Source organism: Humulus lupulus, chromosome 8 (assembly GCF_963169125.1).
Source record: "Humulus lupulus chromosome 8, drHumLupu1.1, whole genome shotgun sequence".
Taxonomy (NCBI): Eukaryota; Viridiplantae; Streptophyta; class Magnoliopsida; order Rosales; family Cannabaceae; genus Humulus; species Humulus lupulus.
This window is the reverse complement of record NC_084800.1, coordinates 105425683-105497771: the sequence shown is the minus strand read 5'-3', so window position 1 is coordinate 105497771 and position 72089 is coordinate 105425683. Positions and strand designations below refer to the sequence as shown.

Here is a 72089-nt window from a genome sequence, read left to right as displayed (position 1 = left end):
ACCAAGGAGGTTGCCCGGGCGGAGGCCCAGGCCAAGGAAGTTGCTCAAGCCAAGGCAGACCGCGAGGAGGTCGCCCAGACTCAGTTCCAGCTCGAAGAAACTTTGTCCAGGAAGCAAGCCGACCACTAAAAGTTGGTGGATAGCCTGGAGGCGGAACTTCTTCGTGTTCAGGGCTCTGAGGCGCCATCTAAGATCCTCCTGGAGGCAGCTGAGGCTCAGTCTTGCCAGGATCAGGAGAAGATCACCGCTCTTGAATCCCAGTTCAAGGCCCTGGATGACCTGCTTCGGCTGGAGATGAAAAGGCATGAGGAGGCTCGCCAAGGGAATGAGCAGGCAGATGCCTTATTGGAGGCCACCTTCGATGAGACTATCTACGTGGCCTGGCTCTAGGAAAAGAACATGAACCTCCTTGTAACGCCCTGGTTACCCCATAACAGTTACGGTGAACGGTGAACCAGAAACTTGACCCGCTACCCGAGTCCTTTGGTTAAAAGCGTGTTCTAAGTGTTATTAACAGGCTAAGGTGGAAAATCAATAAAACAGAAAGGATATATTTTATTAAACAAATAAAATGTTCATGAGCTCATCAAAAACATTTGCAAGTTGTTGGTAACACAAAATGGTCACTACTGTTTCAAATTTACAAACCCGCCGACCTAAGCGGCAAAAATAGGGTAAACCCCCTAGTTCCTCTGAGAACTCCTTGGCCGTGGTAGTCGAGCGGCCGCATATGTACACATCACCACCTAAGCTCTCCACTCAAGGCTGGGTGAGCTTTTCTTTCCCTTTACCTGCACCACATAGCACCCATGAGCCAAAGCCCAGCAAGAAAACACAATATTGCATATAAACATTATCAAATGATTATCATTATAATCACACTGAGCTTATAGCTCTTAAACAGATGAGTGAATATCACTTAAGGTTCTAGAAAACCATACTGAGTGACTGACAAACAAGTCACTAACTTAACCAGAAGAGTGGGCTACTGGGTAAGCCACTAGCCTTAAACAGATGAGAGACTGATGGGTAAGTCTCTAACTTAACAGATGAGTGACTGATGGGTAAGTCACACAAGCGCTTATAATATTCATCGAACTTGAGGTCGGTCCGACATTAATGCTCTTTGAGTCATCCAATGCAGATTATCGATTAGATCTAATCTTTATTGGCTTGCGTTGAACACACTAAGGTCGTCCTTGACTTCTTAGTCAATACCAAGTGACCAGTGCCCAGTATTACTGTGAACTTAACAAGTAGGTCACAACTAGTACTAACACCTTTGCCAATTCTGACTAGTTAGTCAGAGCCACACACACAAATAAGCAATGCTACCAAGCATATATTATATGTCAAATATTCCAATGTAGGGCACTCAACATGCTTAATTAACAGTTGCTAGCATAACTATTATCATGCACAAACACAGAGACTCAAGCTCTGATCAGTCTCACAGTTAATTCTCATGGCATGCCCTAATCGCATGTTTCTCGTGCATCTCATGCATCACACTTAATCATCCAGCATGCCTCAATAATAACCATATGCAAATGAGCAAGACTGCCAAGCATTCAATATGCTATCAATGTTTACATTAAACATCCAACATGCGTCAAGAATGACCATGCATGTCACACGTGGGGTGTAGTTTTCTTACCTCTAGTTCGAGCGAGAATTATAACAACAACGACCCTTGAGAACGATCGATCCTTTAATCCCTTAGCGATCACCTAGTCATAACCAAATATAGTCTCCAATTAATGAAAATCAACAATGATAGGGTCTTGGTCTAAACCCCACTCTCGAGACCTCGAAACATGCCCACACGGTGAGAAGATTCGATCTCGGGCCGAAAGGATTGAAACCCCAAGCCAAAAACCCTTAAAAACACTTAAAACGGGGTTCTGAAGAAAAAGGGTAACGCTACAACGCTGCCCTCCTAGCGCCCCAGCACTCTACTCAGAACCACAAACCGCCCCACCTCCTCTACAGGTAGTGTTGTAGCGCCCTACACTGGGCACTATAGCGCTACCTTCAGCCCAGAAATTTCCTCCTTCGATTCTACCATTTCCAACTTAAATCAAAAGCTTCCCAACATCAAATTCAGTCCCAAATGAACCTAAAAACCATCCTCACATGCCCCAAGCATCACAACCCCAAGAACCCTAGCCAAAACACCCATTGAAACTCAACTTTCCATCTAAAAAAATAGCTAGAACATAACTCAGAAAATAGAGCAAAAGCTATAGTTCTAATGGCTAAAAACTCACCTCAATCTCAGCAACACACCATCTTCAATGGTGGAGCATAACCCTAGCTTATCCTTGGCTTGATTCCTCAAACAAGGCTTGAAAATCTAGATAGAAATGAAGGAGAAAACCTATCGGGAGAGAAGGAGAAAGGATACTCTATTTTTGCTTCTCTTCTACAACCTTAATGGCTTATATAAATCCTTTAGGGGGAAAAGACCTAAATGCCCTTAAGTCTAAAATATAACCTTAACAGCCACCAAGGGCAAAACCGTCCTTTCGCACCTATTTCATTACTCATAATTAACACTCTCCAATTCCCGCTATTCTCAATATTCTCGAACACCAATAATCCATATCCCATTACCCTTTATTTCCCAGTTATGCGCTAATCATTAAAACTACCCCGAGACTCACCTCGAGCCCCGATCTTAAACCCGTTATGACTAGACCGAACACTTGCATTTCATGATCGTCTCATGCCGAAAGGCTCGAACATATCTCCAAATGATGGGATCTCATTCACTAATAAAAAAAAGCACCCAAATACACAATTATGCTCTAAACAACCCAAATTGCCAAAACAGTTTAATAAACAGTTGTCGACCCACATGCATGTATATAACATCATATTATAATATAATTCACATAAACATGCACATAATCATTGAGTAGCATAATAAATCAATTATGGCCCTCCCAGCCTCCTAATCAAGGTCCTAACCCTTATTAGGAAATTCGGGGCATTACAGACATCCTGCATCGCCCTGCTTTGGAGAAGATGGGACTGAGCGTCCGACACCTGAAACCCTAAAATTCCTCCCTTTACGGGTTCACAGGGGACTCGATACAGCCCCTAGGTGCAATTGAATTGGCCCTCACCATGGGGGAACAACCCAGGCAAACCACCATAATGGTAAACTTTGTCGTGGTGGATTGCGCCTCAGCCTTCAATGTGGTATTAGGGAGACCCTCTCTGAGATAATTGAAGGTGATAACTTCTGTGTATCACCTAGCTATGAAATTCCCAACCCCTGCGGGAGTAGCATGCATGAAAGGGGAGCAGAAGGAAGCGAGGGAATGCTATAACATGTCCCTCCGCACAGCCACAAAACCATCGGTGCCGATGGCAATGGTTGTGTATGAAGGTGCGACCCATACGAGTTGGACCCATGAGTTACGGAACACCTCGAGAAATGCTACCAGTGAGGCTTCAGCACTCGGTGCAAAGAGGATCTATGTTTAGTTTGTTCCTTGTTATGTTAGCTTAGTGAGTAAGAATCAAAGAGTCTACCTAGGTAACCTCCCAATTAGATGTAACCCTTTTTTATATATGCTGTTGTAAACCACATGCTATGAATGAAACTGTTTGTAACTTCACGTGTTATTTTTCTTCTCTATGCGAGCATCAGCTAAAGTTCCTGCTGAAATAAATTTCACCAAACACTTGGGGGGCAGGACAGGAGGCAAAAACATACAGCAAGCAAGTGGATCCTAAAAAGGACCCTCAAATAGGAGGAACCTAAAAAGGACCCTCTATTAGGAGGATCCTAGAAAGGGCTCCTAAAAAAGAGGATCCTAAAAAGGGCTCCTAAAAGGGAGGATCCTTAAAAGGACCCCTTGTATCGGGGCATGGTGAACCCTAACAAACAGGGAGGAGACCTTGCAAGGCACCTCCCAAAGTTCATAAGGATTAGCTACCCTTACGAACAACAAGGAGGCAAAAAGGTCTTATATAAAAAAGAAAACAACAACAAAAATGAGCTCCCAAATAAGGGCAGATACTCTCTCAAAAGGAGAAGCCCCAGAAAGAGCACCCGCCGATAAGCCTAGAGCGGCCACCAAGTCATCTAGCCAAAAAGGGTCCTAAAAGAGACCCTTGCAAAAATAGTACTATGAATAATGACGAGAAGGACGCTTCTCGCAAAAAAATAATAAGCGCGCGCAAAAATATATAAAAGGATAGCTAGAACCCAAGGGGTCAAAATATCCTTATAAAAATAATCAAGAGGCACCAAAAAAGGACCCATTGAACCCTTTCACATGGGCTCCAAAGGACCTCTAGCCTGATAAATAAAAGAGGGGAACCTACCAAACCCCATCATACAGGCTCAAAAAGACCTCAAACACAGAGGAATAGGAGATGAATAACCACACATGTATATATTAAAAAAGGAGTCTTGGTAACATGGCAAGATTTACAAAAAAAATAAAATAAAATCATAATAATATTACAAAGGCTCAAATGAGCATACACCCACAGCGGGCTAGCTGACAGAAGTTATGAAATAACAACCTCAGGGCCTCCTGCCCCAGGCGTTCCACACAGCCGCCCGGGCAACGACATGCTCGCCAAAGGAGGAGAAATCGAAGTGGGGATCCTGCCTCCATACGCCATAGAGGGCGCGCTCTATAGACCTATACTCAGTGTTTGCCCTGTCCGCTTCTAAAGAGGCAACCCTCTCCTGCGACGCAGCTACATCAGCTTTGGCAACTTCAAGTTCGGCCTTTAGGGAAGCGACCCTCTCCTGCGCCGCAGGCGCGGTAGCCTGGGCACCCTGGAGTTCGCCCTCTAGGCTGGTAACCCTTTCCTGCAACATCGTGGCCTTGACAACTGCCTTATTCTTCCTTTTTGACGAGGCTGAAAATTTGGCCCGAACCCTTTTTAGCTTAGACTTGGTTTCGCCAAGCTCTCTCTCGAGCTCCTGGACCCAGGCCGTAAGGCGTTCCCTCTCGGTACTCGACGCAGAAAGATTGTGAGCTGAGTCGGCAAACCGCTGAGCCACAGTATAGGCCTGCACAAGAAAGTTAACAATAGCAATGATAAGTAACAAAAAAAATGTGTATGTATATCTATATATAATAAGGCCGACACTAGATGCATGAACTCACCAAAGCAGTAGTGCGCCTTAGAGTTTCCCCAAGGTCCGACAGGGCAGAACTCCCAAGACCATTCTAGTCAGATTCGGGGAGGTCTGAGGCGATTTTGATGTACCGTCGCCCGTAAGAGGTCGCCATGCGGTTCACCCAGGGCCACCCTTCCAAGTCAAGGGCACCTGGCTGGGTAAGGACAGACGACCCACTCGCCGAAACGGGAGAGGGCACAGGAAAATTGGAAAAGTGAGGCCTCGGTAGATCAGAAGGGGGTGCAGGAAGATTGGCAAAGTAAGCCCCCGATGGACCAGGGTCGGGGGAGCCTGAGGGAAAGCGTCAAAGTCCTCGGGGTCGGGGTAAAATGCCCCGGAATGGCATGTTGGCCTTGGGATCGGGAGGCTATGTCTGGGTCGAAAGAGACAAAGGGAGGACATCCCCCAGGAGACGAGGACAGCTGGTGAGGTCCCCCGCGTTCAAGGGAGGCTTCCCCCGACACATCCTCAGCCTCACCTTCATCCGGGCAAGGCTCAGCCGATGCTGCCTTCATCTTCTTTGACCCAGGGATGGTCCACAGCAACCTGGGATCTAAAACCGGGGACAACTTGTGGAGGTTCAGATTTTCCACAGTGAATAGGTACGCATCCTTTTTCACAGCAAGGTCAGTATTGATAAGCTTATTCACAGCGTTCGCTTCCGACCCAACAACTTCGGGTACGGTGAATTGCTTTGCATAATCCACACCATTGCCGACACAAACATAAGTTGTAAAACAATAAGTTTCAAAAAAAGAAAAAAGAGAGAAATAAAGGTAGCTTGAGGTACATACTAGGAGCGAAACGGAAATGCTCGCGAACAGAAAGAGGGCCTTTCATGAAGAAAAAGTCCTGCTTCTAGGACCCTGGATTGGACACTGCTCCGTCTATCAAAGAGACTTCGCTGTTGGCTTTTTGCAAGAAGTAGAAGCCCTTGGATCTGGGAGAGGGCATGACGTTGTATAGGAAGTGCACCTCTAGCGCCGTAGGGGCACGTTTGACAAGTTTCGCAAATGCGATGAAGAGGCAGCTCAACGTCAGCCAACTGTTGGGTGCCAGCTGAAGTGGAGCAAGGTCGAAGTAGTTGAGGACCGCGACGAAGAACGGGTGCAATGGGATGGTACCACCCGCCTTCAGGATATGCTCACTGAGGGCCACGAAGCCGGGACTAGGGCAGTCAGCCCGGAAATTGCCCGAAGGGGTGTATAAGGCGTACTCCGGAGGAACACAGTAGTGATCTACAATTTCCCTCAATTTGTTCTCGGAGACGTGGGACACCAGGGTCGATGCCAATAGGGGGGCATCATCCCGATCATTAATGGACACCTGTCGTCGTCCACCTTTTGCCATATCTGCAAAACCAAAAGAAAAAGGTGAGGAAGAGACAGAATACTTGACCCTCCATTTTCTCTTCCTAGCAAGAGTCTTCCACCGGGGCACCGGCTGCGGAAGCGCTAAGCTAGGGAAGACCGAAAGTAAGGGCTGAAGAGAAGCGGAAGTGGCTCCATGACAGTCGTCAGGCAAGGATGGGCTGGAAGGCTCAGGTGGAAGATGTCTCTCCATGAACTCCAACTCCCCCTGCAAATCTAAAAGGGTCACCCTAAGGCTTGCTACATGGTCACTAAGGTCAGGGGGAAAGGTGCTCCGTCTCCTCTCAACACCGAGTCGATTTCACTCTCCACCACCCAAATTTTACGCCTAAGTTCAGCCATGTGCTCAAGATGATGGATACTGGCCTGCCTTAAGGAGTCATAGTCTTGGTAAGGGTTTTCCTCAGGGGACTCGGAGTCTGAAGACAAGTCAACAAACTCAACCCCTGGAGGTATGCCGAACGGACCGTCACTGGCCATGAGACCTCGCCCCGAAAGCAAAAAGGGGTTCACGTATAAATGAGAGGGTGGCTACAAAACACAAAGGAATGGGCTCAAAACTTCTAGGCACAAACACTCTAAATGACCCACCATAGGGTGTGAATAAAGGATCATGCTTCAAGACTAAATCACGACGGGCTCAGGCCAAAGTACCCCATCCCGAGTGGTGCTAATGTGAACCCAATGAAAACAAGGGAAAAATATAATATACCTCAAGCAGGAAAAATGAGACGCTGTCGTGGTCAAAAGGAGGTTGGGGGGCCAAAAGTACCGTCACAGTCAAAAAGAGCCAAATGGTCGAAAGTGCGCATCTGCAAAAATAAACATAAAAGATGTGTTAGCCTCCAAATATATAAAGGGGTATAGACATACCAAAAATTAGCCCAAATATATATATATAAAAAAAAGAGGGAACTATAATAAAAATGAGGTTGTGGGGGATTGAACCCCTTACCTCTTGAAAGGAGCAAAAGTCTAAATACCACTAAGCTAAGAAGATTGAGTGTAACTAATAGACTTGGCATGGGGGCCTATTTATAAGAATTAAAGAGAAGAGTCTACCAAAGCACCTAAAGGTCCTCTCCTAGACTGGGGGGCAAGTGTGGATGCTAAAATTCCACCAAGGGAAAATATGGAGGTTTACCCTCATTAGCCTCAGGCAATCCAAGCAACCCAGTATTTTTCCCCACGACCCATGTCTCATAGGAGGCCTTAATGAAGATGCCCCGAGTGACCCGAGAGCCTTGCCACGCGAGGGTACCCAACATGCACGAGTACCTGCCAAGGCCACAAGGACCTCACTATACGTGGCTGTCCATGACCCGCGTTCGTATCTCAACTCGGCTGCGCACCCCAGCCTCCCACGCGAGGCCTTGCCTCGCCTCAGCCCTGCGCACCCGAAGGGTCACGTGAGGCCCCGTCTCGCCACGCCTCCTTCATGTGCGCACCTGCAGCCTCGCACCCGAGGCCCCGCCTCGCGTCGTCCGCGGGCACCTGAGGGGCCACGCGAGGCCTCACCTCGCCTCGGCCCTGCGCACCCGAGGGGTCATGCGAGGCCCCGTCTCGCCTCACCTCCTCCATGTGCGCACTTGAAGCCTCGTACGCGAGGCCCCGCCTTGCATCGTCTGTGCGCACCCAAGGGGCCACGAGAGGCCTCGCCTCGCGCATGCCATGCCACACCACCAGGCGCACCCAAGGGGCCATGCGAGGCCTCGCCTCGCACATGCCATGCCACACCACCAGGCGCACCCGAGGGGCCACGCGAGGCCTCGCCTCGTGCATGCCATGCCACACCACCAGAAGCACCCGCGCATGCCAGTGATGCCCTTAGGGGTCTCGCGTGAGATGGCCTCGCTTTGACTACGTGCCTGGGCACCCCGCGGGACCTCTCACACCTAGCCCCCTTAGCCTAACCAGCAAAGTTTAACTCTCATACGTATCTTTTGGAATGTGCCTGCAAACCTAAAGGAGTTAGAGTACGAATATGGTATCCCTGTCAAAAAAGTAGTGGGAACGCCAGGAGAGGGGGGCATGGTGTGCGCGTCTGTGGCTAGATGTCAGATTCAACACCACTACCACCTGCACCACTCCTCTGACATTCGTACGGTCGAGTAGTAGAGACATCCTCATGGTACCTGGCCATGTACTGGTACCAACACCACTACCTCTGAAACCATTCTCCTGACAGTGTACTTGCGTACTTCCTGGTCCCCTGGACCACATTGTATCAGGGGCCATTAGAGCCCACTATAAAAGAAACTCCACTTCCACTTAGAAGGGGGTTAGAAAAATCACTGTAGCACTACACCATAAGAAATACAATTTCAGTTCATCATTTTTCTTCTGCAAGTGTTCTTTAAGTTTTCAATTTGATCTTCAAAGTTTTTCTTTTGATAATCTCTACATTTCTATTTTTCTGACTTAAGTTGGTTGACGAGTTCTCACCGTCAACATTAAAGAATGAGCTTCTCGAGGACTTTCAAGTTGGTGCTATAGTGGCTAAATTACCACCAACTTAGAAGAGCTATACGAACAGAATCCTTCATAAAAATGAGGATTATTCTTTGGAGGAAATCCAAAAACATATTCGAATCGAGGAGGAATTGATATGTAGAGATAAACTTGTGGAGGGGTCTAATGGAGAGACTTCAAAAGCAAATGTGGTGTCACAACCAAAACTTCCCAAAAATAAAGGGAAAAAGGGTAACGAGAAACCTTTGGGTCCAAAAACCAACCCAAACAAGTTTAAGGGCGAGAAAGGTCCTTGATTTGTGTGTGGGAAAAAGGGTCACTATGCTAGAGAGTGTAGGCATAGAAAAGACCAACAAGGACCTAAGGTGATGCAACTCAAGAGGAAAACATAGTTGCTACCCTTAGTGAGGTGAATGCGGTCCAAGTCAAGGTGAAAGGGTGGTGGTATGATACATGTACCACCGTCCATGTCACCTATGACAAATCATTGTTCAAGACCTTTGAAGAGTCAAAGGGTAACCATGAGATTCAAATGGGCAATGAGGGAAAATCCAAGGTACTTGGCAAAAGTACCATTGAAGTCTTTTTCACCTTCGGCAAGAAAGTTACATTAGTGAATGTACTTTATGTTCCTGAAATGAGTAGAAACTTGGTAAGTGGTGATTTGCTTGGCAAGCCCGGCATTAAAGTCGTCTTTGAGTCTGGTAAACTTATACTTACCAAATCAAATGTATTTTTGGGAAAGGGGTACTCTTGTGAGGGTATGGTTAAATTGTGCACCAATGATGTAACTTTCAATGTTATCAATAAAAATGCTAATTCCGCCTATATTGTTAAGTATGATTCTTTATTTTTGTGGCATCTTAGACTATTGCATATAGGTTTTTCAACCATGAAAAGAGTAGTAAAATGTGGTATGATTGCATGCAATATTAAAAACTATGGTAAATGTGAAACATGTGTTAAGGCAAAAATGATTAAGAAACCATTTTCTAGTGTAGAAAGATCATCTAATTTACTAGATTTAATCCATAGTGATCTTTGTGAATTAAATGGTGTTTTAACTAGAGGTGGTAAAATGTATTTTCTTACTTTTATAGATGATTTTAGTAGATATACCTATGTGTTTCTTTTAAAGCATAAAGATGAAACTTTTGATGCTTTTAAATTGTATTAATTAGAAGTTGAAAATCAACTAAATAAAAGGTTAAGGTGTTAAGAAGTGATAGAGGGGGAGAGTACTTCTCTAATGAATTCAATATATTTTGTAAAGAAAATGGTACAATTCATGAGTGCACCGCACCTTATACACCACAACACAATGGTGTTGCCGAAAGGAAAGATAGGACTTATCTAGAGATGATACATTCTGTGTTGGTGTTTTCTAAGTTGAATCTCAACTTATGGGGTGAAGCGTTATTAACCGCTTGTCGCATTCTTAATCGAATACCGATGAAGAAAAATGAGATATCTCTATATGAGTTATGGAAAGGAAGAAAACCCAACATAGGGTACTTCAAAGTGTAGGGGTGTCTTGCATATTGCAAGAAAAACGAACCTAATAGAACAAAGTTAGGTTCAAGAGCCATAAAGTGTGCTTTTGTTGGTTATGCCAACAATAGTGAAGCTTATAGGCTATTAGACTTAGAGTCTAATATTGTGATTGAATCTAGAGAAGTTTAATTTTTTGAGAAAATGTTATGTGACAACAATTCTCAAGCTTCAACATCTCTAAAGGAGAATTTGTTATATGAGAGCAATTCTCAAGCTTCTACATCCAAAGTTGATTCTCAAAAGAAGGTAAAGCAACCCCTTGAACTTAGAAGAAGTCAAAGACTTAAAAATCATAAAAGTCTAGTAGTGGATGAGATAGATTCTCAACGAATTTCATTCTACATGGTAGAAGGAAATAGAGAGGAAGTCATTAGGAAAATTCCTATTGTACTTATCGTTGAGGATGATCCTAAGACTTATAGAGAAGCTATGCAATCGAGAGATAGTGCATTTTGGAAAGAAGCCATCAATGATGAGATGGATTCCATTCTTTCCAACAACACTTAGGAATTGGTAGACCTCCCACTGGGGTCTAAGCCAATTGGGTGTAAGTGGGTATTTAGGAGAAAATACCATACTGATGGCACTATTCAAACCTTTAAAGATATATTAGTAGCTAAAGGGTTTAGGCAAAAAGAAGGTATCGATTATTTCAATACCTATGCGCCTGTTGCAAGAACAACTTCTATAAGAATTTTGTTCGCTTTAGCTTCTATACACAACTTGTATGTTCATCAAATGGATGTCAAAACGACATTCCTTAATGGTGACCTCAATGAGGAGGTCTATATGGAACAACCCAAAGGGTTTGTCCTACCAAAATATGAACATAAAGTATGTAGACTTGTAAAATCCTTATATGGATTGAAACAAGCTCGTAAGCAAAGGCATGAGAAATTTGATCAAGCCATCATGTCTAATGGGTTTAGACATAACAATAGAGACAAGTGTTTGTATTCCAAAACTTGTAAGGGATATGTGATCATTGTTTGCTTATATGTGGATGACATGCTTATTCTAAGTGATAGCATGAAAGGGATAGAAGAAACGAAGAGGTTTCTATCATCAACCTTCAAGATGAAAGATCTTGGAGAAGTTGACACCATACTTTGTATCAAAGTAAAGAACCATAGTGGGGGTTTTACGTTAGGTCAAGCCCACTATGTTGAGAAAGTATAGAACAAATTTAACCATCTCAAGGTTAAAGATGCCAATACTCCATTCGATCATATTGTAACACTAGAGAAGAATGAAGGATGAGTGGTAACTCAATTGGAGTACGCTAGTGCTATAGGGAGTCTAATGTACGCTGCCTAATGTACTAGACCTGATATAGAATTTGCGGTAAGTAAACTTAGTAGGTTTACAAGTAATCCAAGTGTGGATCACTGGAAGGCGATTGGAAGAGTCCTAGGTTATCTCAAGAAAACCAAAGGACTAAGCCTTCACTACTCCAAATTTCCTTCAATCTTAGAAGGATATTCACATGCAAGTTGGATATCCAATCTTGGGGACAACTTTTCCACAACTGGTTGGGTATTTAGACTTGGTGGAGGTGCAATTTCTTGGGGTTCCAAGAAACAAACCTGTATATCTCATTCCACTATGGAAGCAGAGTTTATAGCTCTAGTTGCTATCGACAAAGAGGCCGAATGGTTAAGGGGCCAGTTAATAGAGATACCCCTAATCAAAGAGAATGTATCCACTATATCGATACATTGTGATAGCCAATCGACATTGGCTAGAGCATACAACGGAGTGTATAATGGGAAGTCTAGACATATTAGTCTAAGACATGGATATGTAAGAGAGTTGATTCAAATAGGAGTCATCTCAATATCCTATGTGAGAACAAGTGAAATCTGGCGGATCCTTTCACTAAGCCACTAACGAGGGATTTAGTGGCTACATCATCTCGAGGGATGGGACTTAAACTCCCTAAAGAGATTCACGATTGATGGTAACCTATCTTAACACTAGCTATTCAACTAGTGTTAGGTTCAATAGGTAACAAGAAATCAATCAAGTGAATATTAGTTGTAATCAAAACAAGTCCCATCTAAGATATTGAGTACATGTGAGTTACCAAGTTGAGAGTTAAAATCGAAAGGTTTTTTAATAGAATTCAGTCTTGTCAAGACAAGTATTTTTGGTAACAAAATACTATAAGAATTCTACCTATATGGACCTAGGGGTGGTGCCGTCTCTCATGAGAATTGAGAATATTCTCAAGAACGTCCATGAATGGAAAGTGCACATGGCCATTAACGATGCAAAGCGAGACATAGAGGTCGCAAGTGAACATTGCAAAAGTGTGTGTGTTATCACCGATTTGTTATCATGAAAAGATGGTTCAATGCCTAGTGCAACCAAATTTTTCGAAAAAATTTATGATAATTACACTATAGTAAAGTTCAAGTTGAGAAACACTTTGCTTTATGCACTAATGCAATGACTCCTATAAGAGAGAGTTCTTATTTAATCAAGTGGGGGATATGTTATATTTTAAAATATAATGATTGATTAAATAAGTGTTACAATAGATAACTATTTAATCTAGTGGGGGAATGTTATATTTTTTTAGAATAGAATGTAATATTATATTATATTATAATGTTTTAGATTAAATAAATGTGACAAAGAGTGTCGCATATTGTAACATATAATAGAGAGTTACAATATTTAGATATATGAGATATATCCAATTATGTAACATATTTGGTGTTACAAATTTGTAACTTCCAAATATTACCCATTATTGTGTAAATTTGGTGTTACACAATATTGAGATGAATTTCATAAAAGCCATATGTGAAATGGCTGTTAGAGATATGATTTTAACCCCAATAGTGTGTTTTGGGGGTTACAAAATCATTTGGGAGGGTTTGGAACCGTTTGGAAAAACAGCACATTTTCAAGTGCTGAAACTGGGCTATGGCCGCAGACACTGAATGATGTTGGCCGTGGCCTGGGGGACAGAGAGCAGTGACCGCGACCACTGATTTCCCTGGGCGTGGCCACAGGTGCATTTCAAGCCAAAATTTTTCAGTTTTTTCCAAATGAGTTGAACGGTTCCAAAAACCCAAATAACTCCCAAATCTCAATTTTAATTCCATAATAATCCAATTCATCATTGGTAACAACCATGAGGGTTGGTGAAATTTGAAATCCAAAGGGTGTTTGTAAACTCTATAAATAGGAGCTTATAGCTCACTTGAAAGACACAACATTTTTATCAATTAGAGCACTTGGCTAGAAACACCTTGAGGCTTGATAATTCTAGAAAGCATTTCCAATATCTGAGAGAGATCCCTTAGTGCTTGAGTTAGGGGGAAATAAGCTTTTGGACAAAGGTTTTAAACCTTGTTCAAGTTGGTGATCTCCAACACTCTTCACTTAGGTTGTGTGAGTAGGAGTTTACTTTTGTTTCTGTTCTTACATTTTATATTATTGCTTTTCTTCTTATTCTCTTGTTCTATTTACTTGTAGCTTTTGTTTAGAGTTGTAATCTTTCTTTCTTTTGTTTCAAACACCTTTACTTTAATTGTAATCTTTTGCTTAGAGTTGTATTCTCACTATTCTCTTCTTCTTCTTCTTCCTTTTCTTTGTTTATTTGTATTTTTCAGTTATAGAGTTATTGTAATGACCCAAAATTTGCTAATAAGGCTTAGGGCCTTGATTAGCGTGCCTGGAGGGAAATAAATGATTTAATATGTTAATATATGAATTTATATGAAAATATGATAGAGATGCATGTTTAGTTGAATTAAATATGCGTGTGGGCCCCGTTTGGATATTAGGGGTATGTCTGTGATTTTAGCCCGTTGAGGGTATAAATGTGATAAATGCGATGTGTATGTGATTTATCTGTGCAGCACGATTCGAGACAGTCTTGGGGAGCAGTTAGCCAGAAAGTCACAATGGGGTTGAGGATCTGACTCAGGGCGAGTCGAGGGGTATTTTGGGTATTAGGTGTATTATGGGGTTATCGAGTTATGGAAATAAATATTTGGAGATATATTTGAGGTTAGAATGTCTAGGAGGGAATATTGGGAAATTTACCATTTTTCCCTCGGGGACGTTTTGGTACCCCGAGCCTTGAGGTAACCTTAAAGCTTAAGTTAAATAAAATAAAGCTTAGGAAGTGTTTAGAAACTTAGAAACTGACATTCACTTTCCCTTCTCAGCTGAAGTTAGTTTCTATTTTCTCTCATCTTTGCTCTCTAAGAAAATTCAAGGAAACAAGCAAGGAAAAGAAAACAGTCAAGAACTAAGAATCGGGGCAGAGCTTGGGAGACTTTAACCAGAAAACCAGGGCTTGGAGTTTGAGGAATTGAAGTTGGGAATTTATGGGATCAACTCTGAATCATAACTCAACAAGGGTAAGTTCTAACTTTGAGAATTATGGTTGATTTCTACTGTTTTCTTAGGAAATGCATGTGATTAGGATTTGATCTGTTCTAGGGTGTTTAGCTGAGTTTGTGGAGCAGGTTTTTGATAGGTTTTGATGTTGAAACTGGGCTAGAACCTTTGTGATGAGTATCTGGAATTGTTAGTTTGATTTTGGATGAGATGGTTTGAAGAAAATGCAGGAAAGGATGGAGATTTATGGGTTTGGTGGTGAGGGCCGCGACCCGTGTGCGAGCGCGGCCTTGGGAGGCCATGGTACTTGAGGCGCGCCATGACGCTTGGTCAAGTGCGCCGCGGCCCGTGCGTGTTTCAGGGAGGTGTTAGCCTCTATTTCGAGGCTTGCCGCGACGCTTGTGGGGTAGGGTCGCGGCCCTTAGTGACATTTTGTTTTTTTAAGTGTGTTTAGGCTTGGGAACTCAAAGGTTAAGGCTCGGGATGGATTTTATCACCCGGATTGATAGAATTCAAGGTCCCGGAGAATGGGGTTTGGCTCAAAGTTATTTAATGGATTAGAACTTGATGGATGAATATTGTTAATGTGTTGTGATTAGGGTTTCGGCGAGGCTCAAGTTAGGGGACCGTGCTCGGGATATCGGTGCTCGGAAAGCTTAGGACGCAGGTAAGAAAACCACTGTTCCCATAGAGCTTGTATGCAAGGCTGAGCCCCAATAAGTTTGAATTGCAGGGCATAGCCCTTTGATTGAATTTGTTGGTGTTCAATATATGTTTATTATGATATGAATTCGATTGTGTAAATGTTCGACAAGAGCCGGAAACGGCGCAGGCCGAGGTCGACAGAGGCCGGGAAATGACAAGGGGCCGGGAACGGTGTTAAGCACGTTGAGTGCAAGGCCGAGTACGGCAAGGGGCCGGGAGCAGCGTTGAGCACGTGGAGTGCAAGCTGCCAGGGCAAGACCCTAAAGGATACCTGGGATATCCTCACAGTGTGGACCGCAAACTCAGGGCCTGGTAAAGCGCTTGGGATGGCCTGGCCGTATGTGTTTAGCCTATTGATGGCCTGTTTATATGCTATTTGTTTGTTATGCATATGTTTTCTGCTTGTGAGGGTTTTCTTGCTGGGCTTCGGCTCACAGGTGCTCTGTGGTGCAGGTAAGGGCAAGGGAAAAGTCGACCAATCATGAGTACGGAGAGCGTGAAGCCACGCGTACATGTTTGGCCAGCCTGGCTGCCACAGCCAGTGGTTTTGAGAGATGATTGTATTAAAACCTAGATTTTGTCGTCTAGTCGACTTGGTTTGTGCTTATATGTTGTAAATACTTCTAAACAATATTTTGGGATCCCAGGTGTCAAACACTTTATGATTTTCAGTGAATGGAATTATTTTCAAGGTTTATAACTCTGTTTATGCTTAATTACACTTTTTGACCTAAAATCTCGATTAGCGAGTTGAATGCACATTTTAAACTCACTTAGTAACAACTCTAAGGAAGTAGGGTGTTACAGTTGTAACTCTTTTTAATCAATCATTATTTATTTGTAATATATTGCATAGAGTTGTATTTTCTTACCATTTCCATTGAGGCAAAAACTATTTTTCCTAACAGTAAATTCATCAACTTCAGGCGTTGAGCCGGGGTCTGAACCAAGGCGCATACCTCGTGGTCATGGTCGAGCTCGCTGAGATACCGGTTTTGATCATTCTGAGATGGTCCCCCAGGTGTGGCCCTCCCGAGATGGTGGCCACGTGACCATCTATCCGTGGGGGCGCGATTCCGAAGGGGAAAGGCATCCCGGGTCCGGGTGCTTGCACGATTGGGGCCCCCTGAGGGGCCTGTGCTCCCGTCCCTGTCGCGTACCCTCCCTGGGGAGGTCGGTACGATCCAGGAGGATCGCAGGTTTTCTGGGAGTTGCTGGCAGTCTCAGAACTCCCATGGGCATCCTGACCCACTGGTGGAGATGCCCCAGCTTGATCGAATTCTCGATTTCATGTTTCAGCTGACGACACTCCTCGGTTAAGTGACCCACGTCTCTGTGATACGCACATCTTTTGCTGGTGTCCCTTGAGTTCTTTCCCCCCTTGAACATAGGGGTGGGTTTCTGGTTAATGAACCGTTCTCTCCATGACCAGGTATATGTTTTCCTTGGTGTCCACTAAGTTGGTGTACTCTGAGTATTGGGGCTCATAACCCCTCTTGCACTTTTTAGAGGGCTTGGATCGGTTCTGTCCTTTCCCCTATCTCTTCCCCCGGGAGGGGTTTACCCTTGCTTCCGTCCCCACCATTATAGACGACTGGGCCCCGCTAGGGGCAACACTATACCCGAACAGCGCCATCCCATATCCAGAAAATGGGGCGGATTGGGCCGGCGCGTATCTTGAAGAAGTAGGACCGTAGACCGTCGGGGCTGCAAAGGTCATTCCGGGAGTACCCGTCGACCCTAGCACCGTGGGGGGTGCTGGAAAGTGAGGGGCCGGATATTGCATCACGTACCTGGAAAAGGTTTGGGCACTTGGTTGGGGGCCCTGCTGCCATCCGAATGCCTGGATTCGACCCTCCTCCTAGTTGATAAAGCCTTGTGCTCTTCTTATGAATTCTTCGAGGGTGGCCGCCTTACTGCGCTAAATGTCGTCCTACAGAGGGGATCCAGCTCGGATCCCGGACTGGAGGGTCACTAGGCGCTTTCCATCATCCACCTTGGTTTTTGAGGCTTCTTCCGTGAAGCAGTGGATGTAGGCCCTCAAAGTCTCCGCGGGAGATACTTAATGTTGGCAAGGGCGCTGATTTGCATGTCCATCCTCATGGCGGCCACAAACTGCTTGCGAAACACCGACTGTAGTCCGGACCAGGATTGGATAGATCCCGGCTTGAGCCTCTTCCACCACTCTTCTACGGGTCCGTCTAGAGTGATTGAAAAATAGAGGCATTTGCCGTTGTCACAGACGTGGGCTACGATCATCAACCGATTGTAGCGGGACAAGTGGTCCCTCGGGTCCGTGTTCCCGGTGTAAGTGGGTAGGTTTGACATTTTGAAACCTGTAGGGAGCACCACATCTAGGATGTGTTTGGCGCACAGTTCCTTTTCTTCCTCCTCAGAATCAGAATCTCCTCCCTTTTGTTTCCGAAGTAGATGGTCCATGACTTTCTTTAATGCGGCCAGTTGTTCCATGAACTGTCTGGCCATTCCCTCGTCCAGGGGGACCCTTTCGTTTCTCTTGTCATTGAGGTTATTCCTCAGATCTTCCCCTCAGGGGAAGATCTTCTCCTTGCGAGCCCGCTCCTTTTGGGCATTTAGACCATCGCCCAGATTTATCTGGGACGTGTCGTCCCTTGAACTAACGGCTTTCGGCTTGTCAGCACGTGGGCGCCCTTGGTGATCTTTATTCACAGAGGCGCTGGGGTGGAAACGTTGCTCTCGTCCGGTCTGTTTAGGGACAACCCAGGGCTTGGTACCCTGCGGGCACATCCCTTGCGGATCGATCGGATGATCCCGTCTTGGGATGGGACTCATCTTCTATTTCCTAGGGAGCGACCCTGGGTTGGCCCCAGTTTTCGGGAAAGGTGAGTTTTCCTTTGGGGGTTTTCTTTTTCCCACAAGGTCAGCTGCTTTGGCTTTCCCTTTTTCTTGAGCCGCGTTAGATGGGCCGACTCCGAGATCTTGTCCCAGAGGAGGGATTGGCCTCATATTCTCGGGCACGCTGGTCCCAACTAGTAGGGCCGACGGCCGTGTTCCTGGAGGAGGAATAGTTGGAGGATTGGTCGCCAATCCTTGGGCAGCCATGAAGGCCTGAAGAGCCAGGAGGGATTCTTGCATTTGGCGAGTGACTTCTGTCTGTTTGGCTATCCTGGCTTCTTGATCCAGGACTTGTTGTCTCAGTTTAACCACCTATGGGTCCTCCTGGTCGGGATCCATTTCTTCTTCAGTGATCGCAGGATCCTCAGCTTCGTGATCATGGTATCCCCCTTCATTTTCCTCATCTTCCTCATAGTAACCCTCCTCGTAGTCTGCCCCGTCCTCAAAATTCTGGGAATCATCAGGCTGGGGCATTTGATAGGGCTGACCCTCAGGTTGGTTTTGAGGGAGAGGTTGATTGGGCAATGGCTCCCCATTGCCTTGCTGTTCTTGGTGAGTAGGGTTGAATGTAGTATGTCTCGTGTTCACCATTGTTGCATATGTTCAAGATCAACTCAAGCTTTCTTCGGCTCTCAATGAAAGCACCAAAATGTTTACGGAGTTTTTCGGAAACTAGAATTATGAAAGATTTAGAGAGCTAAGAGAAACGACTCAAAGATGAACACACTAAGGATTTTACGTGGTTGAGGCGTGAAAGAGCCTTAGTCCACAAGTCTATTGTATTAGAGCTTAAGGAGCTTTAGTAATGGGGTTTTCTCTGAGTTAGAGCAGAGTGTATGCTTACAAGAGAAAAATTGGATCCTTTCCACAGTGCACAACTGTTCATATTTATAAGCAATTGAGTGCTTTGGGTTTGGGCCGGACTAATCCGGGCCCAATAAGGGTATAAACACTATTTGCTCACTGATGGAGGCTTAATACAAAAGATTTTATTAAATAAAATATACTAATCGGGGCCCATTGGGTCGGCTTGAGCATAACCATGTTGTAAGACTGACAACAATACGCAGCTTCAGTCTGGTTCGCTTGGGTTTCTAAGGAGATCTGGGGGATAGGATTCGTCAAAGTAGTGGCAGTACTGTTTTGAATCACGACGTACCTTTCGTATGTAACCTCTTCTACAGGTTAGCTGAGGAGAAAAACTTCGTGTTTCTCGAGGTGATGTCAGTATCGGGGACAATTTATCACGCCCAACCCGGTCACCTGATCTGGGTTCGTTTACCAACATCCCGATCCATTTACCAGGACCCTGGTTCATTTACTAGAGCCCAAGTTCATCCCCTATCGTCCTCGATTCATTTTAGACTTGGAAACGTCGTCCTTATCGTCATCACGGATGACACCTTACATTGGGTTCGGGAAGACTAAACATGCCAACTTCATGGTTCTGACTTATATTATGGGATAATGTTGGGCTTACTGATATTTGGGCCAACAGGATGTACTCCTTCGTCGTCTACTGGGCTCGGTCTGGGCCTCGGGTCCCTTCAGGATAGCCCATGACCTTAGTGTACAGGGCCACGTGTGTGGGGAGGAAACAGGAATAACATTGTTAATATAATGTTTGATTACTTAAATATATAAGTGTTACGAAAGAAGTATTGTTTAATTTAGTGGGGGAATGTTATATTATTTATTAATAATAATATGCAAGATTAAATAAGTGTGAAAAAATAAATTTGTAATATTTTGTAACATAATTTGAGAGTTACAAATAAGTGGGATAAATGGTGTGTCCAAATTTGTAGCATACTTTTGGAAGTTATACATCTTACCAAATCAATAACCATTTGTAACCTCCAAAAGATCACATATTAATGTGTAAAATAAAGAGTTACACATTTTCAAATTGAATTGCATGAGCTATTGAAGAAGTGATTTTGGCTCCCATTAGGTATATGAAAGTTACAAAATAAAAAGGGGAAGAGTTTGGACTTTTTGTGGAAAAATGAAAAAATTGGAAGGTTACAAACTCTAGGCTGCTGCCTAGAAAGGCTCAGGCCGCGGCCTAGGGCATTGACAACCAAATTCTATTTTTGCATTTTCATCAATTTGAACATCTGAAACACTTCAAGTAACTTCAAAATCTTCCATTTAATTCCATAAACACCTAATTTAACATTGGTAACCAAGGGAGTTGGTTGAATTTGAAATTCAAATGGTGTCTCAAAACTCTATAAATAGAGACTATTTGGTCACTTGTGAATATGAATTTTTCATTCATATTAGCACTTGGCTGAAAAAAAAGGCTTGATAATTCCAGATAACTATTTCTAAACTTGAGAGTCCCTTAGTGCTAAGAGAATAAGAAGAAATAAGCTTTTGGACAAATTTTTTGAATCTTGTTCAAGTCTAGTGATTCCACTACTCTTCACTTGAGGTGGTGTGAGTGTTAGAGTGTTCATCATACTTTTCCATTGTTCTCATTTCATTCTCTTGTCTTTCTTTAATTATTGTTGTTTTATTTGTATTGTTATTGTCTTGAGTTTATAATCACCTTCTCTTCTACTTCTTCATATATCTATTTTATTTGTATTTTGTGCATTAAAGTTGTAACTTTATTTTAATCAATCCTATTGTCCATTAGTATTTCTTTGTTAGAGTTGTATTTTGATTTCTATATTCCGTTGAAATATATATTCTCTAAAAATTTCATATTTAATTTAGTCAAATAAATCCCTAATTAAGTGAACTATAGGTCAATTATAACATCTATCTAAATAGAAGATAAATATGACATGTAACATGAGCTAAAATTTAGTGACTCAAAGTCTCATGGGTTATTTACATACTAGTGTGTGGCAAAATAGTTTTTTATATTTATAATTACTTTACATAATAGTATTTATTTTATTTTATAAATCTTTGTAAAATAATCTTTTAGACATACTTGATATTCTTGTTAAAAGAAGATTATTTTGTAAAATAATAATAATAAAATAATTTATTTTCACCTATTATTTTATTATATATTGTTTAACACTGAATAAAATATTCAATTGGGAGATTTGTTCTTGTGGTATTTTCTTTTCTAAAATAAATAATCTCTAATTGGATGGTTCAGTACTTTATCTATGTTACTCTTCTTTATCTATTTATTTATTTTGTTTACAAATATGGTAAAAATGAACTTGTGTTTTAAAAAGGGTACTTTGTAGGATCATACTTTCATTTCATGATCATAGAGTAACAGCAATTTGGTATTTTACTTGCTTTGGAGTAACGTAATAAGATTATTATATGCCTATTAGAGAAGCAACTAAGGAAACATAGAATTGAAAATTAAAGGGACGAAACAAAGAAGAGTTGATGATAAATCGACGTGGCACACATCTATGGGACAAAGATGTGATTGGGTAACTAAAGCTGTGGCAGTGTTTGTGTAGTTAGTAATACGGTGTTAACTCGTTTGAGTCAACTCTTTATCATTTCTCCTTATTAGGGTCACAACTCACTCACACGAGGGCAAAAGAAGAAGAAGAAGATGAAATTACACATAAGCAGTACAGTAACGCTGACTGTCACTTTTGGCGCACTCAAAGTAAAGTGGACACAGCATCTCTCACTCTCTCTTTTATTTTTTACTTTTTTTAAAAATTTTAAATAATGATAACAAAATGGGTAGTGAAGAGCTCTGACTGAGTGCCCAAAAACGCAAAAGAAAGATCTATGGAATTGATATTTAAGAATTATAAAATATAGAATCTATACTCACCACCTGTTCCTTCTTCCCTTCACAATTGCATTTCTACACGTGGACCCCACACCATTACACGTGGACCCCACCTTACATCACCACCACCCAACCCAACAACAGCAACAATGCAACATCCTATACTCTTATTATACTCCTTCCACTCTCTCTTACTCTCTCCAATAAATAATTTAAAGCACTCTTGCTCTCTCTTTACAAAATTATTTTATTACAGGGCTTATATAAATATATATTTTTTAATAAAGTTAAAAAAGAGAGATTTTTAGTTCTGAGTTCTAACCCCGTAATCTGTTAAATAAAGAATTGTTTTTTTTTTATTTGTTTAAATATTTATTATCATTAGTTAAAGAAAACAGTTAATTTCGTTTGTATATGCTCGGCGGTGATGCCTACGGCGGTAAGTGTTGCCAGGCAATGTTTGACGCCGGAGGCAGCGCATGCGCTAGATGAGGCCGTGGCCGTGGCTCGCCGCCGTGGCCACGCTCAAACGACGTCGCTTCATGCGGTCTCGGCGCTCCTCTCGCTGCCGTCGTCGCCGCTACGAGACGCGTGCGCGCGTGCCCGGAACTCGGCTTACTCGCCTCGCCTCCAGTTTAAGGCTATGGAGCTCTGCCTCAGCGTTTCGCTGGACCGAGTCTCGTCGACCCAACTCGCTGACGACCCGCCCGTGTCGAACTCGCTCATGGCAGCCATTAAACGCTCCCAAGCTAACCAGAGAAGACATCCCGAGAATTACCATATGTACCACCAAATTCCTCAACAGTCTTCAATTGCTTGCGTTAAAGTGGAGCTACAACACCTGACTCTGTCGATTCTCGACGACCCTGTTGTCAGCCGGGTCTTTGGTGAAGCGGGTTTTCGAAGCTCCGAGATAAAGCTCGCTATTTTGCGACCCTTTTCACAACTCCTCAGATATTCACGATACAGGGGACCTCCTGTTTTCCTCTGCAACTTGACCGAGTACCCTCCTAATCAAGCAAACCGGAGCTCTAGCTTCTCCTTCCCGGGTTTCCCCGGAATCGTATCCGACGGCGATGGTAATTGTCGCCGTATAGGAGATATTCTTGTCCGGAACAAGGGAAGAAATCCTCTGCTCGTGGGTGTATGCGCTTACGATGCACTGCGGAGCTTCACCGAGGCTCTTGAGAAGAGAAAAGATGGCGTTTTGCCGGTTGGGTTATCTGGGTTGACTGTAGTTTGTGTCGAAAATGATGTTTCGAAGACTATTATGGAGGAGTCAGAAAAAGGGTGTTTGAGTTTAAAGTTAAGGGAGATAAGCAAGCTAGTTGAGCAGTGTTCTGGGCCGGGTGTGGTTGTGAACTTTGGCGATTTGAAGACATTCGTGGATGAAAATTCAACCGTTGATATTGCAGGAGTGAGCAATGTCGTCGACCAATTGACGAGGTTTTTGGAGCTTCAGGCCGGGAAAGCGTGGTTAATCGGTGCCACGGCAAGCTACGAGAGCTATTTGAAGTTTGTGAGTAGGTTTCCGTCGATTGAAAAAGATTGGGACCTTCAACTTCTTCCCATAACCTCTCTCAGATCTTCCATGCCTGAATCCTATCCCAGGTCCAGGTAATTAATTAATATTAACTACTTTTTACGTATATTTTCTTGATTTTGAGCCTTGCATGATTATTGCTTTGCTGGATTTGTTTTAATTATTTAATTGATATTCTATATATTGATTAGTGTCAAAAAGGTGTTTTGGCTGGTCGTAAAAAAAAAATAAAAAATCCTCATCTTGCACTTTTCAGCAATATCTTTATTTTCTTCTTGTAGAACGACTCGGATAAATATTAAGTGATGTTGTTTGCTTCTGTCATTTGAATTTTTATTTTTTTGAACTTAAATCAGAATATAGTTTTCTATCATAATAATCCTATTTTAACTAATTGACCTCGGTATATCATAATTTTCTGATTGATAAACATTCGGGATATTTATTTGAAGATGTCTTATTCTCTGGAGGGTTGACCTTCTTGTTTAGTTCAGATTTAGAGGGTTTTTCTTTCTTTCTGAGCTAAGATAGTCACTGTTATCGATTTTGGTTTGTCCAAGTGATTGCTTGGGCTAATTTTAGTTAGCTATGGAGAAATAAGCATGCTAGAAATTTAATCATTAAAATATCATCCGCTTATTTTGCTTTCTTAAAAAGAAAAGGATGTTAATTGCAATAAATAAATTCAAATAAAATCGTTGTCACTATCAATAGAGAGATCATATATATTTCTTCGAATATGAAAATTATTCTTCTTTTCGTTAGTTTTGTTAGTTTAGATGACATTTGATATTAATTTTTTGAGAACTATTCTTACACGACAGATAATTAGACATTGATCTTGATCGTTGCTTTTATTCCAACCATATATGCTTATTAAGAAGCTCAATTATGCAAAATTATGTTCAATAGTAAATAACTTGATGGGGCTCTAGCAATGTGATGACTGACAATATTCCAATTTTCTGATACTAAGTTTGAGGGACAACAATCTAGTTAAGTGCTTCCCTCTTTAGTCTTGTCCAAAAAACCATTGCATGTTTCACTTTTCACCATGTTACCTTGTATTTTCTCTTATCTTACTCGCATTTTTATGGCCATGAATGAACTTACAGCTTGATGGAGACATTTGTTCCGCTTGGCGGATTCTTTTCAGCACCAACTGATGTAAAGTTCCCCTTAAGCAGTTCTTTTCAATGCCTGTCTCGCTCTCTCCCGCACAGTGATAATTCTGAGCATGAAGTATCTAATGTGTCAAAGGTGGCCATTACTTCTTCAGTTGCAGATCAGTGCCCATCTAGGTTGCCTTCTTGGTTGCAAATGGCAGCACTTAATGCTAAGAAGGAATTGGATGTGAAGGTGTGTATCACTTTAAGGAAGCAATAAAACTTTATATTTGGTTTCGGTTTTTCCCTTAGCTTTACCAAGTGATGAAATTTTGAAAGTGAACTCGGTTAAAACAAAGTTGATTTTTTTTTTTTTATAATTTTAAAAGGTCTTTGTTTGAGGTGCCTTGCTCTAAACTAAAATACTTGACAGCTTCGGTAGTGTTCTTTTATTTGTTTCAATAGAAAACAGAATGTTTCACAGTATTTGTGTGAAAACCAGTTTGTATCTCTTCAGTGCAGACCAAAGATGATGGAGATCTATTGAATGTCAAAGTTCCAGGGCTGCAGAAGAGTAGGGATAATGCTTCTCACCACACTAGACGATTGTCTGAAGCAAATTTGTATCCAACTATAGTCGGGTTCCAGTCTGCCGAAAATAGGAGGGACAGTGCTGCTAATCAGAGCAGTATCAATGAGGATGTTTCCTCACATGGAACTAGGCACATGGATCTGAATTCATGCTTGCCAACGGATGTTAAAAAGTTTTCAGCATCACAAGCAAGCAATCCTTTTCCTGTTTCCAAAGAGAAGACAGAGAGTTTTTCATCTGGAATATGGGAAAAGCCTTCAAAAGATGAAGATCTTGAGTCGGGTGGCACCAGGTCTCCTCGTTGCAGTATCTCCAATTCAAGCATGGGTGATGGAAATCAAAGATCTCCTGCATCTGCAACTTCTGTGACCACAGACCTGGGCCTGGGGATTTTCATTTCCAGTGGTTTTAACAAGTTAAAGAAACCTGAAAATCAATATCACTTGGAGCTTCAGCAAGACAACTCAGGTTGTATCTTGGAAAATGCTGACCTCACCAATGGCTATCAGTTCAATCATAGGTCTCAGTCGATATCTGCTAGTCCGGACAATCATAGGCAATTTGATCCAAGAGATGTGAAGACGCTCTTTAGAGCTCTATTTGAGAGTGTTGGCTGGCAATGGGAAGCCATAAGTGTTATTAGCCAAACTTTAGTCCGCTGCAGAACAAGAGAAAAATGCCGGGGAGGAAGTCAGAGAGGGGATATATGGTTGAATTTCATTGGTCCGGATAGGTGTAGCAAGAAGAAAATTGCTTATTCTCTTGCTGGGATATTATATGGAAGCCGGGAGAATGTGATCTGTGTGGATCTGAGCTCTGGAACTGGAATGGTCCATTCAGAAACAGAAACAGATAATTATGATGTAAACTTTAGAGGGAAGAGTGTCGTTGATTGTATTGCTGGGGAAATGTACAAGAAACCTCTGGCAGTTGTCTTCCTTGAAAATGTTCACAAGTCTGATGTACTGGTTCGAAAAAGTTTATTGCAGGCTATCTCGACTGGTAAATTTTCAGACTCCTACGGAAGAGAAGTCAGCACAAGTAACAAAATCTTCTTGACAACTTCAGCATTCTCGAAGGACTATAATATCCAGGTTTCTAATAAGGAATCATCCAAATATTCCGAGGAAAGAATCTCAAATGCAAAAGGTCGGCCACTGAGGATTATGATTGAAGGTGCTTCTAAAGATAGTGGTGTAAGCCAAAGCAGGATACTACCTGACATCATTTCAAATCAAATAGTTAACAAACGGAAGTTAATTGGTGTTGGAGAACCTCTACAGCAGCATGATAGTTCGGAGATGGTGAAACGAGCACACAAGACATCATCTGGGCATCTAGATCTCAATCTTCCTGCTGAAGAAAATGAACTGCAGCAGCAAGCAAATGAGGGAAGCTCTGAAAATGACTGTGTTTCTGAGAACTCCGAGGCTTGGTTACAAGATTTCATTGACCAAGTCGATGAAACAGTGGTTTTCAAACCGGTCGATTTCAATTTGCTTGCTGAGAAAATCTTCAATGAGATAAAAAATAGCTTCCACAAAACTGTTCACTCCAGGTGTATCCTGGAGATTGAGTCCAAGGTCATGGAACAATTACTTGCAGCCACATATTTGTCAGATGGGTTCAAAGTGGTGCAAGAATGGGTGGGTCAAGTTCTCAGTAGGGGATTTTCAGAACTCCAGAAGAGGCACAGCAGCCTTACTGTTCATTCTGTTGTGAAGATAGTTACTTGTGAGAGCCTCAGCCTGGAGGAGCAACCCCAAACAGTTTACCTTCCATCTAGAATCATCATAAACTGATGCAGTAGATATCACAAGAAAACAAGCTTTATTTTTTGTAATTATAGTATAATGTCATAATATAGCACTTAGTTTTTAGCCACTTCTCTTTAGGCTCTGTCAATTCCCATAAAATGATTCGGTTTATGCTTTGTGTATGATAATGTAATTTGCAGCTAGTGACCGTGTGATTTTTATCCTTTATGCACTAAATAAGCTGAAGCTGTTAATGTTTTTTCTTTCTTTGGCCTACGTTTTGATTAATTTGATGGCTCCTAATGATATTTAAACTTTATACAAAATTTGCCAAGAAATTCTCTATACTAGAAATGAAGTAGTTTAGTGAAGTTCCCCTAAACCGAGGGGTGACTCTACTTTTAACCTTTTTATCTTTCATTTTCCTCCATTACTGACATTATTATACATGAGAGGATATCTTTAAGGTCTTTTTGGTCATGTTGTAAAATATCAAGGCAACATGGCTGCTTGGTCTTATCTGGCACATAAATTAGAATCCATTAAATGAGCTTAAGAGGATTGTTATATCCTTGTTTCATTTATAGTTTTAAATGTGTCTACAATGCATTTAAGTGGCACATGAGTTTAAAATTTATAAAAATGTCAAAAATACGAGACTTTCTACAGTGGAGTTGGGAGCACTTTTGACAATAGGTCAAGGAATTTGATTGGCTTTTAACACTGCAGCGTGGTAAGACACTGATAGAGTCGCTATTAAATACACTTATTTTAGAAAGGCGGGGAAGAGGCAGGACCATTACCAATTAGTATTTAGTAGTTGGTTGGATTATTCTATGTTTTTTTTTCTTTCTAGTCAATAAATAGTCTTGCTTGGACATGAGAGAAACTATCAGATTGTGTTTTTTTAGTTTTGGAGAGCCTAACTTGTGTTGGAAGAGACCAGGTATTTCGAAAGTTTGGGAGTTACTTCAATAAAGATTTCAGAACAATTTTTAGTCAAGAATTTATATTAATTAGGTATTATATAATATTTAATATACACTATAGTTAAAGATGTTTATAATATGTGTTTTGTACTCCCTATTATATAGCACTGTATTATATTGTGTTGTATAGCATTATATTAGATTGTAATGTATAATATTTTTTTTTATATAGTATTAAGTTTGATAGTGACTTTTATTAACATAATACTATATAAAAATATATTATACAATATAATATAAAATACTGTGAGAAATTATAGTAAATGACCCAAAATAATGACATCAAGAAACTAATGTCCTTATTTTAAAAATTGTAAAGAATTGATCATTTTACATTGTTGATTACCTAAATTGTCATTTTCTATCATTTTTATATATTTATTTAAGATCAGATGAATTTAATATAGTGATATATGTATATTAGTTTTGTTTAATTAAATTTTATTTTAAAGTTATATTGAATTTTTAAGTTTTTTATAGGTTGTTGGTATATTATTTTCCAACTAGTGTATATGTTTTTTGTGGTATGGTATATCATTTTTTTATGATATTTAGTTTCTATCTTATTATACATAATGATAGCATATAATTTTGTATCATGGTATATACATTTTAATGGTAGTATATACATTTTTGAGTAATAATTTTGTAAGTTTGGTTGGTATATTATTTTTCAACTCCGTATACGTATTTTGTGGTATAATATATCATTAAAAAATCCATAAAAAAATCAAAAAAATCAAAATAACTTTAAAATAAAAGCTAATTAAACAAAACTAATATACATATACCATAATATTAAAATATTTAGAATAAAATAGTAATTTGCTAAATGGTATATTTGGTAACATATAATATTAAAAAGATGGTTATGCTATTTTATTAAAAAATAAAAATATGGACATTTACTTAATTCCACACACTATTAATGGTCATTTTGCACCAAATCTCATATAATACTATACAATACAATACAACCTAATAAGATACATCAAACGCACATGATTGCAACCTTTCATACTAATATTCACTACAACAAATTCTACTTTTATGGTGTAAGACATTAAAAGTTAGGATGTGTTTTTAATGTCTTATGTTGGGAGACATTGAAAGTTTTTATTAATGACTAAAATTGTAAGTCATTACAAGAATGGGGAGACGTTGCATATTGGGTGTCCAACACGTGTCTAGGGATCACATCTAATCTCCCATTGGGAGACGTTGGATCCCTGACACGTCTCCCAATGGGAGACGTTAGATGATATCCCTGCTATATACTCGCGATCCTCCTTCTTCTTCCCCTCGTGCGATTACATAGAGGCATTTTTTTGGGAAATTCTGGTGATTTTAGGGCTTGCAAACCTACATATTTTACTTCATTTTCAAGGATTGAGGTAATATTTGATGAAATAAACTATGGGTTTTGCATTAGGATTAGATTTATATGCGTTTTTTGTGTTTTTTTGTTAAGATTATGAGTTTTTATAATGTATTTGTAGGGTGTTGTTGGAGTAAGATTGTAATGTGAGATTTTGACTCAAAATTTCTATTTCAAGCATATTTTTTACGTAAGTTTTTAAAATTACAAGAATAAATCATTGTTAAAATGATATTTAGTGATATTTTTCTTTATTAGTTTTGATGATTATTAGATTTTGAGTGAGTTTCTAATATAATAATTTTGTTGACAATGTAGAAAACAATTTTAATTTTACATAGATTTGATTAAAGTATATATGTTTATGATTTTTAAAATTTTTATTATTATTTAATTTTGAAAATTATATATATTTTAAATTTTTTATTAGCATTTTAGCTAGGTTGATTATATATAGTTATGTTTTGTTAAAATTTATTTATTAAATAATTTTAAAAATTAGAGATGTATGAAATTAAAGTTATATATTTTTGTGATTAATGAGTTTTTAGTGACTTAATTGTTAGAGTTTATAAGTGTAAATATTTGAGCTCTATATACCACATTTTTTGTTTAGGTTAATTATAGTGGCTCATTGAATTTATTTTTATTTGTTTAGTAATAATTTATTTATTAATTAATTTAATTTTATAGGTTGTGGATCCTGTTGGAGTGAGCTTTTATGGTATTTTTGCCTCAAAATTTCTATTTTAAGCACACATTTGAGGTAATTAAGTTTCTAAAATTACAATAATAAGTTATTGTTAATCCAAATACTTAGTGATATTTGTTTAGTATTCTTCTCTTTATTAATTAATTTAATTTTGTAGGTTGTGGATTTAATAGCAAAGTGCATTGCAAAGTGAAGTAAAATTGCTAGCTTGGATTATTAATTGCAAGAGGTACATACATTCTCTTATTTATACTTTTAATATTATGAAACAAATGTTAGAGGAGTTTGAATATCTTAAATATTCATCTATAGTGAAGTAGATTCTGAAATTAAAATTGTGTGTTGCAGTGATAACAAAAGGTTGATGTAATGCCCCGGAATCCCTAAATGCGGTTTAATGGCAGGATTAGTAGGCCGTGTAACTCCCATTTCTTTTTACAAATACATTATAAACAATTATGAAAGATAAGAGAAGATATTTTTATTTATACTTTTGACTGCATTACAATGCTAATCGAAGGCTAGAGCTATTAAGTAAAGTGGAAGAATAACTAATGAATACACAACTATAATATCCATGGGCATTTCATTAGTATAATACCCATAGAATGATGCTAAATACAAGCAAACAATCACTAAAGTTATGAAAAATAAAGAGAAATTCATGATTTGATGATGAATGTTATCTAGAAGGTTAAGAGATGAAGAAGTTTGCAAGTAAATGGTTGAAGGAACAAGTATTTATAGGACAAAAACTAGGTGTATGACCGTTGGTGAATAGTGACTTGACCGTTGGAGATATAGGTGTATTCTATTGTGGGATTTTAACAATTCTAAGTTGTTGAAGTAACTAACACATGAGAATAATTAATTTATGGGTGTTAGAGAAACATTTTTAGAAAAGTTTGTGAGTAAAAAATGTTAAACTAAGTAATATAAGAAGATTGAGAAATTTTCATTTTTTTACTTTTCACCGGGTACTATTCATAGTGGGTCCCACAGTAGGGTCCACATGGGTCCCACAGCGGGGTCCACCCCATGGTTCCCACATGATGATGCAGTAGTGATATAATGATGACTTTAGCAAACCACCATGTTTATATTTTGAATATTTTATTATTCCACTATGCTTTATATTTTAAATATTTTATTAGCATAGTAACCCAAAATTTTCCTATAAATAGCCCTTCCAAAACTCATCTTGAATCACAAAAACCTCGTTTTCTTTCTCTTACTCTACCCAAAAATCTTCTTAACACCCTTCTAAAGTTCTAACCTTGAAGATCTAGGCAAAGTTCTGTCTGTAACGATAGCCTACGAAAACCTTTTAGGTAAGCTCTTTCCCGAGCCTTTCATTTAAGTTATTTAGTTATTATATATGTATAGATTATTTTACTATGCCGTTATAATGCCAAAATTTATATATAGATTATTTTACTATGCCGTTATAATGCCAAAATTTATATATAGATTAATTTACTATGCCGTTATAATGCCAAAAGTTATATATAGATTATTTTACTATGCCGTTATAATGTCAAAAGTTATATATAGATTATTTTACTATGCCGTTATAATGCCAAAAGTTATATATAGATTATTTTACTATGCCGTTATAATGCCAAAAATTTATATATAGATTATTTTACTATAATGCCAAAATTTATATACGGATTATGTTACCATGCCATTATAATGCCAGAATTTATATAGATTACTTTACTATGCCATTATAATGCTAAAATTTATATATAGATTCTTTTACCATGTCGTCATAATTTACAATGCAAAAAAAAATTTGAAATATAAACTATTTTTTTATGTATCATTATAATACTAAACTTATATAGGCTATGGTCACACTTTGGACTATTTGGACTTTTGTTATATGACCTTATTTCCTATTATTATGGACTGATACTATGACCTGGACATTTCCGTATGACCATGACCACGACTTTTAAACCGGGATCTTGCCATGGACAATTATAGTATGACCATAAGCCTGGACATAAAATAAACAATAAAATAAGAAGAAAAGAAAAAATAGAATAACAACAATTGTAAACTAAAATTACATCATGTAGATTTTATGTAAGTTAATAGTTTGTGTTTTTATCAGGAAGCTAACAATTTTGGTTGTTTTATCAAGACGCAAGGTAAGTAGAATCCTCATCTACAATACAAGTCTTTTATGTGTCTTATGTGCATTTATATGCTTTATATGTTATCCTGCCATGTTCTTATGCATAAGTTATTTTCAAGAATGTTATATTTATTATGCATAAGCACGCTTAATGTTCACAAACAAGTTATTGAAAGCGTTAAAGTAGAGGTGCTGCTTGGGAGACCTAAGTCCCAAATAAGTAAGGAGGGAGATGTACTTCCCTATATATAATGAATGTTTATGAGGGAGAAATTCCCTATTATCATGTTTATGTTCAGGTGGGAATGTGATTCCCTATGTAATGCCGGCAGCAGCATCCTCTAGGACCCAAAAGAAAGGAAAGTGAAAGAAATAAAGAAAATACATAGCATGTTTCACGTTTATTTTAATGCATAGGAGGTAGTTATTCTACTTACTGAGCCTTAGTTCATCAGATAATGTTTTGTATTGTACGTAAGAGGCCCCAAATATAAATTGTTGATGAGTATACGTGGAGCCAACATGACTGTACATATGGGGCTGACCTGAAGGGAGTGGAGTTCTGCTATGCTATTTTATAAATAAACGAGAAACTTGATTTTATAATTATATTTCATTAAAAGAATTTTGTGAACTTTATAATTTACTTAAAGCTTTAAAAGTATTTCATGAACGTTGTAATTTACATAAAGCTTTTCAATTTATCGGTTGGATACATCTTCATTTCTACGTTAAGGTGTAGTAACGCCACGAAAATTATTTATAAAAGTATTAAGATTTGTATGTAAGATAAAGTTTTATTTAGTTGTGAGTATTGTATGGTTTGAGGTTATGAACATTAGTTATGTATTGTTTAATAAAGCTTTTGTAAATTCAGAATTTCAGTATTGTTATATTCAGGTTAAACTTTGTTTTTACACTATATATATGTATGTTAAGAAAGGAGGTCGTTACAGAGTGGTATCAGAGCGGATCGGTTTTGAAGACAATCCCATATGTACAAGCATGATGGTAAGCGTGGTACTCATCAAGTAAGTCCTTATAAATATATATATATATATTGGCATTAAATTTAATCCCTTGGCAAAGTTATATCTAGCGCTACTTGGCGTGTAAATTAGTGATATGGTCAATTACTTTCAAGAAAGTTTTATTCATGGTAATCATCCCAACTCATGACCTTTTAGAGTTGAAGAATGGAAGGACATGCAGCTGGAGAGCATACTGCAGAGCAAACTACTCCAAATGTTACTGAGCTAATGCGGAAATTTCAAGAAGAAAGGGAGAAAAACCAACGGTTGGAAGATTTGCTAGCACAATTCATAAGGCAACAAAGAAATGAAGGACGATCACAGGGTAATGAAGAATCACCACACGATAGCGCAGACCATCCACCAACAAATGGAGCACAGCAACACGCACCACCTCCAACTCCTCCAATAGAAGTCAGGAATGCAATAGCCAATTACTCTCCAGAGGCCTTTATGAAATTCCACCCCCTAGAATTTTATGGAAGCATTGATTCGAAAGTAATAGAGAATTGGATTCACACGATTGAAAGACTTTTTGATCTAGCTCGAGTCCCACAAGAAGACAAAGTGCGACTAGCAATATACTTGTTGAGGGAGGATGCTAGCTATTGGTGGGATACTATGGCGGCCATCCATGGAGTAGACACAATGACTTGGGAACATTTTCGAAACTTGTTGGAAGAAAGATACCTTACAACTGCCTTAAAAGATGAAAAAGCAAGAGAATTCACTTACCTAAGGCATAAAAAGATGCTGATGGAAGAGTTTATTCGAAAATTTAATGAACTCTCAAGATACGCCCCCCACATGGTCTGTACGGATGAATTAAAAATCAAGCATTTAAAAAATGCTATTCATCCTGACATTCGTAAAGACCTCGAAGTAGTAGACTTGGAGGCAGCTTTTTTTTCCAAAGTAGCTGACAAAGTCTTGAAGATCGAAAGGGCAATACTGATGCAAGAACGGGAGAAAGCAGCTGAATTAAGAAGATAGGGCGCAAGGAACTTCCGAAATCGGCAAAATAACCATTTCATGAAAGGTGGTCCAAGTCAGAAAAGTAGTGACAAGAAGCGGCCTAACCAGTGGAGTTTCAACAACAACAACAACAACAAGAGAGGAAAAGAGGAGTCCCAAGAAAAGCCCGGATTTCCTTAATGCCCCAAATGTAACAGATATCATTCTGGTGAATGTCAGTTTGGTACTAACACTTGCTACATATGCGGGAAGCCGGGACACTTTGCAAGAGAATGTTACAACCGTAACGAACAATATAAAGGAGGAGAGGAAAAGAAAACAAATGGCAGAGTCTTTGCCTTGACTCGAGAAGAAGCGGAAGCAAGTCCATCCACAGTAATCTCAGGTCAGCTCCTTTTCAATGACATCCCTGCATCAGTATTAGTTGATTCTGGAGCTACACACTCATTCGCATCAGTGCATTTAGTTGGTAGACTGAATGGATTACCTATTGAGATGGATACAATTTTTAGTGTAGCACTGCCCTGTTTGGGAGAGTGTTCATCCATTGAAGAGCATCATAAACTGAGCTTTGGGTAAGTTTCTAGCCATTGAATTCTCTGGTTTGCTCTGTTTTAGTTCTGGTTTGCTATTGAGATTTCTAGGTTGAATACTTGGTTTTTTGGGGAGTTTTGGCTAGGTTTCTTATGGTTGTGATGTTTGGGGTGTGTTAGGATGGTTTTTGGGTTCATTTGGCACCAAAAATGGGATTTGGAAGCATTGGAAATAGGTTGGAATCGAAGGAGTTGAAGAAGAAAGTTTTAGGGGAGTTTCAGTCTGGGGGTAGCGCTACAACACCCACCCTAGGGCGCTATAGTGCTACACATGATTCTTTTAGGCATTTTGGGGGTTTTGAGAATAGCGCTGGGGCGCTAGGGAGCAGTGCTGTAGCGCTACTCTGTTCCTTCAGAATCCCATTTTGAGTGTTTTTGGCTCGGGGTTTCAATCCTTAAGGCCCGAGATCGAATCTACTCACCGTGTAGGCATGTTTCGAGGTCCCAAGAGTGGGGTTTAGGTTAAGACCCTTTCAATGTTGATTTTCATTAATGGAGGTTATAATTTTTTGTGATTAGGTAACCGCTAAGGAACCAAAAGGTTGATCGTTCTCAGGAGTTGTTCTTATTATATTTCTCGCTCGAACCTAAGGTAAGAAAGCTGCACCCTGTGTATATGACATGCATGAGTGTTGTTGAGGCATGTTGGTTGATAAATGTGGACATGGATTGCATATTAAATGCTAGCGGATGTTGTTTACTTGTGTATGGCACTGACTAGTCAGGGACGGCACTGGTCGCGTATCACTGACCTAAGAGTCAGAAACGACATAAGCGTCTTGAACGTAGGGCCGAATGAAGATTAGATCTAATCAATATCAGCGTTGAATGACTCTAAGGCATTAGTGCTGGACCGATCCTAAGGTTGATGAAACTTATAAGCGTTTGACTAGTCTAAGCTAGTTACTCAGAGCCAGGGCCTAAGGCCCAGGTGACCGTTTGTCACATGGCTAGGGAACGATGTTCCAGGGTTATGACTCTATGGTCATGAGGAAGGTTATGTTGGTGACTAGTCACCATGCACCTATCCTGTTTAAGCTAGTGAAAGGTTCACTTATCTATTAAGCCCTGGTGACCCTATCGTCACACGGTTAAAGGGAGTTGTACCCACCTTAGTGACTTTTGCGACTGTCACTTATCTGTTTTGGATTGAAAGTCCTGAATGATTATTATGATCATTGTTGATATTATATCATACTATATTGTGTTTTCTTGCTGGGCCATGGCTCATGGGTGCTATGTGGTGCAGGTAAAGGGAAAGAAAAGCTCACCCAGCCTTGAGTGGAGAGCTTAGGTGGTGATGTGTACATATGCGGCCGCTTGACCACCACGGCCAAGGAGTTCTTAGAGGAACTAGGGGTTTACCCTATTTTTGCCGCTTAGGTCGGCGGGTTTGTAAATTTGAAACAGTAATGACCATTTTGAGTTGTAAATAACTTGTAAAAGATTTTATGGGCCCATGAACAGTTTTATGCATGAAATAAAATATATCATTTCATTTTTATTGGTTTTCCACCTTAGCCTGCTAATAACACTTAGATTCACGTTTTAACCAAAGGACTCGGGTAGCGAGTCAAATTTCCAGTTCACCGATCATCGTAATTGTTCTGGGGTAACCAGGGCGTTATAGTTGAGAACTTGTGTGTTTTAGTGAAGTAGGTTCTGAGAAATTTGTTTGTGTGTTGCGGAGCTATAAGGAAGAAACTTATTATATGTTGTTTGAATTGTTTGTTTTTCTATTCATATGCAAATGATTAGGTCACTATCATAGGGGAAATGCTGCCCGATTTGATCTAGAATTATGTATTATTTTCTTGTATTTATATTGTGTTATGCCTGATTGATTTGTTTGATTAAATTGATCAACGGTTAGGTTACTAATATAGGGGGAATGCTTTCCAAATTTACAAACAATTAGCTTTGTTATAGACATAAGCTCTATCATGTGCTTATTTAGTGTTGTTTCTTTCATTTTTCGTAGACATGGGAGAAGACATGGATAGAAAGTTGATCTGCGACGGGGTCGATTTGTTCAGAAAATGTGAAAGACCCAAATTTTACTAGTTTTCCTGTCTTAAGTGTGGAAATGTTAAAAAGATGAATCTTAAAAAGATCAAAGAACACTTATATTTCAATGGGATCGACACGACTTACACGGTTCGATATTACCATGGCGAGATAGCTCATGCTGCTCCAACTCCGCCAAGTAGACCAAAAGGAGTGAGGAGCATATAGTAGAAGAGAACAGTGATCCATTAAATGAAATGATTGACGATGCACATTATTAATCAAGAGTATACCCAAACAGCGACGAAGCTAGGATTTATAGACAAAGGGGGGGGGGGGGGGGGGGGCGCAATTTTGTTATTGTATAATAAATATCATACAAAATAATTCATATTGTTATACAACTATAATTTATAATAATTCATCATAAAGATCCAAATATACTATGTATATAACCTTTAAAAACAAGTTATAGTCTTTCAAATAACAAGTATTTCAATAGAAAGAGCGACAATAATAATTCAAAACATCAATTTTTATTTTTATAAGTAAGTTGTGCTCGACGATTCTTTATAGATGAAAACTCATCTATAATGGATTCAGTACTAAATTTTGTATCAATTTCTTTCTCAATACAAACAATTAAGCAATCATTCAAAAAACTATCTTCCATCTTGTTTCAGAGCTTTGTCTCGATAATTTTCATGATAGAAAATGCTTGTTCTGTAGTTGCTGTTGATACAGAAAGAGTAAGAACAAGCCTAAGTAATCTGTCAATAAGAGGATACATAATTGCTTTCCTTGTTTTCACCAAGCCTTGACATAATTCATGAATACTAGATAAATTCTGTAATTCAGGATGATTTGGAATGTCAAGCACAAAAATGTTGAAGTTCACTTCTTAGACGTACTACTTCTTGCTCTGAGAAACCATCATAATAGAACTTTTCTGCAAGTTTGCAAATATAATCAATCTTAAACAATTTAAATCCATCTCTGGATCAAAAGTAGTATTAAGAACAAGCAACTCTATTAAATGTTCATTGAATCTAGAGTTTAATTCTTGCAACTGATAGTCAAGTGTAGTAATAAAGATATCAACTCGATAATAATGCATAACACTAATCTTATCTTGTTGATTTCAAGATCTTCCACCCGTTGCAACATCTTGAGCATCCAAATCTGGGATATCAATTTGATGTTGCTCACAAAATGATGTAACCTTCATGAGGAAAGAATCCCATCTTGAATCTCGAAAGCTCTTAAGTAGCATTTTTGTACTTGCAACAATATGCATAACATTCAAAATATCTTGTGATTGTCATTGTAAGGCTACACAAAGAATACGAGTAATTTCCAAAATCTACAAACTCAAAAGATAATAATTGATTCCAAGCAAAATCTCCATCTCCACGTTGAGAATATGAAACTTTTTATTTTGCAGCTTTACTCAAAACCACACAAGTTGCATTAAATTTTTTGAGCAATCTAGAAATAGAATCCAAATGAGAACCCCAACGAGTATCTCTAGCTCGCTTTAAGGTGCCAATTTGATTTAGCCCCATCCTTGATTTGATTTCATCATTTTCAATCTTAGTAGAAAGTTCAACAGATTAAGCCTCCTTTAATTCATCATTACGCTTGCAAGATGCAGTAAAATATTGATAATGAAAACCAAGGTAGAGAAAAATTGATGAACTTGACTTACTTCTCGAGAAGCTGCAACTAAAGCAAGTTGGAGGCGATGGGCTAAACATGGATGTAATATGCATATGGACCTTCATTACAAATTAAAGCCTGCAATCCATTCCACTCTCCTCTCATGTTACTAGCTCCATTGTACCCTTGCCTGCGTATGTTAGAAATAGCTAAATTATGTTGAGAAAGAACAAAAAATATACCTTCTTTCAAAGCTAACGCCGTAGTGTCACGTACAAACAACACCAAAAAATCGTTCATGAATGAACCCAATCTCAAAACAAGAGCCATTTGCTCTCTTTTGGACACATCACATGCTTCATCTACTATGATGCAAAATTTTGAGTCTCCAATTTCTTGGCGAATCTCTTTCTTGACCTTGTTGGAAAATATATAAAGAATCTCCTTTTGAATATCAGGCGATGTATACGTGGCATTTAAAGGAGCATTTTCTTGAACAACACTTGCAACCTATACATTAATTTTAAATAAACAAATTATTTTATGAAAGAACATACAAATATAAGAAATAAAAAATAATACAATTTTTAGAAAATGATATATGGAAGAATAAAAATCACCATTACCTTATCATTGTAAGATGCCAATAACTTCAGAAGTTCATGAAAATTTCCTCGATTAATTGATTCTTTACTTTCATCACATCCTCGAAAGGTACAAGCTTGAAAGGAAAGCCATTTGACTACATCAATTGTAACTTGAAGTCTTAATTTATTATTCTCAATTTGCTTAGAAGTTTGTTTTTCAATAAAATCTCTAATATGTATTGAAGCATTTATCAAATCATTGTAGGCTTTTACATTATTTTTATGAACTGAGTTAGGAATTTTACCCACATGTCGTAAGAGAGCACAATTATTTCCATTGTTGACTTTCTTCCAGTTCTTAAAGCCTCCAAGAACAAATTTGTTTGCTTCCATCCGTCCAATTGGCTTACTAAATAAATAGCAAGGCAAACAAAATACTGCATCAACTGATGGAGAGTATTCTAGCTAAAGAGGAAACAATTCAAACCAAGAGCTAAAAAAATATCGAAGATGCTCCTTTGATTCAGATGGTGGATAGCTTTCAAGTTTATTTGATATGGTCCAGCTTTAATATAAGCTCGACAAATTTCATCTTTTTGATTAATTGGGTATTCCCAAATTGGAGGACGTTTTCCAGGATCACTCTCCAAAGAGGCAATATCAAATATTTCACTTTCAATTCTTTGCACCTTCTTAGGATGTGTGGGAACTAAATTTTTAGAATTTGGAATAGACGTTTGACCATTTTCTCCACATTGTTGATCTTCAATGATTTTTCTTTTAACAAATGCATCAATTGTTAGCTTTCCCATGACATGAAGAGTATTTGAACCTAAAATTATATATTGAAACTATATATAAGAGAAAAATAAATCAAAATTAATAACAACACAAATATATAATTTTAAATGTAATCGATTTATCAATTGTAATTATGTACAAATTACAATCCATAATCACATAGCAAACAATCAATCTTTCAATCAATTAAATTATAGCATCTTATATGGCAGCCAACGATATCAGTATTACCAACCTTTTGTATTGCTTTGTAACAAATAATATATATTTTCTTATGAAATTTTAATTAGTTGCTGGCATGTAGTTAATTATATTAATAAAATAAATTCTATGAGATATTAAAATTATAACAAATAAACCAAACAAAAATAATTATAACGAATAACAAAAAAAAAACATAAAGATAATTATAACTAATTACTTGGTGGAGGACCTTGACTAGGGGGTCTTGATTGGAAGGGTATTGGCTTGTTCCAGGAGAAAATTATGGTGGAAGAGGAAGATTAAAGACCAGTATGAGCTTCTGCACTAATGCATATAGCTGTTGTAGGTATCGGCTCCACCTCCATACTATTTGTCTTCATTCATTTAGGGAAAATACTAGGGTTTAAAAAAATTGAAAGACACTAACTTTGTCAAGATTACTAACAAATAATATGGGCCAATTTAATTATGGGCCTTATACATAATTTGGTTCATAGTTGTAAACTTTAAATCCAAATTTCAATTATAATATTTTTTGTTAAATAATAACTAAGTTATTAATTAATATAACTAGGTAAAAATATTAAGAAAAAGTTGGGGGGGGGGGGGGGGCATGGCCACCTCCGCCCCCCTTGTCTCCGTCATTGGACCCAAATAAGTTTGAGTTTAGTGGTGCCGAGATACCAATTTACTCTGGTTGTACAATATTTACAAAATTATAAGCGCTTCTTAGGTTGAACAAGCTAAAAGCTAACATGGTTGGAGTGATAAAAGTATTACCGATTTACTAAGTTTTTTGAAGGAGTTATTGCCGGAAGATAATGAAATACCAATTTAATTTTATGAGGCAAAGAAGACATTATGCTCATTAGGCATTCAGTATGAAAAAAATTCATGCATGTCGTAATGATTGCATATTATATCGGAATAGCTTTGTAGAAAAAAAATCGTGTCCTACTTGTGGTGAGTCACGATGGCAAAAGAAAAGAAATTGTGAGGATGTCAAGGAAGCAGTACCCGCCAAATTTTTGTGGTACCTTCTGCCAATTCCTCGTTTCATCTAATTGTTTAGAAATGTTGAACATGCTAAAAGTTTGGCGTGGCATGCTAATGAGAGAATAAAGGATGGTAAATTAAGACATCTAGCTGATACCCTAGCTTGGAAGAGAGTTGGTTTGAAGTGGCCTTCTTTCGGAAATGAATCTCGTAATATTCGTCTAGGCCTTTCGACTGACGAAAATAATATGCACACTTCTCTTAGCAGTAAGTATAGTTGTTGGCCTGTTATGCTTGTTATCTACAATCCACCCCCATGGTTGTGTATGAAGAGAAAGTTTACATTGTTGACCTTGTTGATATCAGGACCTAAACATCTCGGTAATGACATTGACGTCTATCTAGCTCATCTTATAGATGACTTGAAAACTTTGTGGGATGAAGGGGTTAAGGTTTATGGTGTGTACAGGCATGGCGAATTTAATCTTAGAGCGATCTTGTTGTGAACAATTTAATGACTTTCCTGCTTATGGAAATTTATCTGGGTTTAGTGTGAAAGGATATAAGGCTTGCCTTGTATGTGAAGAAAAAACATGTTTTGAATACTTGCAACACTCTAGGAAAATATGTTATATGAGACATAGGAAGTTCTTCCCTAATACGCATAAACTTTAGACTTGGAAGAAGGCATTCAATGGTAAACAAGAGTTTGAGGAGGCTCCAGAGCCTTTGAATGAGATCCAAGTTCATGAGAAGATGTCTAAAATTGGGTTCAAGTTAGTTCGTACACCTACAAAGATGAAATGTAGTCGAAAGGTTAAGGTTGTCAAGGAGCCAGAAGGGTGTTATAAAAAAAAATCTATTTTCTTCAAACTTGAATATTGGCCTTTCTTACTTGTACACCATAATTTAGATGTTATGCACATAGAAAAAAATAATGTATGTGATAGTTTGATTGACACTTTGTTGAATATTCCTGGGAAAACTAAGGATGAAATTAAGGCTAGACAAGACTTGAGTGCAATGGGTATAAAGGATGAATTAACTCCAAAACTAGAAAAGAGACGATCATATTTACCTCATGCTTCTTACACCTTTACTAAAGAGGAAAGAATGGAAGTTTGCACATGTTTGTTCAATATAAAAGTTTTAGACAGATATTCATCAAATATAAGGTCATTGGGAGATATGAAAAGTTGTATTATGACTGGTATGAAATCTCACGATTGTCATATTCTAATGCAACATTTACTACCAGTGGCCATTTGATCTATGTTACTTAGAAAACTTCGAGATGTAATCACAAAGTTATGCCTTTTTTTTTTCAAGTCATTGTGTTGTAAGGTGATTGATCCATTTAAGTTACCCAAGTTAAGAGATGAAATTGCTGAGGTATTGTGTGAATTGGAGAAATATTTCCCGCTGACATTTTTTGATATAACGATCCATCTGATAGTTCACTTGGTTAGAGAACTAAGATATTGTGGTCTCATTTATTTAAAATGGATGCATCCATTTGAGTGATATATGAAGATTCTTAAGGGGTATGTCAGGAATAGAAGCCGACTAGAAGGATGCATCATCGAATGCTATATTGCAGAAGAGACAATTGGATTTTGTTCTTAATACATGACTGGTGTACGGAGCATTAGGTTAAATGATGTTGACAATGTTGAGATTCAAAGTCATTGTGGAGCGTGTATGCATAGTAAGTCGAGAAATACTAGATGAAGCACATTGTCTAGTGTTGCAGAATATAAATGAAATTCAACCTTATATCGAGTGAGTTATATTCACATAATTCATTAAGTTTAAATTGTGTAATTTCTTACATTCAATTGTCTAACAACATACACATATTTGAAGGGGACATTTTAACTGGATAAAGACCAAATTTCCATCCAAGTCAAGGAACCCAAAATGGTTACAAGATGAACATTATCAAACTTATTGTAGTTGGATAGCACAAAATGTATATTGTGTTGATTATGGAAGCTTTTTTTATTATTAGTAATTACAAGATGGCATAGTTGGTTGTTTTCAATAATTTGTTGTTGCTTTGTTGATTTAATAGGTTGTGTCAGAATTGAAAAACACATTAAATAAGGTTTCAGACATCGTTAAGTGGATTTCTCGAGGTCCTTCTATTAATTTCATCAAGTTTTCATCATTTATGATTAATGGTACTCTATTTAACACTAGGGAGCAATATAACAAAAGAATCACACAAAACAGTGGTGTTAGCCTTGTTGCTAAAACTGTGCAAGTCTCTAGTGCGAAAGACAAAAATCTAGTTGAATGTGATATGACTTTTTATAGAGTAGTTAATGAAATTTGGGAGTTTGATTATATCACAACTCGAGTACTTGTTTTCATTTGTGATTGGGTGAAAAGTGACAACGGCGTAATATATGAAGATTTTAGTTTCACTAGTTAATCTAAATCGAATTGGGCACAAAACTGACCGATATATAATTGCTTCACAAGTCAAATCAGTATTTTATGTGAATGATCCTTCAGACAACCAATGGTAAATTTTTCTTCCAACGCAAACAAGAGAATGAAATATCAAAGATGATAATTTACATGATATACCACTTGAAGAAGAGCTTGTCATATTCACCGCAATAGAAGATAATGATGAAATTGATTATTATTGTATATATTTCCGTGAAAATGGTGAATGATTATGGGTTGATAATGGGTATTGAGGTAACATTTGATTGATTTGATATGTTTGTGATATATGAAATTTTTAGTTTAATTTTTTGGATTCATATTTTGGTTTCATCTTTTGATTCAAATGTTTGTGTAAGTTATAATAATGGTTTTTATGTTTCACAGATGGAGGGTGATCCTATTGGTGGTAGTTTTGATGAGGGGGACCCTCATTCTCAGCCAGTGGAAGAGGATAATAAAAATGTGAAAATTCATGGCCCAAAAGAGTGGGTCAGGATCCAGCATTGGAGTCCCACCAACGCCACCATCCTACTATGTGCCCAACCCACCAGTGCCACCAGCACATGCGTCCTACTATACTCCTGATCCACCAGTGCCCCAAGTAGAAGATTAAATTATTACACTACAACTGCTTTTGCAAGAGGTAATTAAAACTTTCTTGAATATTCATCAAATAGATTTCTTTATTGTTTCAACATGCTCATTTGTATATAGCTTGTTTCTTGCGTGAGGGCGAACATGCCAATTAGCCATTGGTTTGCTATCAAACGTTGTTGCATTAGGTAAACTCATTGAAAGAGAGGCAGACAACAACTACCAAATTATGATTACTAGCGTTCTTAAGACAACGACTCCTCTCCCTTTTGCTTATCCTGGTTTGGATATGTACATAGTTGCTCAAGCCATTGGGACACCAATAACGTGGTCTAAGGATTTGGTCATTATACATGAAGATATATATTAGGAGGTGATGCCATATTTTTATATAAATATCTTTACTACTGTATTTTAATTTGTTTTATTTAATTTTTAATATTATTGTACACAAGCTCATTCTACAAGTAGGATCAGATCACAACGACCAAAAGCTTCGTCAGCACAGCGACCACGAGAAAGAAGACAACCACAAGCTCCTCTAACACAACTGCCCCACACTCTATCGAAATAGTTATCAATATCATATCTCAGTGGGCTAATAATGTCGAGTGTGTTAATCCAGGCATAGAGTATGAAGTTTTCGATTAGGATATGCCACAATTTTACATATGCAAGGATGGCATACTTCAGTTTGCTCGAAAGGAGAAGATTGGACAAGTAGTTTTCGTCTCCTACATGAGGTAAATATCTCACAAAGTTCGTTTAATTTAAGTTTCTAATTTGATTTATTCATTCAAATGACAATTTTTTATAATTATATTTTCGTATTTTTTTTATTAGGTTGATTTACAGATATGTGGTTCAACAAGGTCACCAAAATAAGTTTTATTTGTCAATCCTAATATTATAGCCACTCAAGGGAGTTCATTCGAATACCATGTTCAAAATCTGTTCAAACGATGCTGTGAAGTAAAATCAAGAGAATAAGTTATGATTGTCCTTTGGAACCATGGGTAAGTTTAAAACTTTATCATTTGCCCGACCCATCAATACTTTTTTTGTTTGGCATTCGAGTTATAATTTGTTTGTTTTTCTTATGCATTGAACATTGAATGTTGCTTATATTGACACCATATGCATATCATGCTTATTGTTGTGATCCGGTGAACTCAGATCTGAATAACCGTGAGGAAATTGTATCAGTGATAGTCAACGCTTTCAATCCTTTTTTCTCTGTGAACCTTCCTAATGTTAAGAACCATGATAATTTACGCATTAAGCAACCTCACGTAAGTAATTGCAACTTAAATTATTGAAATTTTTATAATTATTAAGTAGAATATGTACGCATTTTTTACTAAGTTAATTAATTTAATTACTTATACTTTTAAATAATTATTGTCCATACCAACAGGACAATATGGCATGTGGATACTACATTATGAGGATGTTGAAGGATTAGATTGAACATGTGAGTCCAAAATATTACTTGAGAATGGTATTATCAATTAAAGTTTAAAATTATTTTTGAAACCATACATAAATCTAATGAAATAATTAATTAATATATTTTACTTTGTATTTTCTTGCAACTAACAAGTACGCCATATACAAAGGCACAACTTGATGAGTTGCGATAAGAATTGGCAACAAATGTGTTACTCATAATCCAAAGTCACCAATCGCTTTATTAGGTTTTATTAGTTCTTACTACTTTCTTCATATATAGTTCAATATTTGCTAATTTTGCATATGTCTAACAAATATTGCTTATCTTATCTTGTAAAACAATTTAAATTTTCATTAATGAAAATTTGTAATTTTATTTTATTAATTATTAAATAAATTTCAATTTAATTAATTACTAAATCAATTTTAATTTAATTTTTTTTAAAATTGGGAGACCCTTCAACGTCTCTTATAGGAAGACATGTGAGACATCTCACCTCTTCCAAATGGGAGACGTTGAAGGGTCTCATAGGGAATTTCAATGTCTCCCTTTGGGAGACGCGAGAGCCATCTCACGTGTCCCAATAGGAGATGTTGAAAGTCCCTGTTTTTTGACACCCTTCAATGTCTACAATTGGGAGACGTGAGATGTCTCCCACGTCTCCCTATGAGAGACGTTGAAAGCCCACATACGACGACTCCACCTCTAACGTCTCCCCTAGTGGGAGACATTGTAGATTTTTAATGTCTCCCAAATGAAGTCATAAAACCCTTATTTTGTATTAGTGATTACTCTTACGACATGTTTGGTTGATAGTAATATTGAAATGGAATCATAATTGAAATTCCATTGTTTGGTTTGCTTTTAAAACTCTTGTAATGCTTTTCCACATTAATGGCTGCACTTCTATGAATAATTATTACAACCATATACCCATGGAATCATATTACAATTACTAAGCATATAATAAAATAAAAGAAAAATTACTATTGTACCCTTCTTTTATACCCTTCTCGTACACTATTCCTTTACCAAGATATGAATGACTATTCATTCATATACTATTATTCATAATACAAATTATTTTTATTTATTTAAGACTAATTTTTTTGTTAACACATTTATATAAGAAATTTAAATGGGACATCATTTTTAGTCTATTATAAATTAAAAAACAATAAAAATTAATTCAAAGTATTTAAAATAAATTTTTATGTTGTTATGTATTAAATCATAAATATCTTTTAAATTTTATGTATTTCTCTAGTTTTCTCCATTCTCCTCTCTTTTCCTTCGATCGCCACCACCCTAGCTCCTCCATTTTTGCCGTCCACAACCTCCAAATCTCCCATTCGCAACCACAAATCCAAATCTTTCCACCATTAGTTTCTTCAATTTTTCTCAAAAACAATTTAGCCCCAATTAGAAACCCTAAATCCAAATCTCCCCTAAATTTGTGCTGGAAGCTTGAATTTCTTGAGAGTTTGGAACAATCAAGAGTGAAGAACGAAATTTCTCAAATCAAGTAAGCCTAACTCTCAAGTTTCTTCTTTGAAGTTTGGAGTTTTCTTGATTGTTTATGAACAAAAGAAGAGTTTAAGGGCTTTTGTTGATAGTTTATGAACAAAGAAAGAGTTTGAGGTGGTTATGTTGCTTTTTTCTCAATATAAGATCAATTGGATATTGTGTTGTGGACTGTTTAATTGTGGTTAGATTGCATTGTGGGATTGATATTTCCTGGATTATTTCTCTGTGGATATTATGCATTTGTTTTTTGTGTTTGGAATTTTGGGGAAGTGCTGCTGGATTTTTGGTAGAATTCAAAGTTTTACAATGGGTCCAAAAATATCGACCGCTAAGGCATCATCATCTCAGGGCCCAGTGAATGCACCTCCATCGGAAACTTATGACAAGAAAGGTTCGTGAGTAAAGAGGCTCAAGACTGTTATATTAGAATGTGTGCATGATCAACAGTTCAAGAAAGAGGTATGGAGTTTGCCAATGAGCCATATGATGACCAAGTGTATAAGCATACTAGGGCCATGTTTGCACAAAAAGGATGGAGAAGCTTTGTGCATAAGTACTTAATAAGATCGAAACTTTCACTCATCTATGAGTTCTATGCCAATTTCTCGAAACAAGAGAATAAGAAGTGTTTTGTAAGGGGTAAGAAAGTGTCGGTTCAATCAGAGAGTATTAATGAGTTGTATGATGTAACACCCTACTACCCAGGGACCGTTTTGAACAGTGTTAAACTCACTAAACGAGTCATTTGGCCATAATCGTGTAACTAAATGTGATTAATAGTTTAGGGTTAAAATTTTTGGTCAAAGATAAAACGTTTCACTAAAACGTTTACTGTGTACATTGGGATCCCAAAATATATTTTAAAGGTTAATTACAATAAAAGACTTACAACCAGCCGACCTAAGCGGTAAAATAGGGTTTAACCATAGTTCCTCTTTAAACCCTAGGCCGTGGTGGTCGAGTAGCCGCATATGTACACATCGTCACCTAGCTCTCCAACTCAAGGATGGCCCATATTTCTTTTACCTTTACCTGCACCACATAGCACCCATGAGCCGAGGCTCAGCAAGAAAACTTAAACATGCTTATAAGCAGTTAATAACGTGTCACCAAATCATAACAAGCATACCTAACAGTAATAACCCTATTCATGCATGTAGGCAGGTACATATAAATGATTGTGGAGTCCTGCTCTATGAGATAGATGACTAATAAGTCTATCTATGTATAGATGACTAATAAGTCACTCTCTGAATAGATGACTAATAAGTCTATCTCTAGGGATCCGCTCCCTAAGCCATGTGACGTTTCAATCACCTGAGCCTTTTGGCCCAGACTCTACGTAACTAGCCTTTAGACTAGACAAGCGCTTTAATTTTCTTCGACCTTTGGGTCGGTCAAGCATTTAATGCTCATGTTGATTAGATCTAATCATTTTGTCTTGTGTTAAACACGCTAATACCATTCTTGACTCATAAGCCAATACCATATGACCAATGCTCAGTACTATTGCTGATCTTGACTGATAAGTCACAACTTCACAATCAATACTGACACCAATGCCGTTCCCTGACTAATAAGTTAGTGCTTCCTCAATGAGGTAAAGCAAACAGACATGTATATCATATGTCAAATATGCAGATATAAGGCATTCAACATGCTTAATCAATAATCACAAGCATAATTATAATCATGCACAACTACAGAGACTTAAGCTCTGGAAATTTCCATATTTCACATTCATGCCATGCCATAATCACATGTATCGCATGCATCACATGCTTCACATATTGGGTGCAGTTTTCTTCCCTTTGGCTTGAGCGTAAAATATATGAAGAACGACCCTTGAGAACGATCTTGCCCTTAGGTCCTTTAGCGGTCACCTAATCATAACCAAATATGAAATTCCATCAATAAAATGAATAATAAAAGGTTAATGTTTAAAGCTCAGCTCTTGGGACTCGAATCCTACTAAAACGGTTAGTAGATTCGATCTCGAGCCTTGAGAATTGGAAACCCGCGCTTAAAACCCATCAAAACCCAACCTAGCACAAAAAGGACAGGCGGGCCGCGGCGTGCCCACAAGTCAGAGAGGTCCCCTGCTTGGGTGTGAGGGACGGGCCGTGACTTGACCCTGTGGGTCGCGGCGCGCCTGCTTGATAGATCCCAGGGGAGGCTCTAGAACACGTTGAAGTCGCGACTTGGATGAACTCGGTCGTGACTTGACCCCGCGAACCCAGCTCCCCTGCATATTTCTCAATCTAACCTCAACCAAAAATCAACCAAACAATCTCAAAATCACAACCAATCATCACCACAACATTATCACCATTCAAACAACAAAGCCCAAGCTTAATAACACTTAAAACACCAACCAATATCCACCTCTAAGATCATAATCTCAACCTTACAAACTATCTCAAAAACAGAGTAAAATCTCAGAAATTTACCTAAAAGTCCTTACCTCAATCCCAGAATTGAACCCATTCAGTTGTTGAACATAACCCTAAACTCTCAAGCATTAATCCTTAAGCCTCAAATCCCCATGCTTGCTTCAAAATCCCAACCGAGAGCGAGAAGAGGAATGATCGAGAGAGAGAAAATGAGCCCTCAGTTTTTATCACAACCCTTCTACAACCATCCAACCTTAAGCATATCCATTGGTCAAAATGACCAAAATGCCCCTAGGGCCAAATAAAACCTCCAAAGCCACTAAGGGCAAAACAGTCATTTCCCACCTATCTCGTTAATCATAATTAACGTCCTCCAATTCCCATTATTCCCAATATCCTTAAATAATTATTAAATCATATCCCATTACTCGCTCATTCCCGGTAATGTACTAAACACCAATTTACCCCTAGGCTCATCCCGAGCCCAGTAATTAATCCAGTTATGATCAAACTGCTAACTTGCATCCTAGGATCGTCTCATGCCGAATAGTTCAACCATATCGACATAATAATGTGGTCTCATCCATATATCACATACATGCACATAAATATACAATTACGCTCTCAATGGCCAAAATTACGAAAATGCCCTTCTAATAAGAAGTGGGCCCACATGCATGCAATTATCATCATATAATAATATAACTCACATAATCATGCATGTAATCACATAATTCCACATAATATCACATAATTCCATAATTTGCCATCTTGGCCCCCTAATCAAGGCCCTAAGCCTTATTAGGAAATTTGGGACGTTACACATGAGGTTGGAAATTTTTCTTTAAAGGAGGACCGATATAATGTTTTCATAATATTCAATATCAATTATGTTGAAGTGGTTGAAACAATGCCATATATGGGCCCGCTTCACATATTCATAGGATGTCCCTAAATGCATGTATCGATGCTAGCTGAATAAAGTGGCTCGTGCATGGATGTATTTTGTAAGTGCTCGCCTGATCCCTTCGACGCATTTTTCTGATATTTCTATGGACCACATGCTTCTCATTTATGCCATTATGAAGGGGTTTATGGTGGATATTGGTAGAAAAATCCGTGATAGTATCACTTTCACTTGTTGGCTTACCACTATCGGTGGTTTGGGTCATGGGTGTTTTATCACTGATTTGTGTGATACTTAAGGTGCCAAAATATGATAGTGATATGAAGGGAAAATTTTAGCTTCCTATTACAAGAGTGATCGTGAATGCCTTTCCAAAGCCCGAGCCGCTACCTCTTCCTGGACAGAGACGAAGGCGGGTGAGGTGTCAACAACAAGAGGATTGTGGTGAAGGTGCCAATGAGGATGAAGAAGAAAATGAGATTGGGGCTGCGCAAGAACATATGCATATTGATCCCCCGTTAGCTATTGGTGATCTGATTGACCCCAACATGTAGCATTCGCTTGATCGGCTGGATTATATCATTAAGCAAAACCAATACATAATCCAGGAACATCAAGCTATGAATCAATACATGGTTTAGCGTGGTGGGCATGACAAGGATCATATGGTTCGACTCAATCCCTTGGTCCACTGGTGGTTGATGAATGATGATGATCAACACTACTTCTCTTACCCACCGCCGTACCCACCATACCAGCCACCACCACTGCCACCTCTGTTTTGATATCGCTTTTCAAGATTTTTGTCAAGTCTTCTTTCTTTAACTTTAGTTTAACATTGGGGATGATGTAAGCTTTAAGTTTGGGGGCGAGGTTTAAATTTTTAGTTGAAGTTGTTGTTTGTCATGCCCTACTAATCCAGGACCGTTACAACATGTGTTTAAAAAAGTGCTAGACTTGCTAAACGAGTCATTTAGACTTAAACGTGTGATTAAAGTAACTAATGGTTCAGGTATTAAAAATTTTGGTCAAAGAAGTAAACATTTTCATTACGAGGTTTAGTCTGTACATGGGATACCAAAAAAAGAAGTTTAAAAGTTATTTACAACTCAAAAGATTACAAAATAAGCCGGCCTAAGTGGCAAAATATGGTACAACCTGTTGGGAAAACTTATACATGATCTTGTTTATTTTCATGTAAATCTTATATTAAACAAATTAATATGAGACAACCTAGAAAATGTTTCTAAATTTGAATTCATACAGAGATAATGAAAAGAACACTTACATTATTGTGCAGCGGAATGATTGAGTCCTTCCTCCAGTTTCTCTAACCCTTGTATCCTTTCTGTCGTAGGGTATCACCAAGAAACTGAACCGTTCTTCAATTTTCTTCACAGCCTTCCAAAGTATCCTTAGAATCACCTAGACTAGATTGGGTCATTCTCAACACATGAGATAGATACAGAGAGAAGAAGAGATAAGAATATTGAGGCTTAGAAAAAGACTTATGCTGTAGAGAGAATCTAAAACCTAGAGCATCAAAAATAGATCTTTTGATTTTCTGTCAGATAGTCTTTCAATAATCTCTAAACATCTGTTTCATGTGTTTTCAAATCTCTCTTAGCATTCCTTTTATAGACTCAATGAGGTCATTTATTTTAATTAAAAAAATCAATAAAATAATAGATAATATCAGCCTAATGGTTGAAATTATCATGGGCTTTAGGCCCGTGAAATTTCCCATTTAACTATAAGCCCGTTGGTCATAAAATCAAGGAATGTATTATTTTTTATTGATTAATTAATTAATTAATTACTTTATCAAATTAATTATTTATAATTTGAACCTTGATTTAAACTTATTTATTAATATAGACACCAATTTCTCTAAATTAATAAATCTGCCCTAAAATCTCTTTTCTTCTCTAAATTGTATAACTCTGTGAAATTATCCAAAATTGACCTGATCAACTTTGATAATTATAATTGATAATTAAATAAATTAATTGAGACTATCTAGATGATTTTATCCAAGGTTTAGTGGGGACCATGGGCCTATGAAATCAAGCTCCAATAAGTTATCATAAATCTAACAAATAAATTTACTAACTTATTAATTCCTCGTGACTCCACTAAAGACTCAAAATTGCACTCTTGAATTCATATAACGCTCTATAAGCAATATAGATACGTTATTAATTATCCACTGTTACAGCAATACTTGTCGCTCAATCCTCTATAGACAGTCTACAATGAGACGGGACTAAAATACCGTTATACTCCTCATTGCATTTTATCCTTAAAACACTTAGTTCCTTGTAAATGATATTTCAGTAAACTAATATTAATTACTGAAATGAGATCTCTATCATTTAGCACCTTGAACCAAACTAAAAGGAAACCATCTTTTCACTTCTTCATCAGAAGCTATAGATGTTCATATCTATGATTAACACTCCCACTCAATTATACTACTGAGTTCCCAGGATGTAAGTATGGGCTAGTCCATAGGGTAAGCTGGTAACGAACAAGTCAAAAAACTCAAATAATATAATCAGTTAGAATACTAACCACTAAGAATTGAGATTGAATGGACCTATGGTCAACTATATGATATGAATAGAATAGATAATAACGATATGTTTACTTATCCAATCTAATGTCAATATCGGTCTAGTCCGATGTAACAAATACATCCGATCTTATCTACTTTGCTAATGTTTTGGAAAGAACATAACACTTCAATGTGTAAGTAGATCATATCGTAGATTGGCAAGTCAGTGTAAATTATGAGCACTTGACTAATCTTAGGACTAACTTATTTTGAACATATAATCATATTTATATTCCACTGTGATTACGTCACTATAAATATGATTAGCTATACACTTGAGATTTAATAAAATTTTATATTAAACAAATAATCATGAAAATAAAACATGTGAGCAAAGTGATTGACCAAGTCAATAATTAATTTTTATTCTTTTATTGATAATAGAATGAAATTACAAAGAAATTGGGTCTTAATTAGGGCATAAATCCCCAACAAACTCCCACATGCACTAATTGAAAACTAATGCCTTAATTTTACTAATCCTATTTCCTTGATATGCCTATCAAATGTAGCTTCTGGTAGTGTCTTTGTAAACAGATCTGCAAGATTGTCTTCAGATGCAATCTTCATAACCTTCACATTTCCCCTAGCCACATATTCTCGAATAATGTGATACTTCCTTTCTATATGCTTACTCCTCTTGTGACTTCGAGGTTCTTTAGAGTTGGATATCATTCCTGTATTGTCACACAACAATACAAGTGGTTTATCCATTTATGGAATAACAACAAGATCTGAATAGAACTTCTTTAGCTAGACTATTTCCTTAGCTGCTTTTGACCCAGCTATGTACTCAGCCTCCATGGTGGAATTTGAGATTGCAGACTGCTTTACGCTTCTCCATATCACAGTTCCACCCCCAAGAGTAAACAACATTCCAGAAGTAGACTTCCTATCATCGACATCAGTCTGAAAATCTGAATCGGTGTAGCCTACAGGGTTCGGAACGCCACCCTTGTAGACTAACATATAATCCTTAGTTCACCTTAAATACTTCAGGATATGCTTAACTGCTATCCAATGTTCCGGTCTTGCGTTTGACTGATACCTGCTCACTACTCGCACTACATAACAGATATCCGGTCTAGTACACAACATATCATACATCAAACTTCCAACTGTAGATGCGTAAGGAACTTTTCTCATTGCGTCTTCCTCTTCAGGGGTCTGGAAAGACTGCTTCTTTGAAAGATGAATTCCATGGCGAGAAGTTAAACGTCCTTTCTTGGAATTTGTTATTGAGAAATGTTCAAGCACTTTATCTATGTAAGCTACTTGAGATAGAGCTAAGAGTCTGTACTTTCTATCTCTGATGATCTGGATACCTAGAACATAACTTGCTTCACCCAAATCCTGTTAGGAGTGTGTCCTAAAAGCATGTAAAGACATTTGTTTTTCTGTGAATAAATAAATACAATGGTTTATTATTATTGTCATATTTAGATTGTTAAATTATTGTTTGAATAATTTTGTAAATATAAAAAAAATTCCATATTCATTATTGAGGATGTGATCTTGTATTAGTACGAGAGAATTAAGATCACATGAATGAATAAAAATAGTCAACAACAACAAATTAAAGTTATGGAATTCTTTAATTGGAGTTGTAAGTACGGTTTACTGAGTATCATAATGATACAAATAATCTAGATTCAGATTATTGATGTGGAAAGACATCTCGGTAAAGGTGCTTTATATAATATGATTATATATGACATGGACCGATATGAATTAAAGTCTTTATCCAAAAAAAACCATTTAACAATAAAGACTTGTAATTCATATCATAACTGATGATCATTTATAGATCAACCTAAATCCTGAGTGTTCATGAACTCCTGTTCATGTTTATTAAATCTTTTGATTCATTTGTTAAGGTCTCTTCAAAGAATGAGGCTAATGACTTTTGTTTTGGAGATTTAATATCATGGATGGATGGGAACATGTATCAACAATACAGAATCTAATCTTTCCTAACAGATCGTATATTAGTTCCCTTAAGGGTTAATTTTGGAACTGAATGATTTTGAGCTCAAATCTATAATTAGATTATAGATTAATTATTCACTAGTGAATTAATGGTACTTAAGGAATAAGAAGTAAATTAGAAAGGTAAAATGGTAATTCTTCCATTCTAATTTATGAACTAATTAATTAGAGGGTTGAACTATTGTAAGATGGTTATATCAATAGACGACTTAAGAAAAGATTTCTGTAAAAGTATATCTATAACATAAAGAGTGCAATTTTGAATTTATAGTGGAGTAATATCAGAATTAATAAATTAACTATTATAATTAAAGAGTTTATTTATTGGAGCTTAATGTTATAGGTCCATGGTCCCCGGAATGGCTCAAACAATCACTGACAAAGGTAAATACAAAAATGGGAAAAAATGACTTATGTGATAAGTAAAAATATTTTTCTATGTATCAAACATAATTATTGTTTAATTATGTGTAATTAATTAATTATTTGATTTAACAAAAATATAATTAATTTTGAATTAATTTATTTTTGGGATTTTTGGTATTTAAATAATAATAAAATTGGGAAAAATCACATGCCATCATTGGCATGTGGTACACGTGTAGCACAGTGCACAGTCACTGTGCTACACGCATAAGAGACTGTAATCAGTTTCTAGGTTCTACAATTTTAGTTATTTAAATATTAAATAAATAATGAGATATTGTAATTTGATTAAAATATTATTATTTAAACAAAAATCTGATAACTGATTAGTTATTTTCAAATTGTTTAAAATAACTAAGATTTTATTTTAATATATTGGATATATTAAATATAGGATATTAGATTTTTAGAACGTAATTTTTTAGGAATAGAAAAATATCTAGAAATCTCTCTCAGAGAAAAAGAACAGTGACACAAACAAAAGTCACTATTCTTCACAAAACCTAGGTCCAAACTTTATTAGATCTCATGTGTTAAGAACATCTGATAAATAGTTTTTTGCCTATTGTTTGTATAGAGAGCCCACACTCGTCCTTTGTGTGCTGAGAACATTTTGGAAGATCTTGGTGTGAGATCTCAAGGATTTAGCCATACAAAAAGATAGCAGCAAGGAAGGACCTGAGGTAATTTTCTATTCATGTCTTTGATTCAATATATATATTCATGTGAAGAAGTAGATCTAGAAATCTTATGGGATTAAATTAACAATTTGATTGTTGTTCCGTTGCGTATAATCTCTGATTTGATCAATAAAAACCAACACTTTGATGGATCATAAATGAGAACGGATCGGGAGCTGGGATAATCTTAATCTCGCCCAAAGGGCAATGGTTCCATATAGCTCTTAGATTTGGTTTGAAGCATCCAACAATGAAGTAGGGCTAAGAGTGGCGAAAAAGCTAAAGATGAAAGCCATCCAATGCTATAGTGATTCCCAGTTCATGGTAAATTAGATATTGGGAGAATATCAAGCTTGAGGCATCAAGATGGCAACCTACCTGGCTAAGGTAAAGGTCGAGTTGTCTGAATTTGAGTTTAGCTCTATTGAATAGATACCTCGCGAGCATAATTCTAACGCTGATGCTCTGGCTCGACTTGCTACCACCAAAGAGGCCAAAACATTGAATGTAGTTCTGGTGGAGTTTTTGGAATGCCCAAGTGTAACGGGAGAAGTGGTGGAGGTTGAAATGATTGACATAAGATCGACCTGGATGACTCCTATAATGGAATATCTCACGAATGGAAAACTACCTGATGACAAGAAAGACGGGAGAAAACTGCTTTATCAAGCTCCACGGTATGTAATAGTTAAGGGAATCCTATATCAGCAGGGTCATTCGTTGCCCCTCCTGTGGTGTGTTCTGCCTGAGGAAGCCAAAACCATCTTACAAGAAATACATGAAGGTTTTTGTGGAGATAAAATTGGGGGGAAAAACTTAGCACTGAAGGTACTGAGGCAGGGCAATTATTGGCCCACTTTAACGAAGGACTCAATCTCGTATGTTCAGAAAAATGCCAATGTTTCACCATAGTTGCCCTAGCTGCTCCAGTCGAGCTAACCATGATTTCGTCCCCTTGGCCATTTGCAACATGGGGAATTGACCTGATGAGTTCCCTACCTATGGGAAAGGGAGGAGTTCAGTATGCAGTAGTGGCGATTGATTACTGCATGAAGTGGGTAGAGGCTGAACCTCTGGCAACCATCACCTCAAAGATAGTCTTGGACTTTGTTGTGAAGAATATTGTATGTTGATTTGGACTTCCTAAAAAGATTGTGTCAGACAATGGAACAGAGCTCGATAGTGATCTCTTCACAGACTTTTCTGAAAGTTACGACATAACAAAGAGTTTCTCGTTGGTAGCATACCCACAACCCAGTGGGCAGGTCGACGTTGTAAATAAGACCCTCAAGGTGAGCCTGAAGAAAAGGTTGGATGAAGCCAAAGAATTATGGCCCAAGCAACTCCCATAAGTACTTTGGGCCTACCAAACTTCACATAGGACATCCACAGGACATACTCCCTTTTACCTAACCTTCGGAAGCGAGGCCATGCTTCCAATTGAGGAAATGGTGGCTAATCACAAACAAAGGTGATTTTTTAAAGATCAAAACAACAAGCTACTTAGTGCATCCCTCGATCTGATCGAAGAAAAACATGAGGCATCACAATTACAGCTCGCCCATTATCAACAAAAGATCACTCATTATTTCAATTCAAAAGTCAAGGGACGCAGACTCGGATTAGGCGATCTAGCTCTCTGAAGGGTCTTTTTGGCAAATAAAGATCCCAAGGATGGTGTGTTAGGTCCGAACTGGGAAGGACCGTATCAGGTTATAGAGGTCATAAGCGAAGGAACTTTTAAGCTAGCCCTGCTAAGTGGGGAAATAGTCCCACAGACCTAAAACGCTCTTCATTTGAAAAAGTACTATCAATAATGCTACCATTTATGTAAGGCTTACTTATAAAAGCCATTTCAATTCAATAATAGTCAGATTATTAAATAACCACTTCTTTGTTTTATTATTACGAGCTCACATTGTAGAAGCAACCAAGAACATTTATACGTTCTGGTTACTTGGGGGGCACATAATCGAGGAAAGTTTTTGAGAAACCTAAGCTTATTCAAATAATGATTAAAGACATGGGAGTTTGGATAAATTGATTATTCAACGGCTTTCTAAAGCTCAAGTTTTCAATAAACCTAATGCAAACTAAGTTTATTGAAAACCCTGGATATAACTAGGTTCGAGGCCTGATTCTTAACAGGTATGACACATCTAAGCAAGCAAAATCTCGATCTAAAAGTCAATCCCTAAGATTTCGAATGTGCAAGAGTCTAAGGATTCATAAACATGAGAAAATATTAAAATGAGGAAAACACAAATAGATCACAAGTTAAGTGTATATTCAATAGTATATTGTCATCTAGAGGAGAAAAAACCTCGAACTAAGCCCGAAGGAAATTGTTTGGGTCCCAAAGGATTGTTACAAAAAATAAAAAAATAATAACAATAAAAAGGTTGAATAATAAAGTCACCGGGCTCCATCAACTTTCTCAAAGGAGGTCACCTCTTCACCATCCCCGTTTGCAGCTCCGGAAGCTTCGCCGGTCTCCGAGGGCTCCTGCGAGAACCGAATCTTTAACCTAGCAAGATACAGATCCCACAGCTCTGGCTGCATAAAAGATAAGTTTCCATCCTGGTTAAAGGCCTAGCAATGGTAAAGCATCTCCTTCATTTGCGTCGAGGACACTGCAGCTTCCTCCTTGGCCTTGGCCTCAGCCTCGATCAACTTCACCTTGAGTTCTTCATTTTTGGCCTGAAGCTGATCTGCGCAATGACTTGCCTCCACCATCTGAGCCTGAGAGGTGGACAGGGCGGACTTTGTAGACTGCTCGCCTCTTGAGAAGAAGTAAGAGCAACTTTGGTAGCCTGCTCGTTCTCTTGAGCAACACTCAAGGCATCTTTGGCGGACCACTCGTTCTCTTGAGCGAAATTTAGGGTAGTTCAAAGTTCCTTGTTCCTAGCTTTAACATGAGCTATGCTTCGATATTGAGCCAAGATAAACTGCAGAATAATGAAGCAAGTCAAGAATAAAAAAAAGGAAAGGTTAGGAGGGTGAAAGAGACTCACAGTAAGGTCTTCCCAATAGTAGATTCGAGGACATCTTCATGGCTGTGCTCCTCTATAGCCTTCAAATCCCTGGCACTAACTTTGTAAGCATGGCCCACCATGTGGCTTGTTGTCTTATACACGATACCCCGAAAGGCCTTGGGGATCTTGTCCAGGTCGTGTGGCTCAACCAGGATCTGAACAATGGGAATCTTGCTTTGAATGGGGGTCTCTCTTTGAACCACTTGAGGATTTGAGGAAGGCATGTGTTGAGGTGGAGGAGGGGGAGCTTGATGAACAGTAACCATTGTTACCGGAGCTGAGGGGAGCTCTCTTTGTGGTTGCTCCCAAGTGGTGATAACACCCTTATCCTTAGATGGGGATTTAGTGATACCCCCTATCTTCAGAGTCTAAAGTTATGACCTCCGGGATCCTAGGGGGTTCAGGTCCTTCCTCGGGGCAGGACTCATCTACATACTGCCTAAAACCAGGGGCGTACGCTCCCTGGAGCAGGGAAGGCCAGGACCTATGGTTTGTCCCATACTCCTAAAATATGGAGGATCTAAAATGTAAGGTGTTGTCAACTATGATGGTGCCTTTGGGGTAGCTATGATCATAGTGTACCACCAAATGATCCACGCACTCAAGGAGGGTTATGTTCAGGTTCGGATCAGTAGGGTGATGACTAACGAGCTGGTTAGGGTTAAATCAAATTAGCCTATAACTGGCAGAAACCCGATCTAACTCTCTAAAAGAATATGGGTTATCTTGGCCAGAGGGGTCGGCTGCTACCCCGGACGTAGTTCGCTCAGGATTGGGCCCCTGATTATCTTCAGGAGCTCGCCTTTTACGCACAAGCAATGCCACGTTTTCTTCCTCCTTGGCGTCCTTGTCGGCTGGAAAGGCCTCTTGAGAAGGGGGGAGCTCGAGGATGACTGGAAGAGGAGCTCGGGTCCTCAGAGCTAATGTCTGGCCCTTGCTTATTAGTTTGCAAGCCACCATGGTGGCATTGTTCACAATCAAATGATAGTCTTTATCCCCGAGAGGAAGACTAGACAAGATCTCGTACTGACCTCCGAGGGTCTCATATCGCCCTGTCCTCGCGAATATAGATGCACAAAGAGCGAACTCAGTCAGAATCTTTAAGAATATATATATTTATACAATGCAAAAGTGATAAAAGTTCACGTGTTGAATTCACAAAGATAGAAGACTTACGAGGACGGTTGAAGTATCGATGGTCGCAGTTCTTAAACCCATTTGAAATTAAGAATAAATCTTTATAGTCATTTGGGTGGCTTGAAAGGTCTATGACAGAGGCGGAGTTCGGGAAACGAGTGAGGAAATAAGATCTGTCACCTCGCCGTTTCTGGTCGAGACTGGGTTTGAGGCAGAAGACGTACATGATGTCTGTTGGAGTGGGAACCTCTTACTCGTGCCTCTGAAACAAATATTTTAACCTCGCCAAAAGCCTGTAGGAGTTTGGGGGGAGCTGGAAAGGAGCCAGTTTGACGTAGTTAAGAAAATCTACAAAATACTGGTCCTGAGGGAGGAAGGCACCAGCCTTCAAGTGCTCATCACTCCAAGCCCCGTAGTTTTCTTGGAGAGGGGCGCAACTCCGTTCTCCCTAAAGTGTAGGTCGGGCGACAAGACCGTCAGCTCCTATCTCAATCTGGTGACTCAGCAGAATCTTGTTCACTTTCCCATGAGTTCTTATCTGAGAGACTATATGCTCGGCCTCAAAGAATGCATTAGGGTCGACTACAATCTCTCTCTCAACCACAAGACCAAAGTGAGGGATGGGAGAATCAGAGGCGATCCGTTTGCCTTTATTTTTGTTTTGAGCAGAGGAGCTCGCGACATTCTTCTTTGTGGGTGCCATGATTGAGATCGCCTGACAGCAAAGTGGCCTATTAGTAGGCGATTTAAGATGGTTTCTAGCTACGGTTGTAGTGGTACGAAAGATCAAAGATTTAATTGTTTACTTTCGAGATTTTAAAGTTTATACGAACTAAGCTTTGCCCTAGCCTCAACGCGTGGTCCCACACAAGGTCCCAGGGCACGAACCTCGGTTTCTTAAAATTCCCAGATACTTCGGGATTTGCGTGTCAGATCCGTCAGACCCACTACTTTCCTTTTTAAAGCGGTTTAATGCAAAAGCGCCTAAGGAATCGTAACCTTTAAGCTACCTAGGATTAAACCTAAAGCCCATTCGGCTTCTACACCAATTCACCATTAGAGTTTTCTCAGAAAAATCCAAAAAATATGCCCCCTTTGAGAATACCTTACTTCTAAACGAATCTGATTTCATTTATCTAGCCTAAACTGAATCTTATTTCCCATTTACACTCAGACGCAACCTAGACGATATTGAGCAAAGATCTTTTTTTTTTTTTTTTTTTTGCAGTAAGTAAAAAATAAATACTCACTGGAAAATAAAGAATCGAAAAATTCAAACCAGGTTAATAAATACTTACAGATTATATGCTTGTTCAAGAAAGATATTGATACGTCCATAGGAAAGTTCTTTGAAAGCTTCTGAAAGTATGAAAGCCGGGGGAGGGTTTTTGAGATATTATGGAGAAGAAAAATGGAAAGTTGGGTTTTTGAAAAGGAATTTTTTTTAATGCAAATGTGGTGAAGTTTCAAGACTGATCATCCTATTTATAAGTAAACTACGAAAATTAATCTGGGCCATTCGATTGGGTTATTTCGAAATCTGAAGGCCAAGATTAAATGAACCATACGGTGGAAAAAAGATGATAGGACAATTTTGTCAGTCCTTGAAACTCAAACAGACGCTAATTACAGGAAGCCACGTGTCCAGTACTAGAGTAGTGGGCAGGCACAATTTTATATGGCAGAAGTCTAAAAGTCCCTACTGTGCATGTCAGAGAGTGACAACATCAAGAATGAGTTCAATTACTCAGCTCGGGTACAATTTCCAGATGAATGTATGGAAAAATAGCCAAGCATAATATCTAGCTAGTAGTGATGTGAACAGCCTGAGTTTCAGGGTTCGATAGCACGATACATCTAGCTTTGGCTGCTCTTAGTTTAATTTGAGCTAGGGTTTAGATATTCGTTAAACACGAGCTTGGATGAGACATTCAGTTCGTGGAACCTGGATAGAGCGCGTACTAAAGGATCCCAAGAGACTGGGAGACTCTTTATACGCTCATTAATGCCCAGACTATATCACATATCTATCATTTATTATCTGAGATAGCAAGAGTATGTTTATTCTGTTATCAAATCATATCCCAATGTAAATGGGAATAATCTGTATTAATTATATACCTTATTTATTCATGTGGTTACTTAGACCTGTCCATGGAATTCCTCTATAAATACTAGGAATATTGGACAAGGAAAGGGGAGGACTATTTTTGTGTTACCAAAACTCTGCAGAAATTGAGAGAGAAAAGTAATAATATTGACTCGTGGACTAGGTGGATTTTAACAACTGAACCATGTAAAATTTGTGCATATTCGAGAGGGTGTTTGCTATTTCATTACGGTTTATAATCTTGCACTAATATACCTGTTTAATTTCTTAATACACTGTGTTGGCGAAAAACCGCGTCAACATGTATAACTCTTGTGTTCTAAATTTCTAAGTATTAAACACTTAAACTAAAATTTCCTCACCAACTTGCTCATTTTCTAACTGAGATACGCCATAATTGATTCAGTCCACTCATCACGTATCTCGTTGATTTTGTGAGCCAAATATGGTGCCGTAATTGTAAATAATTAGAAAATATTTGAAATAATAAGTTAGAAATCATCCAAATAAAATCACGAGCGATAATTTAAATTAAAATTAAAAGGTAAATCAATACCTCATTTTTCAAGTAGGTCTTTGGTCTAGGCTGTGAAATCAACTCTCTAGCAAACTTCATAATGTAAAAGCCACACTCAGTTGACCTAGTTTGGTTTCGACACTATTACAACATAGTTATCCAAATGTAAGTATTATATTTAGCAAGTTATTATAATAAAAATATGTTAAAAACCATTATACAATAAGTAATATAATTTACTTACCTTAGGAACACAAACTTTTAGATTGATGGACTGTTTTTGTCTTCGATGTGTATCATATTGATCCAATGCCTGCACAAAATATTAATATTTACCCAGATATGAGTTCAAATAAAATCATAAATTAATTAAGTAATATGTATAACTTACATGATAATTATCTCCTTAATTTCCGGACAAAAATGTGAGTTTATAGAATCCAAAAAAGCTATCGAATGAATGTGTGACTGAATTAATACTAACATCCAATGATATCTACAACCAAAAAAATTTGTGTAAGATATTTATCAAATGGGAAAATTGGTTTCTCAGCATCTTCTAAGATTGAATGAAATTTAATTGGATCCACATATGATTCATATTGTGCATCATCAATCATTTATGCAATATCATCAACTTCATAGTCCACATCAAAATACTTATTATTCTTAGATAGTCCCTCATCAGTGACTTTCATTCCTTCTTCATGCAAAAAACACACTTTATAACTTTTGTCTATTCCATTCCTAAATAAGTGATATTTTATTTTAACAATTGTCATCCTGACAACGTTACCACACTTAACACAAGGAAGAGGAATACTATTAGGAGATTGAGTATTCCTTGCACAAAATTGCAAGAAAAACTCAACTTCATTCCTATATTTCACTGATAACCTATCCGCTGACATCCAATCTCTATCCATTGTAAAACTTCACAAAAAAATGTATATATAAACAAACAAAGCAACAAACATTAACAATTATGTTCATGAATTACCTAATTGACAAGTAAATAAAGGAAACAATATGTCCAAAAAAAATTGTTAATGATTTCCCCTATTTCTATCACATTTCCCAAATTTAAATGAACATATATTCATCACATAAACACAACAAACCAATTAATCAATCAAACATGCATAATTCCAACCTTATATTACCGCAACACACAGTCTTAGAACCTATCTCCACTATTTTATAATTCCTACATTCCACTAAGTTCAATATCTAAATTGTATATTAAGGTTAAAATATTACCTCTAATATTAAATCCTCCAAAGCTTGATCTCACCAACAAAGTCGTCAACAAAAAACCTATTCAAATATACCAATAAACAACAAAAAAGAAAAAGTTAACAAAATATAAATAAAAATATACTAAAATATATGCTCATTTAAAGAAAACACATAATATGTTATATACACCCATTTAAATACTTAAACCCAAAATTCAATATTTTTGTTTGAAAAAGTTAACAAAGCTTAAAGAAAAATATACTATAAATATCACAACTAATTAAATAATAAAATAGAACTTAAATAAAACAAACAATTTAATATATATACATATTTAAACAATTAAACACAAAATTTAAAAAGTTAACAAAATATAAAGAAAAATTTACTAAAAATATTCAAACTAAATAATTAATAAAGTGGAACTTATACAAAATATATTTAATATATATACCCACTTATATAATTAAATATGAAATTAAATCTAATTTAAAAAAAATAGAAAAAGTTAACAAAAAATAAAGAAATTATAATAAAAAATTCTAAAAATATAAAATATTAAAATGCAAAGTTTAAACCTAAAACAATTACATAATCATTAATATATAAAACTATCCAAAAATTAAAAAATCTGAAATATACCCAATTTATAAAAAATAAAATTCACAAAAATTAAATTTAATTCATAAAAATTAATAAAATTGCACTTACTTGTGGTAATTGAGTAATGTGGGTTCTTGAAGTAGCAAACCCCAAAATCTAAGAAAGTTAATGAGTTTCCAAATAATAATTTTCAAGAATACAAAATCTATACAAAAAATTATAAAAAAACTATGTATAAGGTTCATAAATATATATATATCATTATTTTCATCTTAAAATTGAAAAAAAAAGGAAAAAAAAACTCACCAAAATGTTCAAAAAATGTGGAGGCACCTCTGGGTTTCGGAGAGAAAACACTCTCTTTTTTTCTGCAGTTTTTAGGTTATGGAAATCGGGGATGAGGGGGCTTGTTGATATAAACTAACGGGCCTTTTGCGTCAGTGGGCCACTCACGGTAACGACCCGTTAAACAGCGTCATGGTGGCACTGACGCAAACACTCTTGTTTAACGTCGTCAGTATACGTACTGTTGCAAATGCGCTTGCATTTGTGGCAGTGCCCAACTGCCATAAGTGCTAATTCTCGGTCTATAGCGTCAGTCGTTGACTAACACGTTTGACTGACACAAATGACCTTTTTTGTAGTAGTGAACGCCCTAAACTATTTACTTTGTAAAAACATCGCTCAGTTCATAATTATTAGAAAATACCATTTTAGAGAAAATGTTCAGTGGGGCCTTGTAAAAATATGCAATTTGGGCCCAATAGTTTAAATTAAAAATATAGCGTCTTAATTGAATCTTGAAAATAAAATAAAATATAAAGTCACACTATGATGTGTTGAAAACATAAACCATAACATAAAAGTTCATAAACTTTCTTAGCGTTCGTCTAGATCGTTAATCGCTCATTGACACCCCGCGTCATACATGTCTAGACATTGGAACTCCCCACATCACAGTGCGTGCCAAGAAGAAACCCTATTGCCTACCTGAAAGGGGGGAAAGTAAGAGGGTGAACTAAAAGTTCAGTAAGGAAGTACAAATAAAATACAACAATTTACAAGTAACACAAAGCAATCAATGTTCATATCGTAAACTCATAGCATATCATAACAAATCATAATCATAAAATATAACGCCCCAATTTCCCGAGACGTTACTTAGGGAGTCAATTTAAAATAATAAACAATAAATACTTTAAGACACTAAAAGAAAATATTTATTTAAAATTTAAACAAACAATGAGATCTCATTGTTTTTAAAAAAATGTTGGACGCTAGATTTAATAACAACAACATAAAGAAAATAATTGTTCAAGTCTGAAAATTAAAAACATAAAATTTATTTCTAAAAACATAAAATAATTGGAGCCCAGCCTCTAACATGATCTGTCCATGCCTTGAGCCCACACCACTCACTGCTTTGCTTTGCCTTTACCTGCACACAGAGTACTCGTGAGCTAATGCTCAATAAGAAGAGCTATGTAGGACACAACTCCCAAAACCAGAAAATATAGACTTCAACTAAGCATAAATAAACATCATAAACATAATAATCATCGTGCAATATATAAACACAATATCACACTAACATAATGTGTGTTATACTCACACACATAAATACTAACAAGTCATGTTGATTGGACATGAAATGTAATCTGCCCTACCTGCGATGTACTCACACTCGGCATTCCCATGATGGCACCTAGTCTAGCCTACTGTACTCACACTCGACCGTTCCCTCGAGACATTTTTGCCTTGCCAGCGTTGTACTCACACTTGGTAGTTCCGTGGTGGCATCCTATTATCATGAGGCATACACACCCAAAATAATTCCTGCAAGTGCTATACTCACAAAAGCAACTAGAATATAGTAGCACGCCTACTCTATCATCTAAGAATGTTTACTAACTAAAATCCGTAGCACTATCCTCATGCTAGCCAATCTAATGCAACAATTCAGGTCACAAATATAATTACATAATTAAACAAATAAGAAAACAAGGTTGTACGCATAACGTACACTCTGTGTGCAGATGTCCACTCTTCTTACCTTAAGCAGTGCGTTGTCCGTTGACGTGTCCCGAACCACTTGTGTCACCTCGACGACCGCAAGCTCCTAGACGCCAAATTACACAACGACAATTCATAATATAGTAAAAATATGTGTTAGGGTTTTATTTCAAAACCCTAATTATCGAAATAATTTAACTATGCAATTTTAACGTGCATGACACATAAATTAAATTTATTTTTCATAAAGGTTCGACCCATAATGTCACATGTTAAAACAAGGATGTTTCTAATGTAAAACATGAATTCATATAAATACTTTTTACGTGAAAAATTACCAAAATGCCCTTAATATCATAATTACACAAACGACTAAATAATTTACTAAAAATGATCATATGACAACAAAATTTAACAAACAACTTCCCAAAATCCTAAATAATAAATAAAGGCTCATATAAGACCAAAAAAAATTATTTTAACATTTATAAATTAATTTTCCTTAATTTTCCAAATAAAACTCAAGTAATTCAAAATAAATATACAACCATCCCAAAATTCAAACTAATCATACAAAACTGTTTAAAAAGCAAAAATAAACTTATAAAATTATTTTAGAATTTCAGGACAAAATAATTATTTTTCTTAATTAATTTAATAGAAAAACCTATTAATTCAAGAAAAATACATAAACTATTAAAAATAAAATCTAATTATTCAGACCAGTTTATACACCCTATAGTAACATACAATATTTACCTAGGGTTCAAAACAGTAGTTTTAAAATTTTTCATAATTAAAATATAGAATAAACCAAATAAATCATGGAAATTACATAAATGATACAAATTCAAAATTAAAAAATCTAGAGAGCCTTATAATCTCATTTTTTAATTATATATGAAAATTTGTAGAATTTTTTGAATACTTTAAATAATTTTCCACATTTATCTCTTTAAATTACATATTTAAAAGAAAATATTTCAAGAAAATTATCAAACATGATCAAAGCTTAAATCTAAAACTATATAGCCATTATAAATCATACAAACATCATTCAAATATAAACTCATATTTTTCTGAACAATAAAAATATTTTCCATAATTAATCTCTATTTAATCTTCAATAAATCATAGTAATTCAAAGAAAAACCAAAAAAAACACCAAACCTGTTGTAAAATGCTCTAAAATTAATGTACTAATATTTATGATTGAAAAACCAAAGAAAAAACCTCCAAAAATACCCAGATTGGGTTCGCCGGATCTATCACCGAAATCGTCTTCTTCTCTGTTGCCGACGAGATTCTAACTCATCTTTCTGCTTGTTTTTGACACTCCAAATTGATTGGAATTTGTTCCCAAAGATCCCAGCACCTCAAAAAACTCTTGAAGCTCAATAAAATTGACCCATGATGCCTGAATCGTGGTTGTCTTCCCTATCGCCGGTGTACCGCCAAAAATGGTGGTCAAAATATTTTTTTTTTGTTTTAGAGCTTTTTGATATGTTTCTACACATCCAAATTAATTTTTAGGGCCCCTCTAAGCTTTCTAAACACTTTAAACAAACATGGAACCTCTCATGTTCCCTTAGATCCGAAATCATTCAAGAACACTCACTTTTTTTTTTGATCAAGAAAAGGAATATTATATTGATCAACCAACAGATACAAACAAAAGGCCGGAGACATAACTCCCCCTTAATTACAAACTAGAGAAAAAATGGAACATCAATTTCTCCCTCAAATTCAGCTTTTTAGCTCTACAACTAATGCTAAGAACTCTTGCTTTCACCGATTCTTTAATAAGAAAATCGATATGGTACACAGAATAGCAGCAGTTTTCTAACCAGCATTTGTTTCTATTAAACCAAAGATAGTACACCGTTGCAGCCAAAGTGGCTGAAACTACCCAAGCCAATCCACCATTCCTGGACTCTTTCAACCAAATGCTCCAATCCTTGAAATTTCCAGGCCAAATTAGATCACCCAGCCAGACAGCTACAGCTTGAAGCACTCTTTTAGAAAGTGTACAATCAAAGAAAAGGTGAGAGTGGCATTCAAGCTCAACCTCACAAACTGGACAGTACAGAGAAAGAATAGGTTTATGACAGTGCAGCAATAAATCCCTAGTGAGAAGCTTATGGTTAATAACCTGCCAAAAGATGAATCTATGTTTGGGCACTGAAAGTTTGCACCAAACAGCCTTCATGCTATTAATAAGGGAACCAGGAATAGACATTAGCTACAACTTACTCATATGGAATTTCCCCTGAAAGACAGCTTCATTCAAGATCGAATTAGACAGAGATTTACTCATCTTAATCAGTTTTTTCCAGTACCAGCTAGCATCTTGATGTAACACATAATCCCAAATCTGGACTACTTTTCAATAGATGCAATTAACCCATTTAACCCAAAGAATGTCCTGTTTAGAAGTGATATCCCAGATGAATCTAGCAAGGTTAATTTTGTTCCAGAGAGATCCCTCTTTAAATCCTAAACCACCATAGGATTTAGGTCTGCAAACAAGATCCCAAGAGGCAAGATGAAGCTTGCTTCTAGCGCCATTACCACCCCATAAGAAGACCTTGCAAAGATAGTCAATTTCTTTGATGACCTTCTGAGGAAGAAGAAAAATGCTCATCCAATAATTCCTTATCCCCATTAAGACCGACTGAATGAGTTGTATACGCCCAGCATAAGATAAGTTACGACTAGCCCAACTATGTAATCTTTGCCTAATTTTCGAAACAATGAGATCACAGTCCATAGCTTTCCATTTTGTAGGTCTTAAAGGCATGCCAAGATAAACTAAAGGAAACTTCCCTTCTGTCATCTTAGAAAGACTCATCAGATACTCTTTCTCAGTACTAGATATACCCCAAAAATATATGCGGGACTTAGAATTATTAATGTACAGACCAGAAGCTGCTGAAAAGGAACTAAAGATCTGTTGAAAAATCTGAATAGAACTAGCATGAGCTTTACAAACAAGAAGCAAATCATCTGCAAAGCAAAGATTAGTTATATTCAAGGATTTACATAACTGATGGAACCTGAAATTCTTGTCCTTAGCAGCCTCATGAAGTGCTCGCGTAAGATATTCCATGACTAGAACAAAGAGAAGGGGGAGATAGGGTCACCTTGACGAAGCCCTTTACCACCCTTAAAACAACCATGGAGCTGACCATTCATGAGAATGCAATACGAGGAGCCTCTTAGACATATCATAATCCATTTAATAAATCTGCCAGGAAATTTGTAAGCATTCAGTAGGTTCTCTAGAAAATCCCAATCAATGGAATCATAGGCTTTGCTGAGGTCTGTCTTCATTAAGCAACGAGGAGAACTTCGTTTGCGATTATAGCCCTTAAGAAGATCTTGAAGAATAAGTACATTATGGGCAAGTGATCTATTCTTAACGAAAGCTCCTTGATTTTGATTTACCAATTTGGGAAGGATAGAAGAACACTCACTTTTAATGGTGAAAAATGGTGATTTTTGAAAACTAACATTATAACCCATTTGGTTATGTCCAATACCCTTCTTAGATTATAGGAAATACATTCCTAACATTCAAAACTACCCAGAAATTCTATAGAGCTCATAAACGCAAAATCTCCATTTTTTCTCTCTAGAATGTTTCGAGAACAACTCTACGATTCTGTCTCTCTCTTCCCACGAGTTTTCCCCCTTCACAACACTCTTTAATCATGCTTTAACAAGAAAATAAATGAAGAAATCCTCTGTTTAGAAAGTGGAGCTATTCCCTCTCCTTAATTCTAGGTTATCACTTATTTTAAAATAAAAATAAATAAATAAAAGCTATAATATTGTAACTGATCTAAATTTTGAATTTAATCAGTTTATTAATCCATATAATAACAAAAAATATGCTAAATCATATAGGATAAAATAAATTCATGCATATTATTATTATTATGCCCATAATAATAATATTTAATTAAACAATTAATAACTTAACCCAAGTCGTTAATTATTTACTAGACATTATACTCATGTTGGAAATTCAACTATCATTCCACATATTCAAACATAAGAAATTGATAATCATTATTGTAATTGGAATCTATACATATCTAAACCCACAAATGTGTAAAATGATAAAATACTCTCAGTGGCAAAATTATAAAATTACCCTTTCGGGAAAACGGATATTACATAAAATTTTATAAAGCATAAGCATAATCATACTTCATGTGATAATGGCACCCCTATTGCCCATGTCACATCATGATGAAACTAGTAAAGCATAAACCGATAAATCCTCCTCTATGAGGTGTAGCGCCTCAGAATTTTACTTAGTTAGATAGTTGTGTCTCATGCTGTAGTATTTTAGTTTTCGTGGTTATTGGCTCAAGCCGGGAATTATTTGGAAACTCATAGAGATAGTTATGGATTTTATAAGTTTAACCTATAGTTTAGAAATATTAATTTTATCATAAGTTTTAATTATTGAAGCTGGTCTTAGAAATATTATTTATTATAATCTAAGGATTAGATAGAATGATTAAGAACATGACATTTGTCACATGTATGTTTATTAAGGATTTTAGATTAATAAAATAATAAAGGTTAAACCTAGGAAGTCTAGAATCTTCCCTCAGATGTTAAGACCTCGTATTACTCAGTCAAAGTGGTTTAAACAACTTTAAGTGTGCTTAAAATGTGTAAAAACATGATTTGATATATTAGAGTAAGCCGATATCGCAGCTATAGGGGATGATATATTGCCTATGTTGATACGGAAAACATGTCGACTTCGCAAGAACGAAACCACAGAGCCTCGGGAAAATGGGGCAGGCGATATATCACCTATAGGGGGCGATATATCAGCTCCATCAGGCCATTTTGACAATTCGTGGAATCCAAAGCTAGAAACAACCCCAATAACTTGGACTTGCTCTTGAACGATTTTGACCGAGTTCTGGGCATTTGTTGAGCAGAAAATTCAATTTTTATTCATCTTAACGGGAGTTAGTTTCACTCCTTAAACTCTATAAATAAGACCTTTCACTCAACCATTTACATCATCTTTCAAACACTTCTCAGAGCCTCCAAGCTACC

The 72089-nt window shown here is 37.3% G+C and overlaps 1 protein-coding gene across 1 annotated transcript; it reads left to right on the top strand.

Moving 5' to 3' along the window:
• The first annotated feature begins 22451 nt into the window (after positions 1–22451).
• Positions 22452–27486, top strand: LOC133798267 (protein SMAX1-LIKE 7). Its single transcript, XM_062236507.1, has 3 exons — positions 22452–23842; positions 24884–25127; positions 25397–27486. Exons 1-3 carry the CDS (start codon positions 22653–22655, stop codon positions 27266–27268), a joined length of 3306 nt encoding a protein of 1101 aa, XP_062092491.1. The 5' UTR covers positions 22452–22652; the 3' UTR covers positions 27269–27486.
• Positions 27487–72089: the final 44603 nt, after the last annotated feature.

Excerpts from the sequence above, each read along its gene's own strand:
- LOC133798267 (XM_062236507.1), top strand. The coding sequence starts at position 22,653 with ATGCCTACGGCGGTAAGTGTTGCCAGGCAATGTTTGACGCCGGAGGCA. Across the intron at positions 23,843-24,883 it reads GAATCCTATCCCAGGTCCAG|CTTGATGGAGACATTTGTTC; the intron begins GTAATTAATTAA and ends ATGAACTTACAG. Across the intron at positions 25,128-25,396 it reads AGAAGGAATTGGATGTGAAG|ACCAAAGATGATGGAGATCT; the intron begins GTGTGTATCACT and ends TCTTCAGTGCAG.